This window comes from Gossypium arboreum, chromosome 8 (genome assembly GCF_025698485.1).
Source record: "Gossypium arboreum isolate Shixiya-1 chromosome 8, ASM2569848v2, whole genome shotgun sequence".
In the NCBI taxonomy this organism is placed as follows: domain Eukaryota; kingdom Viridiplantae; phylum Streptophyta; class Magnoliopsida; order Malvales; family Malvaceae; genus Gossypium; species Gossypium arboreum.
Genome location: NC_069077.1, coordinates 131,702,565 through 131,774,653, shown reverse-complemented (window position 1 = coordinate 131,774,653; position 72,089 = coordinate 131,702,565).

The window sequence follows — 72,089 nt, the reverse complement described above, 5'->3', positions numbered from 1 at the left end:
ATATTTTTAATATTTTTAATAAAATATAAATAATGCAACGTAATTTTATTACAACAACTATCAGCTATTCCGATTTGGACATGATCGAGTTGTATGACCTAGGATCTTACACTATCCGCACAACTTCTGTTGTTTCGTTGTTTCTCGGATATCCATATTGTTATGTATTCTAGTTGAGCAAGGTCGACCCTTTGGTTTGCGACACAATTATCTATCTGGTAATAGCTTAAAAGGAGCAAGTGATACAGACGGCCACTTACGTTCATTTGGGACCGATGGGAATATGTGTCTCCATATGTTGTACATGTATTCTATTTTGTACAGTTCATTGACATAGCTCATGGGATCTAGATGAAAATTCTGATAAGCTGCAATTACATAAGCACATGGATAACGTAGTGCGTCAAATGTCCCACAGTTGCAGGTCTTATTTTTCAAGTGTACACGATATTACCCGCCAATAATATATTGGTTCGGTCTATCAAACTCCATCACACGAAACCATAGGTTGTCTCGATCGTGACATACTGTGTACATGGTGTTTGTCCGTGCCTTTGCCTTGTTAATTTCTTGCAATACCTTCGCGCACCATACATGGCCTCCTTGCGTTTGGCCTTTATAACTCGCAGCTCGCTTTGGAAATAGTGCAGCTAAACGAAAATATGTCTCTCACACAACCAATGTTATTGGCAAATGACGCATTCCTTTTAAAACAGAATTTATGCATCAGCCAGGTTTGAGGTCATATGACCATATCGTAGGCCGTCGTTGTATGCTTATGTCCACTGTTCGAAAGGTATGTTACACAGGTAGTCTGTGCATTCTTCGTTAACTAAACGGAAAACCTCCAACATCTCATGAAAATGATCCTTACTTATCTCATACCTTGCCAGTATAAGTTGATAGCAAAAATTACATACCACTCTTCCATTCAGAATAAATTGAATATTACAAATGAAATTATATTAATAGAGATTCAATACCCATGTTGGTCACTTGCTGTTGTTCAGTTGTAGATAGATATTGTCTGTAGTAGTTGGACGCAACGTACCTTAGGCAATACAGATGGTGTGTGCGATGCCATTGGCTTCCTTGTCGCTCAATTACGGCTAGTATTCCAGTGCCCCGATCTGATATAACGTAGATATCAGGTTGGGGGCAGACATGCCTCCTTAACCTAGAAAGAAAGAAATCTCAGTCATTAGCTGACTCTCCCGGTGTTATTGCAAACGTAATTGGAAGGATTCTCTCACTGCCATTTTGTGCCACAGCTAGCAATAGCCGATGGGCATATCTACCATACATAAAGGTACAATCAATTTGTATTATTGGCTTGCAATATAGAAATGCGTTGCAGTATTACTTAAAGCTCCAGAATAGACGTTTGAACACTTGGCATCCACGGAGCAATCGTTCGTTGTAGTATGCAGGTTCCGTTTCAAAGTTTGTTATACAACCTGGGACATATCTCTCTAGAACCTAACACCACTACCCCACTTCATTATATGAAGCGTCTCACTTACTATCAATCTTTCCCAACGCTTTCTGATTAGCTATCCAAACCTTGCAGTAAGAGGGCGTGTACCTCAATTGGCTATGAATATTGGCAATTAAGACCGGCACTGAAGTCTTGGGATCTACCTTCACTGTCGGTAGTATTAAGCTAGCTAACATATCTGAATCCATCTTGGGATGATCTTGTGGAACACCTATCAACGAAGTACGTTAAATAATGCAACATTACTTAATAACAGTATTATTCAAAAACCCTAAAAACCTAGTGATATTGTACCACCAACACATGTATGTGGACCTTTGTACTTTTTTATCTCCTACAAGCCTGTCCTTTTCCACAACAAGGACATGATTTTCCATGAACATGTACTGTCTTGCACCGCACACTTGGCCTCAACTTATCAGATTTAGATTTAACCACGTTATAGTTAACCCCGTTCATAATGCTATGTTGTTTCAATGTACCAATAAAACTATCTTTATTGGAAAACTTCCTACCAACTTCCAATTCACCTGATTCCAATGATGAACATGTATGGTCACGCCTTCTGTGTGGTAGATCTAGAAACTCCAACGTATCATCTTGAGATCGACATTATGCATGTGGGCTGGATGCAAGTATGCCCTCAATCGTGTATCTTCTTCTTCTTCATCTGAACCCCCTTCAACATCTTCAGGTATGGTTGGAACCGGTTCCGGTTCAGAAAATAATGTAATTTCTGCACCATCGAGGCCGAGCTCTTGAGGTGGATCCACATCGGACTCATCATTCTACCCACCATCATTTGCAACGAACAAAGTCCTATCGTCGGTAGATGTCGTAGGGAGTACATCATCCCTTATTGTGGATGTTTCATAACGTCCCTAATCAGATGTGGATTGCCAACCACTAGAAGTTGATGTCATTCCCCAGTACGTATTTCCAGTATCAAACATCGACATATCGAGGTGCATGTCCCATCCACCAACACAGTGTCGTGCAGGGGTTATGTATTTCATATTGCTACCAAACACGGGCGCTTCCGTGTTTTGCCACCCACTGAGTGTCAGGCATGGATCGTGCATTCCTCTCAAATAATGGTAGATGTTGAAGTCGCAAATGCATCATTTGGTGATGAAAATTGTACATATAACTCAAGATAGGGTGATCCACTAGCAAGATGAGTCTGCACCATTGCCTCTAAGATACGAAGACCTTTGATGTCGAATGAGTCATATCTCACGGGATCAACCAAAGAACAAAATCGATACTTAATAGACAAAAATTTCATTGGCATCGTTTCGAAGATTTTACGCCTAATTCTTTTATGAAGTTCTGTCAAATCTATGTTCTGGTTAAAAACAAGTCACGCTGTGCTCTCCGAAAAAAAAACAATGCCGTTCTCCGTGTCATGGACCTTACCATCATAGTAAATAACAACACAAATACATTCACTCATCTTTAGTTTCTATTCTACTTTAGCCTCAATTTCTCTTGCTGTAACTTATGCAACATAAGAATTAAATTTGACTTATTTATAATCTAAGACCAAATAGGAACTGCTGTAGCAAAAGAGTGTCCACGTGGGAGATTTTTTCAGGAATTTTGTTGACAGTGCATCCTGCTTGAAGCGTTTTGGACACTATTTGTTCAAAAACGTCTTCTTAAAATTATTTTTTCAGATATGACTGTAGCAAAAAAGCGTCCACGTGGAAGCTTTTTTCAGTAATTTTGTTAACAGTGCATCCTACTTGAAGTGTTTTGGACACTATTTGTACAAAAACATTTTTCAGTAATTTTGCTGACAGTGCATCCTAATTTAATTAATTAACCCTAAAAACCCTAAACCCTAATTTAATTGATTTTTTAAATTAATAGTTAATTTAATTAATTAACCCTAAACCTTAAACCCTAATTTAATTACTTTTTTCTTTAAACACAATAAAACCCTAAACTCTTAAAACCTTAGCACTAAACCCTAACCTTAACCCTGAACACAATCAAGCAAAAAAACCCTAACCCTAAAAAAAGGGCAAAACGCTCCTCTAGGGATGCGTTTTGTTGACACAGCCCCTGACTTCGTGCTGACATAGACGCGCTTTCGGGGAGTTTGGACCTTTTCGGTAAATAATAAAAAAATTGGCCCATTTCCGTAAATAATTTTGGAAATGTGCTTTTTTTAGTAAATTGGCCACTTATCAAGATAAATATTAGATTCAATTTAATATTAAATATATTAAATTAATAGAATATTTATCTACAAGATAAATATTAAATTTAATTTAATATTAGATGATCACTTTAATATTAAATTAATAAAATACTATCAATATAAGTATTAAATTAAATGTAATATTAAATTTATTAAAATAATATTCTTTTCAGAATAGTTAATTTGGAATCAAATTACCTGGTGGTGTCAACACAGGCGTGACACCTTCACTGCAACCCGAGCTGGTTTAGCTACTTCCGGTTCTATCTGTACTAGTGACGACCCGACCATTCCGATCTAGCCACCAATTGCACGTCAGCCTGATTTCACATACTAGGTCTGATTCGACTAGTGTTTGTGTCTCAGTATCGGTTTTGGGTTCTCGGACCCAATTTTCGATCTCAGGTCTAATTTTCAAGTTCAATTACCCATTGTGTCAATTGTCTGACTTGGAAATTAATTTACAAAAATATCATATTAATTTTAATTAATTTGATTAATTTAATTTTACTTGATCAAAATTAATTTTACAAAAAAATCACTAAGTTTTTCCAATTAAAATTTCAAGAATATTATTTAATCAAATTTTCTAGTTCAACAATTCTTACGACTGCCTAATTTAATTCCACATTGAATAAATCGACTCAATTAAATTATTTCTAAAGTCGTAGAATTTTCTTCTAATTCAAATGCAGTTCGATCGAGCTTTTGTTAAGCTAGTGGAGGAAGCAACCCAACATATACAATTAGTCTCGAGCAATTGCAATTATGTCTAGAAACATCGTTCCGATAATTCACAATTTACTTAATTATGGAATCAGTCAATAAGAAGTACCATGATTGAAAACTGCTTTGTCCAACTACCTTGTCCAATAACCTCGTCATGTGAGCGTTACCCATATATGATATCCTTGATTCCTTTGAGTTAAATCTGTCCACTCAATATAATCTTATTTTATCTCATTTTCACCAATGTGTATTCTTAATGATTAATATGATCACTTTCTACAATTGACTATGATAAATTACTTGTTCGAGAACAAATAATCTGTTATCATGTTCCGTATTTATCAATCCACACGATACCAATGAGAGGATATCGTTAACTCTTTAATTGAGCTATGAATTCTATTGTTTGTATTAAAGCCATACCATACACAAGTCATGTAGTCAACATACCGACTATGGGCTCGATCATCTTTAAAGCATAAGCCTCCACTTATATGAAAGCACATAAGTTACATACGCATTGTCAGTAGCTAACTTAGGATTTAGGTAAATCACATCATGAACGTCACAAGTGAATTAATTCACAAACGAATTCAGAATTAATTCAAATTGGGTCTAGTCCAATGTATTATTCTACCAATGAGTACATCTATGTCTCTACCCGTGGAGCCAACTGCTCCGATGGCCAAGAGTAGTCATATCCCCAATTAGAGTTGTAGATAACATAATAATTCTTCTAATTATTTGAATCAAATGTTCATTTTGATTCTTTTATGGGATTATAGACTCCTTTAGATTATCTACTGAAATATGTTATCTTTCTCGCAATGTAAACATTCTTTGTAACACCCCTCGCCCGTGTCCATCACTGGATTAGGGTTACAAGATCCTACGAAAATTAACAAGTTAAGAATATGCAATTTCAATTCAATATTCACTTCAAACAATCATTAGTAGATAATCATTCAATAATCATATCATTCCACCTATTCAAATCACACAAAAAGTATACCAAATCATGCCAATTACTGTAACACCCTATACCCGGCCTGGTTGCAAAGCCTGAATATGGAATGCCACATCACCGTCTCATGTCATATACAATGAGTGAAAGTTCATTCTAAAATAAATGTCTTTCATATTAGCATGCATATAGGTCTTAAGTCAATAATATTTGTTAGTTCAAAGTTACATGCTAACTATTCATCAAATAGTCATAAACATGCGCAAGGTCCATTTAACAAAATTTCCAAAACTTGTTCGTGGGTATTGATATAGACATTTGGGTATCGATATTTTTCCCTAGGTGGTATCGATGCCACTGGGAAAAATGATACCAAACTTGCATTCTATTTCTCGACTAAAATCCCAAAGTCTCAAAAATTATCGGTACCTATCATGAAATATTGATATTTTGATCCTGAGTATTGATATTCGAGAAAAGGTATCGATACCAAATCTCTAATATGACTTCTTGCACATTCCAAAACAAAAAGGTATCGATTTTACTATACGAATATCGATACCCCTACTCCTAAGCTCAAAAATACTGCATGCATAAGCAAATGATCCATTCTCATTTAGTTTCTAAGCATCATGCATCATATACTTAGACAAATAATTATCCAATGGCTAAACTTTAACAGTTCAAAATGTAAAAAATATGTCCAAGCTAGAAACTCCATGCCATCATCAATGATTATAACCTAAGCATGATAATAACTCTTCCTTATAAACAAAAGCTAGAACCTATAAAATGTCCATAAACAAGTCTATCACATTGCCTTTTCCCCAAAATGTAAGTAGATAAAGAGTACCTACAGAATAACACAAAATTGGCTTGGATCAGCTCTCAAAACCACATCGCTCACACCGGCACACAACTAATCTACAAAGGGTAAAGAAGTAGTGGGTGAGCTTAACAAGCTCAATGAATGATTAGAATAACCACATCGCAAACATATCATCATGCATCCTCAAGATAATCGTTTATAAGTACAATTTTAATAGTCCTATGTCTTGTGTCTTAGAGCACCTAACCATGCTTTATCTACTGGTTCTTCTATATAGCATTTACTTATTCATTCAAACATATATAATGTAACACACATATTTACTCAAGCTTATATCATAGTTCTCTTAAATCACATATAATGATAAATTGGAAATATAGCATATACTCCATTAAGCATACAACATGTTCCACACAGTTACATATAATATGATAGATTAACACTTGAGTTATGAAACATATAGTGAAATCTATCATTACACATCAGATACACGGATCTCTAACACACCAAACATAGACTCATAGAGTCAAACATGTCCCAAAAGTATAGCATAAAGCTAACACTCTCCTTATTTCCCCTCACATGTCTCGTTCAATGGAGTTTAGCTCACATTCCCTTATCCTTCCAACATATCTTAGGGCCTCAACGCCCAAAATCACTGTACATATAGGTGAGTACTCATGTAACACCCCTTAACCCCAAACTGTCACCGAAATAGGGTTACGAGGAATTACGGGACATATCAGAAAAGTTACAAAATAATTCACAAATAAAATAACATTCATAGTATAATTTAATAGTTAAGTCCCAATAATAGACATTCGAAGCCAAAACGTAAATTAAAAGGGAAACGGAACTTGTTCGAATTCTCCGAAAATTTTTCGTTTTTTTTTTATAAAAATTTCGATAGCATTTCTACTTATTTTTACATAAAACCCCCTTCAAACTTCAAACCCAAAACAATCCAATATCAATAATCCAACCAGTGATTAGGTATACTTAAATACATCCAATTTTATCAAATTAATAATTTAATACCTTAGTCTAAACAATATAACATGTTAGTATATATGTATAATTAATAACTTTTATTTCATTTCAATTATTTAATACCGAATTTACCATTTCATAACTTTATATCATATTCATAATCCAAAACATTATAATCATTTATATACAACCAAAATCATTTAACTTAAATGTATATACATAATTCATATTCAACTACCTAGTACATGCCACTTAACAAAAGGAAGAAATACATCACCAAAATCTTCTTGTTGAGTCGGGTTTGTTTTGGATCTTGGATGGATCCAAACTCTAATGACCTATGCACGGAACAACAGTGCATTGAGTATTTCATACTCAGTGGTATTACTATAAATCAAAACTGTTTAACATTAATAAATTACAAACATCAACCATAAACTTTATAATCATTTAAACTAATTATATATAATTATATTACTTCATAACTCTTAAATTCATATTTCATTTTTCACATACTAACTCAATTCATAATTTAACTTATACATTCATTCTCATACTTTTCAATAGTGCCAAAACAATTAATCTCATTTTCAAAATTTTATTTCAATTATTTACCCTATTAACAAGGCTCGGAATCTGACAGATACGTGGATTCCACCCAAACACACCAGAATATCCAGCCCAAAACATGCCCAGAATATTATAAATCCTCCATAACACACCAGTATAATATAGCCTTCCAAACACACCAATAAGGCATTAAATGCCTCTTCGGATAAACCGAAGTATATAATAACAAAAACATCTTCTCGGCCAAACTACAAATCTCCTCATCACATCACAAATCTAATGGCATGCCATTTGTATCAAATCTAGTCTGACAAGTTAATAGGGTATTATTTTACTTTTCCAATTTCAATTTCATTTCCACAAAAATTTTCAATACTCAATCAATTCAAACATCTATTATCTTAATTCATATACAAATTAATTTTCACACATACTCATATTTAATTTCAAATATAATACTTACCTTATCTTAATTATTCCATAACTATAAATTCAGTATACATTTAATAAATAGTTTGAGTTATAGTAATACAAACCCAGAATACAAGTCTACTCCTCAACGATCTTTTCTTTTCCTTTGGATGCCGATGCCTCGTTTTCCTTGTTAGCTACAAAAATAAAAATAATAATAACATTTTATATTATTAATTACAGCATTAATTTAAATAATTAATTAAATTTCTACTCAATTTTTGCCTAATTTTAAATTTAATCCTAATTGACTCTTTTATTTGTTTCATTTATTTCATACTTCAATTCTATTCATTTTTCTTCCATATTCATCCTAACTATCAAGTATTCATAATATAACCCTAATTTAAAATTTCTTTTAATTTAATCCTCTAATACAAAACTTATAGCTTACTTTACAATTTAATCCTTTTACTAATTCTAACTTAAAATTTATTCAATCCAATCCCTAATTCATCTTTTTCTTCAACATAAACTTTGTTTAAAAGCTTATAAAGTTTCAAACTATCAAATTAATTTCATCAAAACCTTGTTTTATAGCTTCTAAAACATAAAAATTAACTAAAAAAGGCTTAATTGACTTACCAAATTAATTCCAAGATTCAAAAACCCTATTTTCTCTTTTTCCTTCTTTTTCTTCTTTTCTTTCCCGTGTTTCGAATGCTCTATGTTCTTCTTTCCTTTCTTTTGTTTCTTTTCTTTTATATTTTATTTACTTTACTTATTTATTTAACACATATTATAATATTTTTTATTTTAAATATCTATTAAGTATTTAATCATATACATACAAATGTACACTATCAATACCATAAATTGTCATCATTTAATTTGTTTATCATATAAAAATCTCATAATCTAATTATTATTTAATAAATATTTTAACTTAATAATAATAATTAATAAATATTTATTTTAACATCATTTACATTTTTACAATTGTATACATATTTAATTCTACATTTGTACCAATAATTTTATTATATTTGACATTATTTAATTTGTTTCCCAAACAAAAATCTCACAATTTAATTATTTAATTAACAAATATCTTTATACTTAAATTATAAGTAATTAAATATTTAAATTACAAATGTACCAATATAATTTTTACACATGTATATTTTATTACCATACATTTATTAACTATATAATTTATTTAAAACATAATATCCATTAAATAATCATAATAGTTATAAACCATAATAATAATTTTATATAAAACCATGATAATAATTAAATATATATAATACATATATTCAAGAAAAATCTTGATTTTTCTTCCATTTGTTGCCTCAATTTGTGTAAATGGCTTAATTGTCATTTTGATCCTTTTTATTTTCTATTACTTTAGAATTAAACTTTTACCTCTTATTCAATTTAGTTCTTTTTGCTAATTACTCTAAATTAAGCTAAATTCACCTAATTAAAACCTAATTAGACACACCACTAGGCTCATAAATATTTTTAATAACTATTTTCGAACTTATTTCACTAAGATGGAGGCCCTATAACTGACTTTTCCGGTGCCCGTGAATTTTGGGTTATTACAACTCACAATCATATGGTATGCCAACTATATCCGATGGTTTCAAAATCAAAAGGCCAGAATATCTGAAATCAAACACATAACACTTACCGATTATCCGTGCACTATCAGTGCATATTAGCATCTTTTGTAAAACACTAGAACTGTCATATAACATATATTTCATGTAAACATTTGTACTTTTCACAACAATTACCATATCCATGTATCAAAAAATTGAACTTCTCATCACCATGCACAATTTCGTAATCATATAAGCACAAAGCCACAAAGCGAATATAGGTATAAGAAAACTTACACTTGGAATTTACAGTAGGGGTTTAAGTTATTACTAAATTCCCAACACTCACTACTATGCTTTCGCCGAGAAGTCGAAAGCTCAAACTAGTTATTCCTTTAACTTGTAGAAGGTTCCAATGAATCTGAGGCTTTACACACAATAATCATACAAAATTCATAATTAGATAGTAGCCAAGGACTAACTTAAACAAGCTAAAACATCAACCTATTCTAAGTTCTCATTTAACCAAAATTTAACATAACAAACTTAGAATGCTCATAACTCGGTCTACGTTTAACCTTTTCACCTAAAATGAATCCTGTTCACTGAATTAGTCATCTACGCCTAATCCTCAACCCTTAAACCACTGAAAACTACCCAATTCATGATATCAAAATTTTTCAACATCTGTTTGACGATTTTCACAAAATTCATTAAAACGTAAGAAATCATTAACGAAACTTCAAGGTAAGTTTAGAAACCTTCTAATCATGAAAAAATGAGTTGAAAAACACTTTGAAACCATATTTTTACTAAAAAACCCAAAATCCACCATTAATGTACCAAATTTTGGCTTTTATTAAAAACTTACGATTCATTGGCTAATATTTCAATTTTAAGGACTAGGTATCATGAACAACTCATAAGAGTTTGAAACATTACCTTTATTAGAAGATTAAACGAGTTTTAACGTAAAGACAAAAAACCTATGTTTGGAGAAGATGATGAAATCTATAGAGTTTTGAGTGTTTTCTTTAGTGATTCTATGAGTGTTTAAGGCTTGGGTGATGAGAGAAATCAAAAGCTTATAGTTTGGAAATCAAAATTGAGTGGTTTAGTGTTGGGAGAATGAGGGACGACAACAAGAGAGGGGAAAGGCTTATTTTAGGGAAAAAAATAGGCTGAAATTTTAAAATCTTGGCTAATTACCTCTTAAAAACTCCCAGTTTTGCCTCTTTTACAAATCAGTCCCTAGGCTAAAATTTTGATTTACCATGCTACTAAATATGCCATAGTCGAATATAATGGTGTAACTTTGTAAAAATGTCAAAAATAAATAAATTGAATAAAATAAGTTTTTTTACTATCTAAATTAATAAATTGAATGAAATTATTAATTTAGATCAAGATCAAGTGGAAAATCAAGGAGAATAGAAAATTACCAAATAGCCCCTGTACTTTGTCATTTCTGCAATTTAGCTAGGTAAGTTCGTGTTACATGTAATATGTTATATTAAATTCTTCATATTTATGTTATTTTAATAATCGTGGTGATTATAATTATTGAATGTTGGTTGTTGAAAATTAATAATGAAATTGAGATAATATATCAGGCTCCGTACCTAGTAGGTTTTGTGCCGATAATTTATATCAGGCTTTGTGCCTAGCAAGCTTTCTATCAGTGATTTATATTAGGATCTGCGCCTAGTAGGCTTCGTGTTGGTGATTTATATCAGGCTCTACGCCTAGCAGGCTTCGTGTCGGTGCAATTGTATCAGGCCTCAAGCCTAGCAAGCTTTGTTTCAGTGTGTTATATAGGTAATCGGTAATGTAAACATTGTTTCAATTATCCAATGTTGTCCTATTTGGTTCAACGGGCATGAAAAAGGAAAAAGGAAATGTATGTATTCGAATGAACTAAGTCATGAAATTATGAAAAGGATTGAAATGGAAAGTTTATATGAAAGTATGTTATGCTCATTGAAATGACGCATTTAAAAGAAGTATGTTCATATACCATTAGTTCATCTTATGTTAATTCAAGTTAATTATGTTTAAATAAACTAACATGTGTTGTTGATGTGCTTAGGCTTGTGTGAAGCTTGTGCTTATGATTGGTGTTTATGTTTATGCTTTGTACTAAGCATATGAAATGGATAAGAAAAGGGAATGAAATGGTAGGTTCATAATTGGGATGTATTATGATGTTATAAAAGGTTTGATGTTATAAATGGTGGACTTAGATGTGAGAAGTCTATTTATGCTATGAAAGAATTTACCTATATCAGGGGTAAATACACTAATTCATGAAATGATAATGTTGTTTAGGCTTATGTTAAGCGTTTGGAATGGAAGGGAAAGTAAGTAAATAGAATGATTCACAATCTTATGAAAATGTTGATGATTATGTATTTCGACTTATAATTCGAATATGTTATATATGAAAAGTATATATGATGTTGATGAATATACTCCACTATGAGTTGAATGGTGACTAATAGGTTTATACTAGGTTTAAAGTTTTGGTGTTAATCTATGTATTATAGTATTTGTAATAGGCCAATTTTGGCCTGGGCCCAAATTTACCAAAATAAAACCAAAAATAAACAAATAATTTAACAGTCCATCATCAGTCCATTTCTTACAAGCCCAATAATAAAACCAACCCAAATTACAAAACCCCAAACAAAAACTAACCTAAAACCCGAGCCCAATTACACCAACCCTCAGACCCAAATCAACTGAGCCCAGAGTTACATGGCCCAACAGGCTCAAAAATTAAAACACTCAGAAACCCTATCCCTAGGCACGCCACAGCCCCCAGCCTCCAGAACCACCATTATACGGCCTCTGTACCCTCCGTACAACTCCGCATCGCCTTGTACCTACAAATCAAATGAAAACAACAGCACAACAAAGAGGAGAAAGAAATAAATTTGTATTTTTCTTTTTCATTTTCTCTGGTTTCGGCTATAAAAGCCTTCAAATTTTCATTATATTTTTTTACGCATAAATAGCAATCAAAAACAAAAAAGAAATTGAAAGAGGTGATTTCTTATATTTTAGTTTTTTTATTATTTATTTTAAATAGAAAACTAAAAACTAAAAAAGGGGTTTTGAAAACTACCTGTTTTCTCCGTATTTCGCCACTACCAGGGCTCTTCTCCTTTTGCGAAAGTCATGAGACCTCTCTAAGGTCCGGGTTTGGGCTTTGTTTCAAGGGATACTAGGGGACAATGGCTCGTTTCTTTTCTTTTTTAGGCTTTTGCCTTTAGTTCTGAAATCAAGGGTAAAAAATGGAAGGAAAATACCATAAAAGCCCCTTTTCTAGAACTTCAGCCACCGTATACGTTGGTGGACAGGCTGTGGCCCAGTGACCGAAGTTCGGTCGAAGGGGGGACTTGAGAAAATGAGAGAGCTTCTTTCATTTTTTTTTTAAAAGAGAGACAGAATGATTTTTTTTTAAAAAAAAATTAGTTTATAAAGGACTACCAAACGGCGTCGTTTTGGGCAGGCCATAATAGCCCTAAAATGGCATTGTTTGGCCCTCTCAACCCGCGCTTTGACCAGCTCTAAAGGGAGGATCCGCGCGTTTTGCTTAAAGGGGATATTTATCTCCCTAGTCCCTCTGCTTTTTCTACTCTTTTCAATTGGATCCATTTTCTTTTATTTTTTATTTTTAATTTTGCCCCCATGACTTTGGCCTTTGATTCATTCTGGTCCGCATCGAAAGGATGCATTTTGAGGTTTTGGAATAATTTCCTGATCAATCCCCTATCTCATTCACGCATTGCAATATGGTCCCCTGTTCCATTTTATGTCTCTTTTTAGTTCCTTTTAAGTTTCAATTAAGCCCCTTTTTATTTAATTCTTTTATTTATCTATTTACTTTACATTCATTATTCATTTCATTTCATTACATTCATTACTTGAAAAGATTTAAGGTCCATCTACAAGTTTGACTCATATGGAAATATAATCTTCAATGATATGCAATCTTAGATGTGATATGCAATCTTAGATATGATACAATCTTAGATATGATTGCAATCTTAGATATGATTGCAATCTTAGATATGATACAATCTTAGATATGATACAATATTAGATATGATTGCAATCTTAGATATGATATACAATCTTAGAAGATATGATTTTGTAATCTTAGAGATTTAATTTGTAGATATCCTTTAATCTTAATCGTTGATGTAATTGATCTGTACCGTTGGATTTGGGGAGGCTCAACTATAAATAAAGGCCTCTCCCCTCATTGTAAAACAACTTGACCACACTTGAGTTTTGGGAAGCAATAAGAATTCTTGAGAGCATTCACTCAAATTTCTCTCCCTCTTATGTTCTTATTTTCTACGGTTTGTTCTTCTTTATTCTTTGTTCATATTCTTTTGCAACCTTTTTTATTTAATCCCTATCTCCTTGATTTTTCAATTCTCTTTTATATTTTATTTTTAATAATTTTAGTATTATATCAAATTATTTTTTATTAAATTCTATATTATTCATTGTTTTAAAAAATATGTTTCATTTAATTGAAAAAGTTTTTTCTTAAATAAGGCAATGTTTGGTGTTTAGAAATTCGGAAAATAGTGCCCTAACATGCTGGGTTGCGATTTTTTCGTTTGACTAAATAACCAAATATCCTTTTTAATAAATTTTCAAAATCATGAGATAATTTTAGCTACGAGGATTTAAATCATCGTGTCCTAACATGCTGGATGTGATGTTTGTATACTTTCGGAACAAAGGAATCTCAAGTTTCAACTTTAAATTGTTCAAATTTTAAAATCTTTTCAAATTTTCGACATTAGGACAATAAATAATCAATTCGGTACCAATTTTGGGCGTTACGAGGGTGCTAATCCTTCCTTGTGCGTAACCGACTCCCGAACCTGTTTTCTTGAATTTCGTAGACCAAAATATTTTATAAAGGTGATCCAATCACACCTAAAAAGGTTGGTGGCGACTCCCGTTTTCGTTTTTTAAAAAGTCAAACCCCGTTTTTCAAACCCCTTTAAAAAATGGTTTTGACACATAAGATTTCAAATTAAAAGGTAAACTTATTTTCAAGGTTTCAAATGCCATATCCTAACTCATGGGATACGACATTTTGTCATATCGAAATAAGAGTGCCTTTAATACCTGTTTTAATTTATTCAAGCATTTTTTAATCAACATTAATAAAAAAGGAGAGGATCATATTTTAAATTCTTTTCGTGTGTTCAGCTTTCGACGTTAAGACATTAATTAATCAATTAGGTACCAATTTTGGGAGTTACGAGGGTGCTAACCCTCCTCATACGTAACCGACTCCTGAACTCGTTTTCTCAAATTTGGTAAACCAAAACTGTTGTTTTAATAAATTAAAATGTTTTATTAAAACAATCAATCATAAGGTGACCCGATCACACCCCGTAAAGAAGATCTCTCGTTTTCATTTTTAAAGTAAAAATTCGACCATTTTTCAAAAAAAAAATGGTTTCGACAATATTGAAGTGATAAGTTATGTTTCATGTTCTACGAGCTTACTAAGCATTAATTACTTACGTGGTTATCTTTATCTTACTTTATAGATTACTGGAAGCTCAATCAGTTTGGAAGCTCATCAGAGACCTATCACACAATCTAATGATTATATTGGTAGATTTTGATGCTTTGGTCAGGGTTAAAATGACATGTATAGGTGAATTATGGTTGATAAACTAGTTGTTATGTTTGGCTTGTAAATATGGTAACGTGGATGGTAAACTTTTGGCATTTTGGTGCTTTGATGGCTAAATATGAAATGGTCAAGTGATGATATGTTTTGAATGACCAAATTGGTATGTTTAGATGTGGTTTGGCATATGGTCAATTGTGCTATGGCTTGCTATGAAAATAGGTAGTTGTGTGTGGTTGATTTATGCCCAAATATGTTTATGTTTAAGTTGATCTGATGATTTGTGATTAAGGTGCCTTTTGGCATATTGGTTGTATGGATAAATGGTGTTATGATTTAATTATTGTTATGCATGTTTTAAGCATGTTTTCAAGGCTTGAATATATGTGTAATTGGTTCATGGAATCATGCTTGATTAGGGTAAAGTAAGTGGCTTGAAATTAGTCTTTTTCTTGTCCACATGGCCAAAGACACAAGCGTGTGCCTCAACCGTGTGTCCCCTATAGATTTCAAAAGGTTTCAAGTTAGGCAGTTACATGGCCTAGCACACGGCTTGGCACATGGGCGTGTGAGGCCATTTCGAGAGTTACACGGCCTGGCACATGGGCATGAGGCTTATCCATGTGACCTAAGTCAGAGAGTTATACAGGCACGAACACGGGCTGGGGCACGACCATGTGTCCTTACTTCAAATGTTAACACGGCCTAAGACATGGGTGTGTGTCTCAGCCGTGTGGCCTTTGGAGTATGAATTTTTTCTATGAAGTTCTAAATGTTTTTGATTTAGTTCCGAATCGTTTCTAAAGTGTTTCTTTGGCCTCGAGGGCTCGTATAAAGGACGATATGCTTGTGTTTGAATGAACTATGATATGATTTTTGAAATGTCTAAATAAAATGAATGATTATAAGTTACGTTTTTAACGTAATGCTTTGTAACCTTATTTCAGCGATGGATACGGGTTAAGGTGTTACAAATTATACTTAAATATCTAGCTACTTTACTGCAAGTGTGGTCGGTTAGTTGTAATATTTATAAAGGATTACCAAATTGGTTAATGTGTTTATCAAGTTAATTAAAAATTAAAAAATTACTAATCTAATTGAGTTGGAAATTATTAGTGAAAAATCTAAAATAAATTGCTTATAAACTAAATTTAATTTATCAATTAAACAAACTAAGCTAATTTTTTTCAATATTGCTTTTGATAATGAAAATGATAAAATGTGATCGATTGATTCGTCACTTGCTAACTAAGCTAATAAACCTATACTGGTAAAATTATTTGTCACTCTTAGTTAAGAATCTCCTCTTAGTCTCATCCTAGACTAAAAGACATCACCTAGGTTCTTCTCTCGGTCTCACCTTGGATTATAGATTTCCTCTCAGTTTCACTACTCGTCACAATTATACCGAACTATCTAATGATACTCTTCTCTCGGTCTCGTTTATCTAGATTTTTCACTAGAGGTGTCAATTCTAGGGCATTAAGCATTTCAATATAATTGAACAACCAATTAATCAAGAATAAACATTAACTTAAACTAGCAAGTGACCAATCAACCAACCATCAACCAATTTAGCATATAATCAAACTTAAATTTCAAACAAGTATTTTATCAAACACATGGTAAGCATGAAATATAGGTAAAAGGTTTAAGAAAATGTTTATTCAATTGATGGAAATCCAATAAAGCCCAAGAGTTTGTTCTTGCATAGCCTTTAACAATAAAAGAATAAATAGAAAGCAACAAAAATAAAATTTATTCTAAACCTAATCTAAAAAAAAAAAAGGAAAGAAAATCTAACCTAAAACTATGAGAAACTAAGGACAAATGTTCAACCAACAAAACTAAAATTAAAAGGTTATAAAGTAGTATTTATAGTCTACTAATATTTAACCTAACATTGATCATTATGCTTTTAAATGAAAAAAAAAAAAAGACTTAAGCTTGTTTGGACACAAAATTGCCTCTGCAATTTTTCACCCATCAGGCAGCAGCATCGCAACACCCAACCTTCAGTGTCGTGATACCCAAACAGTAGCTAATTTGGGGTCTTAGGGGTCTCGGTGTTGCAATACCCATCCCTCGGTGTCATTATACCACTGGAAAAGGACTCAATTTCTTCACTTCATGCACCTTCAAGGATATCACGACTACCATGGCATTTGTGTTGTGATACTCACTCTAAATGATGTTCTCCTCGAGTCTTTGTGTCTCCCTACACCAACTCAATCACATTGTTACATCCCCCATGGCATGTTTGGTCAATTTGAGTCTCAAAAGTGTGTAAAACTAAACAAAAACATTTATTAATGCTCATAACTAGAATTCGACAAAAACATATAAAAGACTTGAGAAAGAACTCCTTAAATATATTGGACAGCCTAATTTAATGTATCAAATTACAACATATCACTTATCTAGAAAAGAATATTAACAACTTTATGCAGTTTTCAAAGGAAAAAAATGGTGTTGTCTAGGTGCAATTGGTTTTAATATGTATACATCCCTAAATTTACAACTAAATAATTAATCCTTTTCTAATTTATATTTAGCTGAGTTTTTGCAGTTGTAAAACAAATTTACAAGGAAAATTCCATAAAATGCAAGGCCCTTGTAGTTATGAAACAAAAGCCTGCTCACCTGATGTTGGTTACTAGATAAATGCTTGGATGTTTAATTAATAATTATGGAATGTGTGCTTCAAAATGATTCCAATTTGGCATTGGAAATACAAATTTTGATATTTTTTTAATTTTGCATCCACGTCACCATATTTATACCATGTATATCGTGTTTCAAATTACCTACCATTAATTAATGATGAGAGGTTTCCCCACCATTACCGACCTTAACAAGAAAAGGAATGGCTAATCCAGAATTGGCGGTATTCATTTGCCTGCCCCTTAGGCTTAGCCTAACCTAGGGTTGGCGTCTTTGTCTTAGCATCCTATGTAAAGTTGATAAACACACGCATAATCAATATATCAATATAAAACTAAACTTTGGTGGTGCAGTAAAATTTTGAAACAACTTATTTTTGTATTAAAAATTAAAGAAATATTTTTCAATGTACGTTGGCATAAATTTTGCACCGAATCATTTATAGCTAATTTTTAATTTGTAAATATTAGGTATAGTGATAAAGTATATTATATTTTAAAAATAGAATAAAATGTAAATATATTGTTAGAAAAGACAGATATGAACCTTAAACAGAAATTGTAAAATAAATATTAAAATTATTAAAAGATAATAATTAATTTTTCTTAAAAGAAATAGCTTCGAAAATTAAATTCTATTATTGACTAAACTTTTGGAAGCGTCCTAATTGTTCATTGTATTGAAATCAATCGTTCGACTCTTAGCTATGGCTCAATGTATCAATAATAAAAACTAAGTCATTAAATTATTAGTAAGTTTATGTTTTGGTCATTTAATTTTAAAAAATTATAAAATGATAATTAAATTATTCAAAATTTTTATTTAAGCTATCGGGATGTTAAAATAGTTGTTGTATAGCCTTTTCTATTCGCAAGTTTGCACGAATTGAAAGCTCTCATTCTCTTCTACAATTTAGTTTTTTTTTTTGTAAAACAACTTTCAACGTTACGAATCTATGAATTAAAATCCAAACGTCTTTTTTCTTCAATGTCTGACACTAACTATCAAATTGACTTGGACCTAAGGTATGTTTTTCTATTCGTTAATGGATAATAGTTCTGCCACATCAATCATTGCATAGTCATTTAGAACTCATTAGCCAAACTTTAAAAGAAACCTTAACAACCTAATGACTTAAATAAATTTTTTTAATAGATCAATAAGTTAAATGAAAATTTTTAAATATTTAGTGATTAGTTTATAACTTTTAAAATTAAATGACTAGAATATAAACTTACTAATAATTTAATGCTGTTGAGTGCAATTTATATATATTTTTAATTATAATTCTAGTTGGGGTTTGTAAAATAGTCGGTTATTACTTTTACTTTCCTTTCTATTTTTAATAAGATTTGTCTAACTAATATTAGAAATGTTTAAGTCTACAGGATTAATATTTTAGGGTGGGCGTGTTGGGATGAAAATTTTAAAAATTTTAGCATTTTAGAATTTATTAATTTAAAATGCATTTAAAATGTTAAAATTTTAAATTATTTTGTTTGGATAGATAATTGATTTAGAAAAAATTTAGGTTAATGAAATTTTACAAATTAAAAATAATTATAAAAGATAAATAATTACGTTGAAAACAAATAATAATAAAATATTCAATATTGATATCATTATATTTGGAAAAATTTATAAATATTTTTAATGAAATAAAATTTTAAATATATATATAATTAAATAAAATAATATTTGAAGGTAAAGTTTTTATTTGGGATTAAATCAAATAAAATTATGAAGAATTTTAAAAACCACCTATTTAAGTGGAATTTGAGCAAATAAAATCTCCATTATTCACAAATTTTAAAATTCTTTAATATATTTACCCAAACAAATAAATTTATTTTAAAATTTTTAAAATTTTGACAGAAATAAAATCTCTCCTATATATTCATCACACAAACACAAGAATCCACACAAAGGAAAAGAAATCTCAATAATATAAATGCTACCATTTCATCTTAAATGGTGAATCCATTTTTTTTTTACGAAAAGTTAAAAAATAAAACAAGTAATTAATTTAATTAGCATTGTTACTGTGACAAATTCTTTGAAAAGAAATTGTTAATATGAAGATAGTTGCTAATTGTTGGAAGAAGTGATTGAGAAAGTTGACACTTTTTCAAGTACTGCAAAATAATAAACAAAATAGGAGGCATAAAGATTGTTTATGTAGTTCAATTTCTCTTGTTTGCAGAGTCTAACTCAATAAGAAATATCCACTATCTCCAATATTTATAACAAGTAGTCTTAAATCTATCGAACCCAGGTGGCAATTCTCTCACTTTTGTACTATTGAAGGCTGATACTCTCACCACTAAATTGACCTCTGTGAACTTAGCTTATAAAACCATATCACACGAGTTTCACATTCAAATGCACTCTCACAAATAATGTTCATCTCTTGAACAAATTAAGTGCTCTAATTCTCTATACAATAACCTATACAAGTTTATCGCAGTGTTTGAAGAAGTAGAAACTTTCTTAGACACATCTCAGCTATTTCATATTTTTCGGCAAAAAGCATAAAACATCTAAATTTATTCATTTGTAACTTTTAGAAGTTTAAAATAATATTAACATCAATTAAACTAATATTTAATAGAATTTTGTTCCAAATATAAAATAATTTTCCGAATGAAAAAACATTGTTTAATCAAGTTTATAAATATTTGCTTTCAAAAAAGTTATAAATAATGAGAAGCTACAGCCGTAGCATCATATTTTCCCCCATTAATAAAGGTTACTTTTTAAGTCAATGTTAAAATAAATCCGATTAGCTTCTCCAGGTTGTCTCCATCACTGATTTAACTTTAATCCATCCATACTATTAAAAACATTAATGCGAGACATACTACACCATTAATTGCACTATTTTCATAGCATAAATAATTCATGAATATTTTTACTTATAATTCTTTTTAACAGAAAATGCATTCAATTGTTGTAATAATAACAGTAAACTCAATCCAGAAATAATTTATATTTGTATACATATTTTATTACGAATTTGTCACCTATATATTTCGTTTTTCTAATAGGAATGGGTTAGGATTGTTTAAATTTATATTCGAAATTAAATGTCAGCAATAAAATTTAATAATAACACCCTCTTCATATGACTCGTCATGGCCCTATCTGTTATGCAAACCTGGAGATTATTGGCCCCTATTTTGTGGTTTGGACTTTGAACCTTCAAATTTTGCTCCATATATATTTTTTTCTTATAATACTTCAACAAAATCTAATGTAGTCAATTATGAAAATGGGTGTTTGTGAATCATCATCAAACGACAATTTCGTGGCTAATGACATCAAAATGCTGGGATCGAAATTGATATTTCAACGTCTAGAACAAGTCATAACTCACATGACATTTAATATCTAAAAAAAACCCTTCTAATATATAAATAAATATTTGATAGGGACTTAATTCATGGTTTAGGAATTTTTATCAAATAATATCTAACCCTGGTTTTTTGTCCCATTCATGACCACAGACCACTTTTAAGAAATTATAAAAATTTCTAGATACTTGAGGGCATTTTGTGATTAAACTATGGAAGATAATTTTTTTTTTTTTAATGAGAGAACTAAATGTATATTAATATAATGACAAATGGTTGGTGTTGCTTAAATTTTTGTGACCTGCATAACTTATTTCTCTACCCTTAATAATATATATTGAAGTTAAATCATGGGAATTAAGAAACCTTAGATTTCTTGCAATATATTGCAAAGAAATGCACTTACAAATGGCCCCATTTGTAACATGGGTGTCGGCTTGACTGGTCTTTGCAATGATACAAAGGTTAGCATCACTCTCCAACATGGTCTTTGTCCATCAACTACCCCCACAAGCTTTTCTAAATATGGCTAGTTATGTAGCATATTTAGTATTTAAAAATTTGAAATATAATTCGATTAATATGTGTATTGTTGTTAATGTAAGAGAATGTGAGTTCGAGCGTGCTGAAGCGCATTATCCTTCTATTTATAGGTTGGGGAGGAGCTATGTGTAGTTCTAGGCATTTTGCAAAAAGAGCAAATATAATCAGAACATATAATGAGATTATTAAAAAAAAATAAAACATAAAATCACCATACAATAGATGACATGTATACAACTTATTTTCCAAACCCTTGACATTCTTAAGAATTAAAAGAAATTTGAGTTCTTGTTTGATGCATAATTGAATATTAATATTTTTAATGATTTCAATTTTTTTACATGCCTTTTATAATTCAAAATAAAAATAATTAGATAATTTTTTATAAAAATGTGTGGAAAATGATAAGTAGACAAGAACTGCTTATTACTTAATAGAGAGTATTTTTAATTAATTCAAAACATTATATCATCCTATGAAGCCTTTATGTTTTAATTTGGCTAAATGCTCAACTTGGAGCCTAATGTTTTAGGGGTTGTTCACATAAGAGGCAAACCTTTCAAAATACACATATAAAAGTCTAATATTTTCACTATTGCTCGAATAAAAGTCAAACCTTTCAAAGTGCTCAAATAAGGACCAAGCCTTTTTGAACATGCTCAAATAAGAGTCAAACAAATTTTAAAGTGCTCAAATATAGGCTTCTTAAATGTCGTATATCGAGTCTTAAATTGTGTTTTTTATTTTTTTATTTATTTTCAAGCAATATTTGATTCAATTGTCATGTATTTTATTCTAAATACGTTAGAATTCACCTAATTTTTACTCAAATTAGGTTGAAGTGTGTGAAAAATCCTTATTTAAATATTTTTATAAAGGTTAGGCCCTTATATGAGTATTTTGAAAGGTATAACCATTACGTGAGCAACCTTTGAAAGGTTGGGTCCCAATTTGAATATTTAGCCTTTAAATTTTGATTTTATTTAGAATAAATTGAAATGATTAAAAAATAAGGATAAAATGTAAGAATAAATTTTTTCGTAATTTAATTTCATTTTATTTATATATCATATGCTTGTTCATATATATATAAAAATATTTTTGAAATTTATATTTACAAAACAATTTAATCATATTTAGTATTTGATTTGAAGTAATATATCAAATAGATTTTAAACATTTTATTTATATATCAAACAATAGGCTAGTAAGAAATATTTAAAAGAAAGTAAGGAAGAAAACTAGAAAATGTAATTTGCATTGTTTATTTATTTCATTTACTTGAACCGTGGGTAAAAATAAAAGATCAAACTTTACCAAAATAAAAAAAAAGGGATAAATAAATATTTTAAGATAACTTACTGAATCACTTGCCTTTTAAGGAAAGTCAAAGATATTATTATTTTGATTCAAAATATTGACTTGAAATTGAAGTTGAATTATAAAATTAGAGCGCCGCTCGAAAATCATTGGAAATTTCCAGCAAAATTTTAATATGGATCTTGGTAAAAAGAAATAATAATATTATAGGGAGGGTAAAATATGTACGCAAAACCAATATAGATAATATTGAAGACGTAAGTATTGGAAAGTTTTAATTTTACAACTACAATTTAGATTTTTGTCATATTTCCTTAAACTATATTTAAAAATTAAAATTAAATAAATATAACATGAAAAATCTCAACTCTGTTTGTCTAATAAATATTTTCTAATTCTTTGTACTAAATAATTACACAAAATTAATTACCTTGAACATTTTTTTTCTTTTTGTTTTTAAGGTATACCTTTGGAGTGAACCCAGTGATTAATCTTTCGTATTTTATTAAAGGGTAGACAATGAACATTTTTTTCTGAGTTTCTTGTTAATATTTTTCCTTAATTTGCCAACAAGGTGTTTTAAAAAAAAAACCAAAAGGAAAGAAATTATTAGGTTAAGATATGAAGTTTCGTACTCTTTATAATTTGAAAGTTAGTCCCTATACTTTTAATTTTAGGAATTTAATTATACTTTTTAGATTTGAGAATTGAGTTCAATTGTTAATACTATTAAAATTGTTATGTTAAATTCAAGTTCATTACAACATCATTTTTTAGTTACATGAATAACAAATTAGTATTTTTTATTTCAAAATGTCACATAAAAAATTTAACAAAAAATTAAATAGTTTTAATAACTACTTGAATTTTGAAATCTAACAAAATAAAGGACTAAATTCCTAAAATGAAAATAAAGGGACTAAATTCTTATTTTATGAAGAGTACAAGGTCTTATGAGATATTTTAGCCAAACTATTATGTGAGGTTCTTAAATGATCCTTAATTTATCTTTTATGAGTGGCGATGATGTGGTGAGTGGAACCCTGCACGTGCAACACTATCTGCTTCGGTTCGTGTGGCATGTCGAAGTCAAAATCAATTGGTCAAAAAATTTTGTTCTTTTTGTTTAGTGTGCACGAGCACCGGAATCTGTAAAGGCTTTTTTTTTTGGGGCATAACTTATTTAACCCTTCAATTTTTCAAAAAGTTATTTTAGTTTTCTATTTCATTTTTCATTTTTTTAAATCTTTAAACTTGCAATTTTTCGTCAAATCATCTCATAATAGATGGAAAAATTAACGTTTTTTTAACTTTGTTGATGTGACATATGGCATGGGTTGCGATTCAAAGCCCGTGACCAAAGCACAAAGAGCATCCCAATGATTCGATCTTGTCTATCGATGTAATCCGATCTATACCGTCGATTAAGGGAGAGCCCAACGATAAATAAAGAGCCTCCCTCTCACTTGTAGTCATCTATTATGTCCATTGTATTCCGTTCTTTAATTTTGAATACTAAATTGAGAGCATTTCTCAAACACTTTGTGTGTATTACTTTTTTATGGCTATTCTGCTCTTTTGAGCATTTTGTCTTTGAGATTGCTTCTCTTATATTTTGGTGCCTTAGAGGAATTCTACGAGAATCCTCACTTTGCAAGAGTTAGGTTGACTTGGGTGCATTTGAAGTGAAGGAATTGCCTAGGTGGCACGGATTGCGAGACAAAAGGTCTAGCCCTATAACAGTTGGAATCAGAGCTAAGGTTGGAAGGCATCGATCAAGATGTCGAAAGAAGTTACTGATCAGATTGAGCCAATAGAGACTCGTGGGAGGGCTAAGAAAGTAAGTCGATCGAGGGACATGTTGTTGGATTTGGAAAAATGCATGGTCAATCTAGAGGAATCCACGAGGGACATGAGAGAGACACTTGAAGAAGTCGAGGGACGCACTGCCAGGTTGGACTTAAAGGTAGAGCAACTCAATGAAGTGGTGTTGGAGTCTCTCAATTCAAATGTAAAAGAGATGTGAGAGATGCTCAATTCCACTACAGATAAGTTACAAGTGAGGGACAATGTCTCAAGGCCATGGTGATGACTTTGAAGTAGGAAACAATGGCCACGACGAGGGCTTTGAACACAAGGATTTAAGGGCTCAAGGGAGAGCATGCCGTGTGTTGATTTATCGTGGGTAAATAAGTGTTGGGTGCTACACTCAACCGCGAGATAGATGTCCTAAACTAGAGAAGTTCAAGGGGACAAGGTCCTCAAGGGAAGTGGACAACTGCTTGTGGGAGATGGAACAATACTTCCATGTCATCGGCATCAAGAATAATGATGCTAAGGTAAATATTGATGCTTGATACTTTACTAATTTTGCTTTTTTTATGGTGGAGGTGTAGGTCCACAAGTGAAAAGTATGGTCAGGCTGAGATTAAGACTTGGGAAGAGTTTTAGAATGAGTTCAAGGAGTAGTTTTACCCCAAATATGTCAAGAAGGAAGCTCATTCTAAGTTGTGTCGGTTCTCGTAAAATGTCACAATCCAAGAGTATGTAAATGAGTTCAGCAAACTGATGCTCCAAATCACAAAATTGAGTGTGGAGGAGGCATTCTTCTATTTTATGGATGGGTTGTTGTCATAGGTCAAACATGAATTAGAACGTTAAGGGGTCCAAGAATTGTCAAAAGCCATTATCATAGCAAAGTCTTTGATTGAGCTTGCTTTGAGAAAAGACAAGTTCGTGTCTTTCAAGCCCAATGGGAAGGGAAATGGTGGGGAAGATGAAGAGGGACAAGTTGAGCATGACAATGGCAATGATGGAAATGGGAACCACAAAACAAGAAGTACAAAACCAACAACAACCTAAGGGAGAAGAAGAGCGAGATAAAATGTTTCCTTCATGACGATCCGTATATGGTAAGGAATTATCCTAAAAGATTCTTGTTTTCGACTATTAAAGGGGGTGATAAGCCGAAAGAAGAGGCTATGAGGCTTGGTTTGATCGTGATGGTTTTCGAAGCCAAGAAGGCCAAGGAAAGTGAAAAAAAGGCAGTGAAGTATTTCTTGTGTTGTGGGCCGCATAGGTTGCGGAACTGTCCAGAGCTCTAAGCTATCTGCAATCAGTAAGGGAAAGAAAGCAGAGCTCGATGAGAGTAAGGTTTCAAAGCTTAGGTCAATGGTACTTATTCCTGCAAAGAAGAATAACAAGCAAGTAGGGTTAATCTTTGTAGACATCATCATTGCAGACTAGAGAAAGAGTGCTCTTGTTGATACGGGAGCATCAGACTTGTTCATATCGGAGAAAGTCGTGGCCAAACTCAGTCTCTCAATTAGAAAATTGAATAAGAAGATCAAGAAAATAAAATTTGAAGAAGTCCTACTGTGGGAGTAGCACAAGGAATTAAGCTACAAACTGATGAATGGAAGAGCAAGAAAAATTTCTAGGTAATCCACTTAAATGATTATGAATTTATTCTTGGCTTGAATTTCCTTGACAGGATTAAGGCGTATCGTTTTCCTTTTGTCGATTGCATTCATATCTTTGATGATTCGATATCATAAATTTTTTTATCGGTAAATCATTACATGATGATTGAGACTAAGGTATTGTCGATAGTCCAACTAGTCAAGGATGTTTCATATGGGAGGGACATTGACTTGGTAGATCAGAGTGCTAAGGAAGTCCCTTTGGAAATGCTAGTGGAGCATAAAATTAATTTGAGACCTATTAAGCTATCAGTGGAGCTACGACCTATGAGAGAGGTGGGTTGTGCATTAGATTTTGGGCGTAAAGTGGTGATGCAAACTGGAAATTGAGGCAAGTAAATCCTATGAGTAAGGTACCTTTCGAACACTTTGGTAGTAATTTTCATTCTAACTTATTGGTTTGGTAGGGACACAGTGGCTTTTTTAGAGTTCTAAGGTGGGGAAGCTGAGGGGCTTACAAACCAGTGTTAGTGGGAATACTCAAGGTTAACTCGGTGTTCAATGTGGGCATGTTGAAGTCGATGTTTGCGGATCAAGGGGATTCCGATTGAGGCAAGTCACAATGTGGGCGAGTAAGAACAATAGGCTCTTACGAACGAGACATGCCAAAGATGAGTGAAACAGTTCGAGTTAGGAGATGACCAAAACCGAGGCAAAGGTTCTGAGGGGTGAGACTACTCGATAGTAAGACGAGTTAATAACTTTTGAAAAGAGTTATATTGCAGGCCTCTAAACTTGATTAATTTTCCGTACTTAAGTGGATATATTTGCATTTTTTGGATATTTTTGTAACATTGCATCATAAAGCTTGGACTGTGCTTCTGATATGACCATATGTTACTTTTGCTAGTCGAAGGAAATGAATTGTTTGTGTTTGTAGCAGGTGTAAGAAAGAAGAAGAGAAATTAATGAGTGAAGTATTGTCATGGCAAAAGGTTGGGTAGATTGCTAGCGTAAATGCCATGGCAATTCCAGGAAGATTCTAATACAACACTCAACCCTTGTCACTCCTAGCCAACTGGATGTATATCAGATAAATCCACCTAAAAAAGAGGGAGAAAGTTGTGTGCTAAGAGAGGGGACCTACCCTATAAAAGAGAAAAAAAAAAAGGAGAAAAGTATGGACACGAGAATTTAAGAGCGGTTCTTCTCCAACAAACTCTTGTGAAAAAAATTTGGAGAAAAGAAGAGAGGGTAGCAGCTAAAGCACAAAGCAGAGACGCAAAGAAAAGGACGAAGCATTCAACCCTGAGTCTTGCACAATATTGTAGCATTAGAGTTGGGACCTAATTTGGCAAAAAATTTCTGAAGTTCTTCCTTCATTACCTTGATTAATTTCTGTGGATTTTTTAAATGTGAAATGATGTTGTTGAATGATACCTTTATTTTGGATGTTAATTTCCAACCCATGAGCTAATCTCATCGGGTTGGAATTACTTGATGAATCTTTATTTCCATTAATGATCAGGCATTATCTTGACTAGATCTACTATTTCATTTGATTTGCATTATTTTGAATGCATGCATGCAATCTCTAGACATACATGGATGTACGCTATGTTCACATACTTGATTTAATTCTAAAAAGGTTAGACTAGTTGGATTATGATCGAATGATACAAGCAAGTACTCAAAAGATTATTCATAGCACTCTAGATATAGAGTTGCGATCTTTACAGAGTAAGAAAAAAAATTGGGTACCATCCTTGAAGCTTGTAGACATAGAAAGCCTTAGGAATGGTAGCTTGAAGTCTAACTCTCGAAAGAAGCAGACTACTGTAGCTAGAATCTGAACAATAGACTACTTACAACTTTTCCAATGTATTATTTTTGTTTTAAGGATGTAATTTAAGTAATTCCAACTTTCCCATTCAATAGTGTTTTTCCTCTGAACTTTGTTTCATTATATTGCCACAACATTTTAAGTTAGTTATCTTATTTTAATATTGCATACATGATTATCCTTTATAAATTTGTTATTCTGTTTTTTTTTTTTTTTTGCCATAGCCTGATTCATATAGTTCAGAGTGATAAATTAACCAAATTAATCCTAATCAATCCCTGGGAAGACAATCTTTCTTGCTATTTTATTACTTGATTTGATGTGTACACTTTCACAATCACATATCATTTCACATGCGACAAGTTTTTGGCGCCGTTGCTGGTAATCGGCAACTTGGTGAACTTTGATTTGTTATTACTGATTTAATTTTTTTAGTTTTAGCTTATTGAGTTGTTTTTGATTCTTTTCAGGTCTGTTGCTTGTTTATGAGTAAAGGTATTCCCGAAAAACAAAAGTATTGTTTTGATCATGAAATTGAGAGAACCTTGAGGAGAAGGAGAAAATAATTGCGAGAGATGACAAGGATTGGAAATGATCCAGATAGAGAAGATCCATTACGTCTAAATGATAGGGACGCTGCTATTCCTCGTGTGATAGATGATAAAGATAGACCCATTAGAGAACATGTAGTGCTTATCTTGGATGATTTGAATCCAGGGATTGTTAGGCTACAAATTCAAGCTCAGTATTTCAAGTTGAAACCAGTGATGTTTCAAATGCTACAAACAGTACCTACTAAAGATCCACGGCTACATTTAAGACTCTTTTTGGATGTCTATGATTCATTCAAGCAATAAGGTGTTCTTGAAGATTCCCTAAAACTCAAGTTATTTCCTTATTCATTGCTAGATCGTGGCAGAGCATGGTTAAATGTTTTGTCGCTAGAAATGGTGGCATCTTGGAATGAACTTTGTCAAAGGTTTTTGTTGCAATACAACCCTCCAAACATGAATGCTAAGGTAAGGAATGATATTACATCTTTTCGGTAATCCGAGGAATAAACTTTGTATGAAGCTTGGGAAAGATTCAAATGATTAATTAGAAAATGCCTAATGCATAGTTTCCAAAATTGGACACAGATGGAAATGTTTTACAATTGATTAAATGCACATATAATGACAGTGGTTGATGTATCTGCCAATGTCACTTTGCTAGATAAATCATAAAATAGGGCATATGAAATTCTAGAAAGGATAACTAATAATGATTATCAATATCCAACTACAATAGTAGGTACAAGCAAAAGAGCTACTGGAGCAATAGAGCTTGATGTGATCACCTCATTAGCAGCTTAGGTATCATCCCTAGCTAATATGATTAAAACATTGAAGACACCAGTTGTAGTGCAAGAAATGAAAGTAGTCGAGTTAACATGTGTTTATTATGGGGAATATCATGATTTTGATGAATGCCCATAAAACCCAACCTCAGTATATTATATGAGAAATTTTATTCGGAACAATAATCCATATTGCAATACGTATAATCCATAGTGGAAACAATATCCCAACTTCAGCTAGAGTAATCAACGATTGGGAAATTCCAGTAATGTTGCTTGATAGAATGTCATAAGTACACCACCTGGATATAATCAACTCATGCCATGGAAAAATGTTCAACAAAGTTCAGCATCATCTTCTTCATCGATGGAAGCTCTGTTGAAAGAATACACTGTAACACCTCTAACCCGTATCCGTTGCCGAAATCGGGTTATGGAGCATTACCAAACAAACAGAATAGTAAACCATTCAATTCATACATCAATACGAACATAATCTAATTACAATCAAGTACATTCATAATGTCCCTTAATCGGGCCCTCGAGGCCCTAAAAATACTATAAAAACAGTTCGAGACTAAATCAAAAACATTTGGAAATTTTAGGAAAAAAGTTGAAAAATTTGATTTGCAGGGGTTACATGACCGTGTGACCAAGCCGTGTGACTCACACAGCTGAGACACTCACTTGTGCCTCAGGCCATGTGGACGTTCAAAATAGGGACACACTGTCATGTCCCAACCTGTGTCCATACTAGTGTAACTCATTGACTTGGGTCACACAGCCAAGCCACACGCCCGTGTGCTAGGCCGTGTCACCCTCGAAATGGCCTCACATGCTTGTGTGGTAGGTCGTGTGTTAGGTCATGTAACTGCCTAACTTGTATGCTTTTAACCTACAGGGGACTCACGACCGTGTCGCATGATTGTGTGTCACACACGGCTGAGATACACACCCCTATCTCAGGCCGTGTGGCCCCAAAATGAACTTTAAAACACAAGTTCACCATTTCAAGTTTGCTTGGACCTTAAGAAACTCAAAGACCAACCAAAATACCAATTCAAAATGACATTAATTGAGCCAAAAACACACCAAAACCAACCTAATAAGTGCCTAACCAATGTACCCTCATTGGTACCACAAGTATATATGATTTTACAACAAAATAAACATCAATTCAATTCATCAATTCACTCAAGAAATACCTAATCAAAACATCTATCAAAGGTACCGCAATCACAATATTTCATTTATATTTACCATACACACTAACAAAATAACTATACCTCATTCTTATGTAATATATAAGTTGGTTATTTGTACAAAATATTATTCATAATATTTAAATAAGCCAAACATTAACCAAAACCACACAAGAGCCTATACATGCCTTATAATATGTATTAAACATTCCAAAAACTACCGAGATGAGCTGGATAGTGTGACTTGAGTGCTGATCTAATCGTCCAACCTTCTGAGAATCTAAAATGACATTAAACAACACAAATAAGCTTAATGAAGCTTAGTAATTTCAAAATATTAAACGATAAATCTTACTGAACTAATTATAATAATTTAAACAATAATAATCATCCCAAAGAACTCTCTGTCATTCACAACTTCAATCGATGTATTCATCCATGTTCAGGTCAATGTGAAATAGATAACATATCTTTAAAATTCATTAAACAGATTACCTTACCGAGATTTTCCATTCGAAGAACAACTTACGAGTAAGAGTTCATCGTCAACAGAAGCTCATAAGTGCTGGTCCTCACGAACACGCCAACAGAAGCTCATAAGAGCTGAACAGAAGCTCAAAAGAGTTGATCCACCCGAATCATACCAAACAAAAAGTATAACCCGAGAATTCGCAAAAAAACGTTGAACCTTGATTTAATTGGGTAACATACCAATATCTTCCTCCAATACCATCTCCACTCCAAACCCCCGTAATATACCAAAGCACGAATGTACTCTAATCCCGCGTTCAATCCAAAGCGAGTATCAAAATCAATAATATATATCAATTTACTATTCATTATCCATAATTAAAAATAAATATATAAGTTTTTCAATGATAATCTACTCAATAATTCATATTGATAGTAAATTCTAAACCGTACGAACTTACTTAGACTAAATTGTAGTAGTTGCAGAAGTTTAGGGACCATCCCCCTATTTTTCCTTTTCCACAAGTATCTACGAGATCTTGATCTAAAATGTAGAATTCCTAATTTATCAGCATATATTTCATTTCCAAACCAATTTACAATTAATACCTTTTTATTTTTCAAAATTACACAATTACCCCTAACTTTTACCATTTTTACAATTTAGTCCCTTAACCCTAAATTAATCAAATTAACTATTTTTCTTAAATAAATAATTTATAAAAATATACTAGGCCCTCAAAAATCCCCTAATAAACATCAAATTTAGTAACAAACCATAATATTTTGATATTTTTACAATTTAACCCTAAAATCAAAATCTAACAAAATTACTTTACAAATTCATCAAATAGCATAATCAAAGCTCCAAATACATGGAAATCATAAAAAAATTCAATATTCATCAATGGCAACTTCCAAAATTTTTAACAGAATCAAAAACGAAGGTACGGGCTAGCTGGACCTAGTTGCAATGATCTCAAAAATATAAAAATTGCAAGAAATGTAACTCAAAACTTACTCATGCAAGAGGGTGAATTAGCCGAACCTTCAAACCTAAGCTTTCATGGTGTTTTGACTCTGGAAAGAAGAAATGAAGAAGAAATGTCTTTTAATTCCTTTAATTTTTGTTTTGATTTTATAAAAATTACCATTTTGCCATAAAATCATGTAATATTTAATAGTTTCCATCCATAATGCCGTCCAAAATTAATATTAAGGAATATTTACTTGATTGATCCTTTCTAATTTGATAATCAACCTATTAAATCACTTAAATACTATAATTCCTATATTTTGACCCTTTTCAATTTAGTCCTTTTCTTTAATTAACTAACTAAACGTTAAAATTTCTTAATGAAATTTTAATACAACCTAAATAATACTCCGTAAGTATTTATTAAAATATTTACGACTCTGTTTATAGAAATGAGGTCCCGATACCTTATTTTCTAAAACCACTTGACTTTAAGGTCATACCACTTGAAGCTAATTATTCTTTCAAATAGTATAATTTACCAATTCAAAATTTATTTTAACACCATAATTGTCTCATAAATATTAAATAATAATAGTTATGAACTTATTCATTGAATATGTGGTCCCGTAATCACTGTTTCTGACATTACTGAAAATTGAGTTGTTACAGTTTCTGACATCACTGAAAACCGGGTTGTTATATACACTGCCAAGAACGATGTTGTAATATAGAGTCAAGCTGCATCATTAAGAGCTATGGAAAATGAAGTAGGGTAGATTGTCAGTGCATTAAGTCCAAGACAGCAAGGAGCAATGCCGAGTGACACTGAAAATTCAAGATCTCAAGGGAAGGAGCATTGCAAGGCCATTACACTCAGAAGTGGTACTCAGTTAGCTGAATTTATTAATGTTGTTATTGAAGGGGACAGCTCAGATGTCATACATGGAACGAATTTAGAACCATTCGTGGAGTAGTCTACAACTGAGAAGGTAAAACAAAAAAATGTTTAAGCAGAACCAACTCATGTTGCCAATAGGAATGCCATGGCAAAGTAACCGCAACAAGTTGTAGGAAGGCCACCGCCACTTTTTTCTCAGCAATTCCAGAAGTCTAAGCAAGATTTTCAATTCAAAATTTTTTTGATGTCTTGAAGCAACTTTACATCAACATACCATTGATGGAAGCATTGGAGCAAATGCCATATTACGTTAAGTTCATGAATGATATCTTGTCAAAGAAGTGACGATTAGGAGAATTTAAAATTGTTGCTTTCACTAAAGGGTGCACAGCAATGTTGATGAACAAATTACCTCCAAAGTTGAAGGACCAAGGGAGTTTTACTATCCCTTGTTTAATTGGAAATCATTATGTTGGCAAGGCATTGGGAAGACAAATATAAATTTAATGCCTATGTCTATTTTCAAGAAGCTAGAAATTGGAAAGGCAAGACCTATTCCAATTGGAAAGGCATAGTAAGATTGCTACTATGCACATCCGGAAGGTAAGATTGAAGAAGTGTTGGTAAGAGCTGGTAAATTTATTTTCCTAGCAGGTTTTATTATTCTGGAATATGAAGCTAATAAAGAGGTAACAATTATTCTTGGTAGATCTTTTCTAGCAACAGATAGAATGCTAATTGATGTCCAGAAAGGTGAGTTAACAATAAGGGTCAATAACCAAAAAATAACCTTTAATGTTTTTTATTCCATGAACTGTGCGGATGAAAATGAAGAATGTCACGCCATTGGATTTCTTAACCCAGTAGTAGAAGAATAATTTGCAAAGTCTTGTCACAAAAATTCTGATGATGATAGAGATCCATTTGAGCTGACTGAAGTAGAAATAACTAGTGAACTTGGTGGATTTATGGAGACCAAGCAATTTGAATGTCGACAAGGGAGGAGTTTTGAATCTTTAGATTTTTCAAACCATTCTTTCAAGCCTCTTAAACCTTCTATAGAGGACCCTCCTGCATTGGAGTTAAACCCTTTGTCGTTACACTTAAAGTACCTACTTAGGAGATAATAACACTTTGCTGGTAGTCATATCTACAGAATTGACACCTGAACAGGAGAAAAAGTTATTAAAAGTTTTGAAGTAATCTAAGAAGGTATTGGGGTGGGCAATTGTTAATATAAAGGGAATCAGTCCTATTATTTGCATGCATAAGATTTTATTGGAGGATTGTAATGGCAAGTCTATTGAGCAGTAGAGAAGTTTGAACCCTATTATGAAGGAAGTCATTAGAAAAGAGATTATTAGATGGCTTGATGTTGGAATAATATACCATATTTCAAATAGTTTGTAAGTGAACCCTGTTCAATATGTACTAAAGAAAGGAGGTGTCACAGTTAGCAATGACAACAACGAACTCATCCCAACTTGTACTATCATAGAATGAAGAGTATGCATAGACTATCATAAGCTTAACAAAGCAACTGGAAGAACCATTTCCCTTTTCTATTCATCGATAAAATGTTAGATAGATTAGTGGGGAAAGCCTTCTATTGCTTCTTGGATGGTTATTAGGGTATAACTAGATTGCCACATCTCTTGCTGATCAAGAAAATACGACTTCAGCATGTCCATATGGAACCTTTTTATTTTAGACGAATGCCATTTAGGTTGTGCAATGCCCCATTAACATTTCAGCGCTGCATGATGGTATTATTTTCGGATATGATAGAGAAATTCTTAGATGTTTTCATGGATGGATTCTCTGTGCTTAGCGATACTTTTGAGGGTTGTTTGAAGAACCTGGAGCTAGTTCTTTGTCATTGTGAAGAAACTAACCTTGTTCTGAATTGGGAGAAATGACATTTCATGGTATGTAAAAGCACTATTTTGGGTTATAAAATTTCACAGTAAGGGATTGCCATAGACAAAGCAAATATTGAAGTTATTGAGAAATTTCCACTACCTACTATGGTTAAAGGTATTTGAAGTTTCCTTGGTCATGCAGGATTTTATCGACACTTTATTAAGGATTTTTCAAGAATATCCAAACCCTTGTGTGTATTGTTAGAGTATAATAGATCTTTCAAGTTTGATGAGTATTGTTTACAAGCATTTGAAGAATTAAAAAAGCAACTAGTGACAACATTGATTGTCATAGCACCAAACTAGACACTACATTTTGAACTTATGTACGATGCCAATGATTTTGCTGTTGGAGCAGTGCTTGGGCAAAGGAAAGATGAAGTGTTTCTTGCCATTTAATCCAAGTAAAACCATGACAGATGCACAGCTAAATTACACGACTACTAAGAAGGAACTATTGGTTGTGGTATTTGCATTTGAAAAATTCAGATCTTATTTTTTTGGTACCTAAGTTATGGTTTATACGGACCAGTTTGTAATTAAGTATTTGGTGACCAAGAACGATGCCAAGCCAAGGTTAATTTGGTAAATCTTATTTCTGTAGGAATTTGATCTTGAAATTCGAGATAAAAAGGAGACCTAAAATCAAGTGGCTGAACACTTGTCGAGACTTGAAATAGGCAATGAAGACGACAACATTCAACTCATTAAGGAGGATTTCCCAGATGAGCAACTGCTAGTTGCTATGACATTACCTAGGTATGCCAATATCATTAGTTTCTTAGTAAGTGGGTTAAGGCCACCTAAGCTCAATAGTCAAAGACAAGGGAAATTTCTCTATGATGCCAAGCAATATTATTGGGATGAGCCATTTTTATTCAAATGTTGTGCAGATCAAACAATTCAGTGGTGTGTTCCAAATGATGAGATTCATAGTATTTTACACCACTGTCGTTCTTCATCGTATGGAGGACACTTTGGGGGAGTGCGAACTGATGAAAAGGTTCTCCAATCTACTTTTTATTGGCCAAGCATGTTTAAAGATGCTCATGAATTTTACTAGGCTTGTGATCATTGTCAAAGAACTGTGAACCTATCAATGAGTCATGAAATACCGCTACAAAATATTTTAGAAGTTGAGTTATTTGATGTGTAGGGAATCAATTTTATGAGTCCATTTCCACCTTATAGGGGAAACATGTACATACTTGTGGCTATTGATTATGTTTCCAAGTGGGTAGAAGTTGTCGCCCTCCCTACGAATGATTCCAAGTCGGTACTAAAGTTCTTACATAAGAATATTTTCACTAGGTTTGGTACACCTCGAGCGCTTATTAGTGATGAAGGCTCCTATTTTGATTGCAAATTAGTTGCTACTGCCTTGATGAGATATGGGGTAAAGCATAAGATACCATGGCATACCACCCTCAGACAAATAGACAAGGTGAAGTCTCTAATAGAGAAATTAAGCAGATTTTGGAGAAAGTAGTGAATCCAACTCCCAAAGATTGGTCATTAAGATTGGATGAAGCTTTATGGGTGCATCGTATTGCGTTCAAGACACTATTAGGAATGTCGCCTTTCAAGCTTGTATATGGAAAACTTTGCCATTTGCCTGTTGAACTTTAACACAAGGCATTTTGGGTAATTAAGAAATTGAACATGGATTGGATTACTGCTGGCAATAATTGACTATTGGAGCTGAATGAGATGAACGAATTTAGAGCTCAGGCTTATGAAAATGCCAAAATATATAAAGAAAGGACAAAGCAATGGCATGATAAGAAGATTTTGCCATGGCAATTTGAACTTGGACAATAAGTGTTGTTGTTCAATTCCAGGCTGAAATTGTTTCTTGGGAAATTGAAGTCTCGTTGGTCTGGCCTATTTGAGGTAGTTCATGTTTACCCTCATAGAGCTATAGAAATTAAAGATGGGATAAACATTTTATTGCTCTTTGAAATGCTTAAGTTCCCCCCTCTGTATTAGTTCTTTGTTTTATTCATTTTTTCTTTATTTTTTTTCTTTATTTGATTGGTATAATTAATTTTTTTAACTTTTTTCCTTTGCAAGTATACTAAGGATTAAGCTTGGTAGATTAGTACTTTGCCCATTAGAAATACTTGACAAATTTACTTTATGTACCCCTAATAAATTTTTTATCTTTTTGCCTGAATTTTCTTTTACCGTGTCAGGCCATAATTTTAGCCTTCTTTTCACCCACGTCACAGCCTGATTTTTCTTTTTCTTTTACCCTAATCTATTTTCTTGAACATTTTCATTGTTTATTCCATAACTACAAAGTTCTTACCTTTTCTTTTTACAATTACTCTAACTTGTTTTGAATGGCTCAATGTGCTCTCTTCCACAGGCTAATACACCGCCAAGAACCTTTTTCAACCAAGCAGCAGAAGAAAGATATACCTATAATATCTTCAAGTGACCGTTCTGTCTTGAAAAAGGATTCATTTTTAAAGATGAACTTCTTATGGGGTATGATGAGTCTATAGCGTCAGTCATTGAAAAGCATGGATGGCAAGTTTTTTGTATCCATCCTGATGATATTTTAACAAAGGTTGTCAGGGAATTTTATGCACATTTGACATCTCCCAACAATGTTTTTATCTATGTACGGTGAGCTTCGATGCTTTTTGATACATACTCAATTAATGCCCAGTATGCCCTGCTTGACAAACAAGATGAACACACCTAGTTTGCCATTACAATCACCACAACTGTTCTAACTCAAGTTTTTGCAAAACCTTTGTATTGAAGGAACCAAATGGACAGTGTCACGCTAAGACTGCTACACTGTGGAAAGAACCTCATTGAAATCCAAATGTCAAGTATGGTACCATTTCCTTAAATCCTGCCTCAGCCCTTCAACTCATAACTCCACCATTTCTAAAGAAAGGATGCTATTACTTCATTCCATTATGTCTGGAAGAAAAAAATATAGGAAAAATTATATTCAAAGAAATCCACCACTGTACCCAGAAGAATGTTAGAAGCCTTAACTTTCCATCTCTTATTACGATAATGTGCCAGCATGTTAATGTTTCTCTAAGCCAATGAGGATACTATTCCCAACAAAGAGGCCATCACAAAGTAAATTGCTATGAGATTTGCAAGGGGGAAATGCCATGTTATCCACCCCCTAGTTTTGCATCTACATCTTCCACTCCCAATTGTGACCCAAAAACTCCTTCCACTTCTCACAATGCCTTTGAGAAACATGTGTTCAATTCCCTTAATAAGTTGCACAAGCAGTTCAGTATGTTTGAAAGCAACAAGTGCGGATTGCCACAAACTTAAACAGAGAACAAGAGGAGATGTTTCTATTTTGGGGTTATGTACGAAAGAGGGACGCTGCTATCAAGAAGTCCCTTTAGAAGAATTTTACCAGGCCTCTGCCTATGTTCCCCAACTTTCCAAAAGAACTGCTATCTGATGCAGAGGAAAGGGAAGAGGATGAAGCTGAAGCTGATGCAACTGAACCTACCACTATTCACACTGCCACTAAAGAGAAAGACCAAACAGGACCAAAGGGAGAGGAAGAGAAAACAGAATCTGTGAACATTGAGTCTGACCAAGAATGAGAAGAAACAAACCCAATTTCTGCACCAACTGAACCTCCTACTACACCTATCACACCTGTATCGACTGCACCAAGATCAGAGAAAGATAGTGAGATTAATAAGTTGATTGATGATATCACCAAATCATATGATGAGGAGGACGAGGTGTTAATCAATTCCTTGAAATGGAAACAGTGTTACAAGCATGCATCCCACAAACCCACTCGCCCAAACTTAAGTAACAAAAACTTAATTAACAACACTATCTTTCCAAGCTTTCATTTTTAAATTCATTTCATCATGTATTCATAACTATTCTCTTTCCATTTTCTTTCTATATAGGTCTTTGCAATTGTTATTATTATTTTTGTTTGTTCATGCATTGAGGACAGTTTGGTGGTGTGTTGTGCATTAGATAGTTATTTTAATATTCGTTCATTTTGTCATTCATATTGCCAGAAAACTATTAGGTTGCGATGAGTATATTTTTTTTGATGATGTTCGATGAGGAATTTAATTCTTTGGCATACCTAGAATTTTTTTTATAGTGAATTAGGTGAGATTAGCTTAGAATGGTTGCTTGAGAATTGACCTTTAAAAAATAAAATGCCCTAATTCCAATTCTAATTAGTCTATAGTAGGTTTCTTTTAATAATCTTAGAAATTCTTGAGGCTAATTTTAGGATATTGGCAATTCTTAATAAAAAAACCATTAAATAAATAAATGCCATAAGTTACTCCAATGCTCGAAATTGCCAAGTAGGTGAGCAAAATTTTGTTTTCTCTATTATGTTGTTGATTAGAATAGTAAGTTTAAGAGTAATTCAATAAAAGAAGCAGTTTAGGGACACTCCAATGTAGTGTTAGGCTGAGTAGCTAAGGAGGTAGTTGCTTGCGCTATCCATCTTCTAAGTTAAAAGCCTTAAATTCATGAATGCATTTCATTCAAATTGTGACATGATGGAATAACTGGCAATCTAGTGTATGCTCTACTGAAATTGTCAAGTAAAGAAACTATGTAACAAGATGAATTCCCTAGTAAAGATATTTGTAATTAAGTTATGAAAAGCAAGATTTAATAATAATAAAAAAAAAACTGAGTTTAGATGAAATATAAACTAAGTACATTAGGAGGTACTTGCTATAGTCAAAATTGTTTGAGCAATTAGAAAGTTTTATTTTTAGGGCAATATTTTCTGTACTTACTTTATTAAATAAGATTATGAAACTTGAATCGATTCTCGGAGACTGAAGATAGTTGAGAATGGAGGTAAAATAAATATGCTTCATACGATTTGGCAGTACAAGAGGGAATTATGTGTTATAGAAATTCTTACATTCATGCATACATGTATTCATACATATTTTGCTTGGGGACAAGGAATAACTCAAGTTTGGGAGTATGATAAATTTTGAAAAGAGTTATATTGCAGGCCTCTAAACTTGATTAATTTTCTATACTTAAGTGGATATATTTGTATTTTTAGGATATTTTTGTAACATTGCATCATAAAGCTTGGACTGTGCTTTCAATATTACTATATGTTACTTTTGTTGGTGGAAGGAAAGGAATTGTTTTTGTTTGTAGCAAGTGTAGGAAGGAAAAAGAGAAATAAAGGAGTAAAGTATTTTCATGGCAAAAGGTTAGGCAGATTGCTGACATAAATGCCATGGTAATTCCAGGAAGATGCTGACGCAGCACTCAACCCTCGTCACTCTCAGCCAGCTAGATGTGTACCAAATAAATTAAACTAAAAAAGAGGGAGAAAAGTGTGTGCTGAGAGAGGGGACCGACCCTATAAAAGAGAAAAAAAATAAATGGATGGACACGAGAATTTAAGAGCGATTCTTATCTAACAAACTATTGGGTAAAAAATTTGGAGAAAAGAAGAGAGGGTAGCATCTAAAGAACAAAGCAGAGAAGCAAGGAAGAGGACAAAGCATTCAACCTTGGGTCTTGGACAATATTGTAGCATTGAAGTTGGGAGCTAATTTGGCGAAAGCTTTCTGAAGTTCTTCCTTCATTACCTTGATTAATTTCTACGGATTTTTAACTGTTAAGTGATGTTGTTGAATGATACATTTATTTTGGATGTTAATTTCCAACCCCATGAGCTAATCTCATCGGGCTGGAATTACTTGATGAATCTTTATTTCTATTAATGATCAGGCATTATCCTGACTATATCTACTATTTCATTTGAGTTGCATTATTTTGAATGCATGCATGTAATATCTAGACATAGATGGATGTATGGTATGTTCACAAACTTGATTTAATTCTGAAAATGTTAAACTAGTTGGATTGTGATTGAATGATATAAACAAGTACTTGAAAGAATATTTATAACACTCTAGACATAGAGTTGCACTCTGAACAGACTAAGAAAAAAAATTAGTGGGTATCATCCTTCAAGCTCGTAGGCATAGAAAGCCTTAAGAATGGTAGCTTGAAGTCTGACTCTTGAAAGAAGCAGACTACTGTAGCTAAAATCTGAAAAGTTGACTAGTTACAACTTTTTCATGGCATTATTGTGTTTTAAGGATGCAATCTAAATAATTCCAACTTTCCCATTCAACAGTGTTTTTCCTCTCATCTTTGTTCCGTTACATTGCCACAGTATTTTAAGATAGTTATCTGATTTTAATATTGCATACATGATTATCCTTTACAAATTTGTTATTCTATTTTTTTTTTTGCCATAGCCTGATTCATATAGTTCATAGTGATAACTTAACCAAATTAAACTTATCCCTGTGGAGACGATATAACTTGCTACTTTATTACTTGATTCGATGTGTACACTTTCACATTCACATATCATTTCACACGTGACACTAGTTAGGAAAGGGCCAAGGCATAAAGAAAGTTCCCAGGTGAATCACACCAGTGCCATTCCAAGGGTGCAACAAGGGTGTTACGAGAATTAGTGGGGGAAAATGTCATGGTCCGCAGTTCAAAGCCCGTGACCAAAGTACAAAAAGCATTCCATAGAGGTCTACATATTAAATGGGGCTCATTTCACCCACTTGAATTGGCCCGATTCGAAGAACAAGTGACGAAGCCCATCTAATTGAAGTCTTAGTGGCCCAGTGAAGCACTTTTGGGAATTTAGTGCTACCTTGGTAAATAAGGAAAGTAATCTTAGAAGATTTGTAATCTGATTAGATTTGATTTTGTAATCTTAGAGATTATGCAAAACCCTTAATTGTAGATATTCTTCGATCTTGTTCGTCGATGTAATTTGATCTATACCATCGATTTAGAGAGAGCTCAACTATAAATAGAGAGCCTCCCCTTCATTTTTAATCATCCATTGTGGCCATTGTATTCTATTCTTTAGTGGTGAATACTAAATTGAGAGCATTTACTCAAACACTTTGTGTATATTGCTTTTCTATGGCTATTCTACTCTTTCGAGCATATTTTGTTTTTGAGATTGCTTTCAGCATATTTTGGTGTCCTAGAAGAATTCTGCAAAAATCTTCACTTTGTGAGAGTTAGGCTGACTTAGGCTGTAACCTCCCAAACCCGGCCTAGATGTTATGGCCAGATTAAGAAGGCTACATTAGCCACCAAAATGGCTAAGCTAACTTACGTTACTTTTGAAGACATTAAATAAACTCATTTTAGAGAAAATTGTAGTTGTACTTTGAGTTAGCTTAAAAGCATTCATTCATTAGGTCGTATATGCTTAGGATTCATCTTATTGTTGATAGAGTTGTTTTAGAAAAAATAGTTTGCTTGTCGCTCTTCTTTAAAAAAAACTCGATGTTAAACTATTTTAGCAGAAAAACCATTTTTCAAGTCATTTTGGAAAAGTAGTTGCCTTATCGATTTGTTTTTCAAAAACAGTTCATTTGCAATGTAGTGGAAACTAGGGAACAATATCAAATTTTACTTAAGCCGGATATAATGCATTATCCGGTTATTATGCTTAAGTAATTCATGCATGCAAAAATTCCCAAAAGAAAAGTTACCAATAAAGACTTAATAATACTTATTAAGAATAGTCTGAGGTCTAAGGTAATTCTCTGAATGCCGAGCCCAGTCCTAATTTTGAGGTTTACCTGAAAAGTTAAACACTATTGGGGGGTGAGCTTATGAAAAGCTCAGTGTGAGTTGAATAATTATTTAAACGGGCAAAAACATCAAATACAGTGAAACATATTAGCATTAACAGAAAAAAACAGAACCATCATAGGAATTTCATGTCATTACATAGCCCTTATCAAGTTGATGTCAAACAGTATATAAGCATAGGCCATCATTCATTAGAGTAACAATATAACAAATACAATAACAAATACAATGCGTAGCATAAATCAATAACATTCAAATATGTTGTGCATATGATGCAATGTAAAAAAGATTACTACCCATATCATCCGCTACACACCACGAGTTCCCCAAAAACCGTCTGCCAAACTCCAAAACATTATGAGCATAGCTCGATGTGGTAAAACCACTGAATAATCAATAATGCAGAAAATATGCCAGATATCAAATAATGCAATACAATCGCCAATAACATATAATATGTGATAAAATCGCCAGTCCCTTTGGTGCTCCAGGTGCAGTGCACTGACTACGAATAATGCGGACTTAATATGCCCCCGGTACTCCATGAAACTCCTCCATCAACCAAAAAATCTCAACCCAATGCATATGCAATATGTCACAAAATCTCATATTGTAATGACCTAAAATTCATAGGCATCGGAAAAGAACATTATCAGGCCACCGTCTTAGTGAAATGGGTTCGTAAATAATTAATAGAAATATTTATGAGTTTAGGGATGTGTTTAATTAGGTTTTAATTAGATGAATTTAGTTTAATTAAGAGAAATTAGAAAAAAAGGACTAAATTGAGTAATGGGTAAAAGTTTAATTATAGATTAAAAGAAAATAGTAGGGTTCAAATGGGAAATTAAGCCTACTCTAATGAATGAGGCGGCATTTTTGATTTTTATGATTATTTAATTATAAAACATATTATTATTGTTATTTTTAAATTAAATTGATTATATTATTATATTATGAAATAAATTAAGAAAAGAAAAAGACAAGTGTAAGGTAAAAATAAAATACAAGTGTATTAATTTAAATGAGTACATTTGTATTATTTATATATAATTAGTAAAAAGATATTTTATTATTTATTATTAATTAGTAAAATATTTTTATATGATAAATAAATTGAAATTATGATAAGTGGATGGTGATAATAAAATACAAATGTAAAATATATATGTGTACATTTGTAATATTTATATTTGTACAAAAGACCACAGGAGTTTTCTACCAGATCTAGTTTCTCAGCCAGGTATTCTAGTCAGAATAGAGGCAGCAGATTTAAGGATTCGAAGGCTCAGAACACCTCGACTGCGAGTGTAGGTAATGTTGGACAGGGTAGATCAGGGTGTTCATGGTGTGGTAGACTTCATTATGGTCCTTGTCGGGCAGACGAAAATGTTTGTTATAAATGCGGTGCTCCAGATCATTTTGTACAAGAATGTCCAGAGGTGGCTAATCGAGAGATAACACAGAGTGCTAGATCCAGAAATGCTCCTACTAGAGGCAGATCACCGAGGCAACCGAGAGTAGGAGCAAGTAACAGAGGTACCTCAAGAGATTCGACTGTGAGACCAGATGTTAGAGCCCTTGCAAGGACTTATGCTATTCGTGCACGCGAAGAGGCATCCTTCCCCGATGTGATTACGGGTATATTTTCTCTATATGATATTAATATCATTACTTTAATTGATCCGGGTTCAACTCATTCATATGTTTGCAAGAAATTGATGTCTAGTACAAGTATGCCTATAGAATCTACAGAATTTGTGATTAAAGTATCGAATCCATTAGGCAAGCATGTATTAGTAGATAAAGCAATTAAGGAACAAAAGTATTGCACTTGTGAAAGTACTATGGAATAGACATGGGGTAGACGAGGCTACATGGGAACCCGAAGAGGCTATCAAAACAGACCCAAATCTCTTCACGGTAAGATTTTGGGGACGAAAATCCCTAAAGGGGGGAGAAATGTAACATTCCGAAATAGGGCCTAAATGGAATAGTGGTTGTGAAACCACAAATTCAAGGTATAAAATTTTATTTTATTATTATTTTGAGGTTCATGATATGATTGCATGATTGTGTGAAAATTTCGTGATGAAATTCTATGCATAAAGTGCTTAAGTTGAAATTAGGGACTAAATCGAATAATTTGCAAAACTTATATTCTAGAAGTTTTTAGTATGAAATTGCTTTGGAATATTAATTAGGAGGGTTTAAATAAAAATTTTACCAATTTCTAAGTTCATGGACAAAATAGGACATGGATGGAATTTTTGAAAGTTTAATAAGGAAGGGCATTTTGGTCATTTGGATATTAAATGAAATAAAAAGGGAAAAATAACACAAAATTCATCATCTTCTTCATTAGTACAAAATTTCAAGGGTTCTCCATAGCTAGGGTTTGTTTCAAGCTTTCAAGCTCCATAGTAAGTGATTCCAAGCCCCGTTTTTAATGTTCTTTACGTTTTTGGAGTCTCGATAGCTCGATAAAGCTTATGCTAGCAATAATTTAAGTTAGGGTTCATATTTGGAAAAATACCCATAGGTGAAAAGTGTTTATTTTGATGTTTTATGATAGAATATGAGGTTTTAAATTATGCTAGACAACTTGTGCTACTCGGTTTTAAGTGAAAACGAGTAAAAAGGGCTTAATCGGTGAAAATACCTAATAGTCATAAGTACATGTTAGAGTGTGAATTTGATGTTGTCATAGAAGGGAAAAATGATCAGCATGTCATAAAACATAAGAAAATAGGATGAAGTTTAAATTATGAGCCTTGGGGCAAAAGTGCAAATATGTGAAAGTTTAGGTGCAAAAATGTAATTTTGCCAAAGTTTGGGTCAAGGACTGTTTTGATAAATGTGAATATTAAATAAGTTAAATTTGCTATTATAGATCAAGAAGAGCGAAATTCGGGAGTAGATCGGGGAAAAGAAAATGTAAAGGACTAAATTGTAAAGTTTAGTCACATTTTCTATCGAGGTAAGTTTACAGATAAATAAATGCAATATTCTTTTATTTTGCATTATTATTGTCAATTTCAGCATTTATATACTTATTTTTTGAGAATATTTAAAGTCGAATTAAAGGCGAAGTGACAGAGAAAAAGCATTAGGAAGCCCCGTTTGAACCTTAGGAATGTTAGGATATTGGGGTTGACAGGACAGGACAGGACAGAAGTGAGCCATGTAAGTCCATATCAGATATATGGCTTTGGAGACAGGAATGAGCCATGTAAGCCCATATTAGATATATATATGGCATTGGAGACAGGAATAATTCATGTAAGTCCATGTCGAAGACATGGCATTGGCAGGATATTGATAGACAGGAACGACCCTAGTATCCTTAGTATTCCGAGTGGTTCAACGGGTCATTGTACATGTTAAATTACAGTGAATTATCAGCAAAAGGGAAGGTAGATTATATTTATGAATAGTGAAAGGTCAGGTAAGAAAGAAGGTAAGTGAGTAAAGAAGAAGGTAGAAAATGAGAAGTAAAGAAAGTTTATGAGGCTAGGTGACATTATGCATAATTATTCATTATGTTGAATGTTGTAATTTATTTGCTTGTAAGCTTACTAAGCCTAGTGCTTACTCTCTTTATTTTCTTTTTCTTATAGTTTTTATCAAGCCACTCGGGGATAAAAGGAAACGTCGGAGACCCGATCACACTATCGAAGAAATCACATTGGTATAGTTAGACATTTCGTTTTGTGTATGGCATGTATAGGAACTTGGTTTCTTTTGATATGATATGATCAATGAATGATGTGTAAATACTTGCTAGTGATTAGCTAATAGAGTGCCTGATGATATACATGTTTAATAGTATGTATGATTAAGTAGTAACTATCACATGAAAACTAAGAAAAATGTGAAAGTAACTTAAAAATAGATTCAAGTATCAGAAATAACGGGATTTTGAAAAATCACAAGAAATTGTAGAGACATGGATTGATAGTGAATAATATATGAAATTAAAGCTCGTTGTGTCTATTTTCATATGGAATAAGCAAAATAGGTAAAGGTTTTCTATTTTATAGGGTATCTGAGTTTTGGTGAAATAGGGCCAGAGCGATTTCTAGATCCTCTGTTCCAACTTTAGAAATTCACCATAAATTTTAAAAAAATAATTAGGTGCTGTAATTTATATGGTTAGAGTCCTTATTGAATCTAGTTTTAATAGAAACAAACCGTATAGTCATATGATTTTTGTACAGAGAGAAAAGTGGTTCGTAGTAAGTAGAGGCCAGTGCAGTCAAATTCTAAAATAGGGGTAACTTTAGCTAATAAACTGTACTAATTGGCTAAGTAAAAAATTCTAGAAAAAAATTAGTAGATAGATATATGATTCTAGTTTCAGGAAAAATTTACGGATCTTAATTTTGAGTTTTGAAACTGGAGAAATTAATTTTTAAGCAACCATGACACCGAAAAATAGTTTATTCCGAAAATTAAAATAAGTGGTTTAGAGTTGTTTAAAAGGTAAGATAAGTTTAGTAACACCTCAAGCTTGACTCCGGTGACGGTTTCGGGCATGGGGGTGTTACAGTCTATATTATAGTTTTGGACAATTTTGTTAAATGATAATCTAAATGAATCAATTAGACATTTTATATTAGATTGTTATAAACATAAAAATGTTAGAACTTTATATTATTATTATTAGTTTGTTATAATTAGAGATGTATAAATTCATGAATTGATTTGTTTAGATTGGTCTTGATTTGAATTTGCAGGTAAGGTTAGATATTTATAAAGGGGTTATATTGAGTTCGCACCAAAAAACAAAAGAGTTCCCTAATAAGTCCCGATTCGATTCTAACGTGCGGATTGGACCTCGGGGGTCCATTATAAAGACTTTATAATTAAAATCAAGTTATGTATGTCATTTATTCTAAATTAATTGTAAATTGTCTATAGGTCCGGTAATGTTCTGTAACCCTGTTCTGGCGACGATTTGGGGTTAAGGGGTGTTACAATTAGTGGTATCAGAGTTATTCAGGTTTAGTTGATTCTAAGATCAAATTGGGTACAGAAATGAGTCTAGATGTACATGCCATAATTGAGTTAAATTTGAGTCTAGATTGGATGCTGATATATATGTATACTGAATTATTGTTTTTGTTTTATAGTTAAAGATGTCTGGTGAAAATATTGAAGATAATAATCGAGAAATGTATAATGAAGATGATGAATCATATGATATGAATGAATCGGAGTTTACAATGCCAAGTGTAAACCCGATAGGTAATCGACCATCAAATGTTGAAAGGGGTAATACTAGAGAAATAGATAATTCAGAAATAATCAAAGTGATCGTCGATGCCCTTCAAAGAGCAGTAGGAAGTATACCTGTTATGACCCCTACTCATACTACTCGACGAGCTCTGATTGAAGAGTTGTGGAAGTATGGTGCTACCGAATTTTTGGGTTCGAAAGGAGTTGACCGTTAGTAGCTAAAAATTGGATAGAAACTACAAAGAGAATTCTGAAGCAACTTGAATGTACCCTATAGGAAAGCTTATTGTGTGCCGTTTCTTTGTTACAAGAAGAAGCGTACGTATGGTGGGAATCGGTAACTCAACATGTATCAGAGGAATAGATAAGTTGGGAATTCTTTTTAGGAGAATTTCAAAATAAATATCTGGGATAATTATATATGGAAGATACGAAACAGGAGTTCTTAATGCTGAAACAAGGTGACATGTCTGTAGCAGATTATGAACGGGAATTTTTGAGACTGAGTAGATATGTAACTGAATTTGTACCGACTGAAACTGACAGATGCAAACGATTTCTACGAGGGTGGCATGATGAACTACGATTACAATTGGTGTCTCTCCGAATTACTGAATTTGTAGATTTAATTGAGAAAGCTAAAATGGTTGAACAAGTGTTGGGATTAGATAAAAATCCTGAAATTTCTCGTTCACTTGGAAAGCGTCCTAGAAATACAAGTTCTAATCCAAAACCTAATAGATCAAAAGAATTTCGAGGCTGTTGAAGATTTCGTTCTAGATCAGATAGAAGTGGCAGAAATCGTGGTAGGTAGACGGCAGTTTTCACTAGTAGCATCAGAGGACCAACTAGGAATACTAAAATTCCAGAATGTCAATACTGTGGAAATAAACATCGGGGAGAGTGTTGGAAATTAATTGGATGTTGTTTCCGTTGTAGATCCACTGATCATTTTGTCAAAGACTGTTCAAAGATTAAAAGTATAGCACCAGAAGTATCACAGAGATCTGAATCTGCTTCCAAAGGTCGAGGGTCAAGCAGAGGTGGCTCAGTTAGTAGAGGAGGTGCTAGAAGAACAAGTGAAGTTGCCACTCAACAATCGGAAGCTAGAGCCCCGACCCGAGCATACGTTATAAGAACTCATGAAGAAGGAGATGTACATGATATGGTGACAGGTATATTTTTATTGTACTCAGAACCCGTTTATGCTTTAATAGATCCGGGATCGTCACATTCTTATGTTAATACAAAATTAGTTGAAATGGGAAAACTAAAACCTGAACTGTTTAGAGTAACAATAGAAGTATCTAGTCCTCTGGGGCAAACTATGTTAGTGAATCGAATATGTCGAAGATGCCCGTTAATAATCTAGGATAGAATCTTTTCTGTTGATCTGTTAATTATGCCATTTGGCGACTTTGACATTATACTGGGTATGGACTGGCTATCAGAACATGGGGTAATTTTGGACTGCTATAAAAAGAAGTTCATTATTCAAAATGAAATTGGTGATCAGATTAAAGTAAATTGTATTCGAACCAGTGGATCAGCTTGTATTATCTCAGCAATTAAAGCTAGTAAGCTTCTTTATCAGGGTTGTGCTACTTTCTTAGCATATGTTATTAATTCAAATTCGGTAGAGAGCAAATGTAGTAAAATCCAGACTATATGTGAATTTCCTGATGTATTCCCTGAAGAATTACCTGGATTACCTCCTGATCGGGAAGTTGAATTTGTGATCGAAGTATATCCATGTACAGATCCAGCGTCGATATCTCTATATCGGATGTCACCTACTAAATTGAAGGAGTTAAAGGTAACACTGCAAGATTTACTAGAACGAGGTTTTATACGACCTAGTACCTCACCGTGGGGAGCTCTAGTGTTATTTGTTAAAAAGAAAGATGGTTTAATGCGGTTGTGTATTGATTATCAACAATCAAGAATAAATATTCGTTACCACGTATTAATGATTTATTTGATCAATTGAAAGGAGCTTCGGTATTTTCAAAGATTGATTTAAGATCGAGCTACTATCAGTTAAAGGTGAAACAAAGTGATGTATCGAAGACAACATTTCGTACAAGACATGGTCATTACGAGTTTCTAGTGATGCCATTTGGGTTACCAAATGCCCCAGTTGCTTTTATGGATCTTATGAATCGAATTCTTCAGCCGTACTTGGATCAATTCATGGTAGTTTTTATTGATGACATTTTGGTGTATTCAAAGTCCGAATCTGAACATGAGTAGCATCTCTGGATTGTTTTGCAAACGTTACGAGAGAAACAGTTGCATGGGAAATTAAGTAAATGTGAATTTTGGTTATCAGAGGTGGTATTTCTTGGTCACGTGGTGTCAGCATATGGAATTAGAGTGGATCCAAAGAAGATTGAAGCAATCGTCTAGTGGAAAACTCCCAAAAATGTGTCAGGGGTACGTAGTTTTCTTGGATTAGCTGGGTATTAACAAAGGTTTGTGAATGGATTTTCAAAAATAGCTTTACCGATGACAAAATTATTGCAAAAGAATGTTTCATTTATCTGGAATGATCAATGTCAAGAAAGTTTTATGAAATTGAAGCAGATGTTGACAGAGGCACCAATTTTGACTTTACTAGAATCAGGAAAAAAATTTATTGTGTATAGCGATGCTTCTTTAAATGGGCTCGGGTGTGTACTGATGCAAAGTAGGAAAGTGATAGCTCATGCTTCTCGGCAATTGAAACCACATGAACGTAATTATCTGAAACATGATCTGGAATTAGCAGCTGTGATCTTTGCTTTGAAAATATGGAGACACTATTTATACTGTGAAAAATGTTACATTTACACAGATCATAAAAGTCTCAAGTATCTTCTATCACAAAAAGAGTTGAATTTGAGGCAGCATCGATGGATAGAACTTCTAAAAGATTATGATTGTGTTATTGATTATCATCCAGGTAAAGCTAACGTGGTAGCCGTTGCATTAAGTAGAAAAGCTGCAATTAAATTGAGAATGATGTTTGCACAGCTCAGTATTACTGATGATGGAAGTTTTTTGGCTAAGTTGAGAGTAAAGTCGATAATGTTTGATCAGATCAGATTAGCACAGTTGGAAGACGACAAATTGTTGAAGAAAAGAGAGATGGTACAGAATGGTACATCAGAGAGTTTTAGTGTTGATGATCATAGTTGTTTGAGATATCATGATCGAATTTGTGTTCCAAGTAATTCTGAATTAAAAGATTCGATTCTTTGAGAAGCTCACGACAGCCCATTCGCTTTGTACCCCAGAGGCACTAAAATGTACCAAAATTTACGAGAACTATATTGGTGGCCAGGAATGAAAAAGGGACATGTAGAATTTGTGAGTAAATGTTTGACTTTTTAGCGGGTAAAGGCAAAACATCAGGTTCCTACTGGATTACTTCAGCATATTAATATTCCTGAATGGAAATGGGACTGCATCACAATGGATTTTGTAACGGGGCTGCCATTGTCAACAAGTAAGAAAAATGTCAATTGGGTGATTGTAGACCGGCTTACAAAGTTAGCTCATTTTATAGCAGTCAGAACGGATTGGACACTCCAGAAACTTGCTGAAGTTTATATTCGGGAGATAGTACGGTTACATGGTATTCCGACATCAATAATATCTGACCGGGATCCACAGTTTACATCCAGATTTTGGAGGCAACTGCATGAATCTCTTGGTACTCGGCTTAATTTTAGTACAGCTTTCCATCCACAGACTGATGGACGGTTAGAACGAGTGATTCAGATCCTAGATGACATGCTTCAAACTTGTATTATTGATTTTGAATCAGGTTGGGAACGTTATCTACCATTAGCTGAATTTGTATACAATAAAAGTTTTCAATCAAGTATTCAAATGGCACTATATGAAGCTTTATATGGTCAGAGATGTCGGTCACCAGTGTGTTGGACAGAATTGAATGAGAAGAAAATGATTTGGGCAGAATTAATTCAAGAAATAGAATACACTGTTAAGAAGATTCTAGAAAGATTGAAAGCAGCTTTTGATAGGCAGAAGTCATATGTAGATATGAAACGTAGAGACATTGAGTACGTGGTTGGTGATAAGGTATTTCTAAAAGTTTCACCTTAGAAGAAAATTATAAGATTCGGTCGAAAAGGAAAACTAAGTCCTCGTTTTATTAGGCCATATGAGATTATTGAGAGAGTTGGACTAGTTGCATATCGTTTGGCTTTGCCTCCAGAATTGCACAAGATTCATGATGTTTTTCATGTTTCTATGCTCAGAAGATATCGATTAGATCCTTCTCATATTATTTCTATAGAAGATATTGAAATTCGACCTGATCTGTCATATAAAGAAGAACCGGTTAAGATATTGGCTCGAGAGGTAAAGGAATTGCGTAATAAACGAGTTCCTTTAGTGAAAGTATTGTGGAAAAGTCATAATATTGAAGAAACAACTTGGGAATCAGAAGAGATTATGAGATCACAGTATCCCCACCTCTTTTCAGGTAAATTTCGAGGACGAAATTTATTAAGGGGGGAAGAAATGTAATGACCCAAAATTCACGGGCATTGGAAAAAAACATTATCAGGCCACCGTCTTAGTGAAATGGGTTCGTAAATAATTAATAGAAATATTTATGAGTTTAGAGATGTGTTTAATTAGGTTGTAATTAGATGAATTTAGTTTAATTAAGAGAAATTAGAAAAAAAGGATTAAATTGATTAATGAATAAAAATTTAATTATAGATTAAAAGAAAATAGTAGGGATCAAATGTGCAATTAAGCCTATTCAAATGAATGAGGCGTCATCTTTGATTTTTATGATTATTTAATTATAAAATATATTATCATTTTATTATTTTAACTTAAATTGATTATATTATTATATTATGAAATAAATTAAGAAAAGACAAGTGTAAGTTAAAAATAAAATACAAGTGTATCAATTTAAATGAGTACATTTGTATTATTTATATATAATTAGTAAAAGATATTTTATTATTTATTATTAATTAGTAAAAGATTTTTATATGATAAATAAATTGAAATTATGATAAGTGGATGGTGATAATAAAATACAAATGTAAAATATATATGTGTACATTTGTAATATTTATATTTTTATTAAATAAATATTTAATAAAAATTATTATTATTATTTAATTGATATTATATTATTAGATTAATGAATAAATTAATAAGTTGACAAATGTATGGTGATAATAAAGTACAAGTGTAATAAATCATATACATACAATTGTAAAATACATATTTATTTACTTATTATTTAAGAAATAATTATTATTATTAAGTTAATATAATAATATAATAAACTAAAGTAAAAATAGAAGATAAAACAAAAAAAAGAAGAAGAAAGAAACAGAACCATTCGAAAACAGAGAAGGAAAGAAGAAAAGAAGGAAAAAGGGAAATAGGGAATTTGAAGCTTGGAGTTTAAATTGGTAAGTTAAATTAAGTTTTTTATTGTAATTTTGAGTTTTATGAACCTAGAACAAAATATTATTAAGTATGTGTTGAAATTTTCAAAGATATTAGATTTTTAGACATTAAATTTTATTGAGTAAAAGTGTGAATTGAGGATTGAATTAATAGAATTTCTAACTAGAAGTGGGAGATAGATTAAATTGTAGAATAAGTTATAAATTTTGTATGATAGGGACTAAATTGCAATACTTTCGAAATTAGGTATTTATGATGAAAATTAGATAGTTAAGTTTAAGTTTAGTTGAAATTTGAGTAGAAATGAGATATGAATTGAGATGGAAAAATAAATGAATTTAGTTAGGACTAAATTGAAATTAAGATGGAAATTGAATAGAATTTTAATTATTCAATATAAATTAGTGTTGTATTAATTGTATAAATTATTTTTATTTTATTTTCGTAGTTAACAAAGAACCCGAGACATCGACAAAGAAAGGAAAAGAGAAGGTTGACAAAGAGTAATCCGAGAATTACTGTTTGTATTTCTATAAGCCGAACTTAACATTTAAATTGTTGTTTTTATTATTTGATGTGTATGGAAAGATATTAAGGTAAGTATTAGTGTTTTGATATTGAATTGAATGTATGTGAATTTGTGATTATTATGAAATGGATATTGAAATAATTAATTACTGTGAATTGAGAAATGAATTGAATACCCTATTAACTGTATCGGGCTGAGTCGGATATAGTTGGCATGCCATAGGATTGGAAGTGTTCAGGGATACTTCAACCTTGAGTCGATGAGGCACTATAAGTGTCGTATTGTTACTTCAAGTTCGAGTCGATGAGGCACATTGTGTGTTGTACTGTTACTGTTACTTAGGGTAGGTAAAATTTGAATTAAAGGTTGAAAAATACAATAAAAAGTTATATTTATACTTAGGGTTCAAGGGTATGGATGGCACACACATTAAAAAATAAGGGATTTTGCAAAATTTAATTATTTTGCAAAGGAAGAGATTTGAACTTGGGACCTTATTTAATTTCTATGTTTTCTTATATTTCTTTTAACCATTAGGCTTTTTTCTAATTCTTAAAATAATTTTGTAATATTTATTTTAAAAACAAGACATGTCACATATTAGGATTTACAGCAAAATTTGCAAAATAATTAAAATGGTGAGAGAGAAGGGATTTGAACTTGGGTTTCAAGAAACATTTCACTAACACTTAACCAACAAACCAATACCTCATTTGTTTCCTAAAAATGCATAGATAAATTTCAAAAATTAAGGCATGACCACTCTCTTTCAATTCACAAACCCGATTCTACTAACCCTAGATTTTTGGGATGTTACATAGACACATTTGAAGGGAAGGAATCGCCTAAGGTCGCATGGATTGTGAAACAAAAAGTCTAGCCCTGTGACATATACATGTGGATGACACACCAGTATTTAATTAATTTTTAAAAATTTAAAAAATATAAAATTTATTTTTAAATTTAAAATCATTAAATTATTAAAATATATAAAATAATATTTTCTAATATTTTAATATTAATAATTTAATTAAATGTTGAATGTCACCCACGTGGCAATTCACGTGTATGTCACATTAGTAAAATTAAAAAGTTAACTTTTTCATCCATTTTGGGGTGATTTAATAAAAATGCAAGTTCAATGGCTAAAAAGATAAGAAATTAAATGAATGGCTAAAATATTTTTTATAAAGTTGGAGGACAAAAAGTCAATATGCCTTATTTTTTAGGGTTAATATATACCCTTACACTTAAACTTGTAATTTATATTTATTTGGTGTCTAAATTTTTACACTGTACTAAAAATTTAAAATATATATTATTTGAAAATTAAAAAATGAGTAATTTTAGGAATTTTTAAATTTTATGTGCACATCGAATCTGAACAACTAGTTGTCCAAGTTCATTTTAACTTGTATATATAGTACTTTTATATTTTCTATAATTTCAAAAATAATAATAGAATTGATTTTAAAATATAATTTTTGTATTATTACTTTTTAAAATTATAAAAATATAAGTACATATTGAGAATGAAACCTAAACAAATGTTTTTTAATTTATTTTAATTTGGACTACCATTTGTTTCTTGTCCAAGTTCATTGTGGATGTGAAATAATAATAATTAAATAAAATCCTAAAATTCAAGAAAAATTCTAAAAATATTAAAAGAAAAAAATACTTAAATACATTGTTGGAACCTAACTGTTGTTAATTGCTTTGAAACATAAAGTGTTGAATGGAAGTGCTAGGCTGCTGTGACTTCGATTGCCACTGCGATGAATGAGCAAACACAAAGTAAACAAAGAACGCACATGATTGTTTATGTAGTTTTGTTTCCCTATGTCTGTGAAGCCTAACCCAGTGAGTTATTCTAGTATTTGTTAATACACAATACAACAAGTGAGCAAGTCTTCTCACTCTCCAAGTATAAAGACCTCACTTTTGTACCTGAAGATTAGAACACTCACCTCTAAATTCCTCCTGAGAATTGAAGTTATGATACAATAATATGCTTATCAATGAATAATAAAGTGCTCTCTATACTCTATACATAAACCTATCCAAGTCTCTTAATATATAAGAGTTTTTGGGACTTGCTAACATACTAGAGATCAATTACAATCCAACCCTTTAATAATAGCAGCTAAAAAGTAGCAAAGATGAAAGATAATAATAAAGACCAATGTAAACTAGAGTTTTGGAGATTTATTATTCATTGATTTCTTCAATGCGATCTTGATCCATTCTCCACAATCTAAGGGATTCAATTATTTGATCCAAACCAATCCAATCTCTAGGGATAGTTGCTTTAAACGGAATAGTATTCAAAGTCGGGTTCTCATATATCCATAATATTAATACTATTCAAAGCCCAAAGATTTTGTTTCAATAAATTACCAACTTTAAATATGGCAAGTAACATCTTATCGTAGTGACGATGTGTAATAACTCGATTTCCAGTGGTGTCAGGAAATATGATTTTGAGACCCCATTTTCGTAAATTGAGTCTATAAATATTAAATAGAGATGTTTATGGAGTTAATATATTGATGAATTGAAATTTCAATATAGTAAAAATATGGCTAATTAGGGTGAGGAACTAAATCGTAAAAGTATAATCGCTATAGATTTTTAAATTAGAAAAATGCTAGGAAACTTAAATAGCAATTATTCTAAGGAATAAAATGGCTAATTAACCTATTTTAAATATATTATAGTGGGATTTGATGGTGGATGGCATTATGTTTTGTTAATTAGTGATTAAAGTTTAATTAATTAAGGTTAAGTTACCAAAGTTAAGTGGAGAGAAGTATTCATCTTCTCTACTTCAATCGTCCACCATAGCAAATAAAGAAACAAGAAACCTTCAACCTTATTTTAACATTAGACCTTTAATTTCAAGTAAGTCCCTAGCCATTTTTCTTTGATTTTTTATAATTTTTTTTATCATGGGAGCTTGATTAAGCTAACAAATGAATCAATTTGATCAATTGGTGAAATTTTGACAAGTTTTCATTGTTGAGAATTGAATGAATTAGGTTTGAAATTGTTAGAAATTAATATTAGATTTAAAAAAGGACTAAATTGTAAAGCTTACTTGTTAGTTTCGTACATTAGGGACCAAATTGAATAAAATGAAATTTTTTTATAAAATTTTGGTAGGTATAGGAAGTAAAGGGTCCCTAATGAATATATTTGAAATTGAAATTTAATCCGAAGCTTTAGATTAAAAGTTATGCTTGTCCCAAATTTAGGGACTAAATTGAATAAATTGCAAAATTTGCATAGATTGATATATGGTTAAGAATTGGCCAGTAATTGATTGCATGATATTTTTTTGACTATTTGTAGCAAAACCTTCAAGAGGGAAAGGAAAAGCGAGAGTCGTCGACGAGTGACGCAAGACCATAATTGTACATTTATTATTCACGGTAATAGTAATTGATTTTGTTTTCATGTTAAATGCATTTGAAAGTGTCAAGGTGAGTATATAGTGATAATATGAACTATTGGATTGAGTTGAATATGAATTGTCAAGATATAAGACTAAAATGAATAAAATGTAAAATAGCATGGATTGCTTGAAAAATAATATGTGCTATGGAATTGAGTGAAAAAGCATTGAATGGTATGAAATATATATGATATACTGGTAAAGTTTATTGTGATAGTGAATATGATTGAGAAATGATACATGTACTACATTGTAAATGAATTGAATATTGGTACCCTGTAACACTCTAGATCTGGCGGCTCCAAAGTTTCTGCGTATAGCAGTAAATAGTCTGTTTGGCGTAGCGTTATTCGCCCAAAAGATTGTTTGGGCATGTAGTAACTACCACAAGAGTAAGCAATAATTAATTTTCTAATGTTTTACCATGTATTAAGGAGATGTCTATGTTAAGGGATAAAAGGGAAGAATGGGATGAGTATTCGCCAAAGGTATGGTATGCCTAGATTGTATGGAATATGTGCTAGTTAAATTTTAAGTAATCTAGTTAGAAATTAACAGTATAGTTTAACCTGATAAGTTTGATGAAGGGAACTTATTTATATTTTTCTCTCGAAAATTGTAGGCCAATAATAAGGCAAGTTCTGATACGTATGACACTTATTGAATTCGACTAAGCAAGATAAGTCATATTTATATATAAAACCTTCTTTAAATCTAAATGTATCCTACCTTGATGATCTTAAGGATAAGGTTATTTTATGATCAGAAGTTACTTCGCATCAGGGTAAGTATTTCAGCTCTACATGTTAAGTTCCGAAAGAGTAAATCTGTATTTGGTAACTAAACAGGGAAATTGTAAGTATATGGTTTCTACATGGGATTGACAGTTATTTAAATGATTAGAAACTTGTATGTATAAGAGTAGTAATAGTGTTCTTATGTCTTGTAAGCAGTGGTTGCTACAGTCTCATGATGGAAGTTTAAACCTATAGTTCAAGCTACTGTATGTGGGTGTCAGGTAAGTTCTATACTGATTGATGTATGTATATTGTTCATATTATGAGTCAGCTATAGAAAATTGATTGAACTATGGATTTGAAGTAATGAAGGGTATAGTATGTGATGATTGGTGTACGAGTATTAAAACATTAAAGTATGGTTGAATATGTATATGTCTGTAATGTATGCTATGAGATGTGTATTCTGTTTAGGTGTATGTTAGTGAATTAAAGGTTGAATATAGATTGTGTCAATGCATTAAGAGTCAGTCAAGGAAGTCTGCTTCTGCTCACCACAATGGTGTCTAATGGAGCCCGTCGGGACTGAAAACCCGAGTTTTGATATGAACTCTGAAGGAAAAGTCTACGGCCATGGCATCCTCTGAATAAGAATTGAGGAACAGTGGGGTTCTCAGAGTGCTCAGGACGATGATGGGAAAACCTCACATAATGTGAGTTTAGGAAAATCGATATCTTAAACACGAAAACTAAGAATAGCCCTTATGGCTAACTCTAGAAAGAATAGCCTTTGTGGTGAACTCTGAAAAGAATAGCCTTTGTGGGGAACTTTGAAAGGAATGCCTTTGTGGCAAATTCTGAATGGATCGCCTTAGTGGTGTGTTCTATCTGATTGCTTGTATGGTGTATTTTACTAAGTCTATGTAGTGTGAACTGTCAGGAATATCTGGTAAGTTACGAATCTGAATATCTGTTTCTATGGTAAGACTCTAATATGCCCTTCGAATTTGTATTAAAATTTATTTTTCTAACTTGTAAAGATCTGTATCAATTTTGATGTAATAAGTTATTTAAATTTTCAAATGCTAAGTTTTTCTTTTGGAACTTCAAATAACAAGTTTTAAATAAATGATAAAATGTAAAGTAATTTTTTGTTAAATGTTTTGTATTGTCTAGTAACACCCGAGATCCGGACCTGGTGAATCGAGTCAAGTTGAGAGCGTTACATACCCTATTAGCTGTTTGGGTTTTTTTGGATACAATTGGCATGCCATAGGATTGGTTTGGGTACGAGATTACACGTTTATGTGCCAGGATGCATTTTGTATGCCAAGATGAACCTTGTGTGCCATATATACGCTTCATGCGCCAAGATGCACTTTATGTGCCAGGATTAATTTTGTGTGCCAATATGTGATTTGTATAGTAGGATGCATTTTGTAGGACAATATGCCTTTTATATGCCAGTTTACTCTACTTTAGTTTATTCGATGATGCACCTCAGTGCTAGTTTGGTGTGTTGGTTGTACGATCCGTGTATACGTCTGAGTCTAAGTCATATTAATAGGGGTGTAAATGATAAACTTGATAAATATATTGAAATGAAATGATATATATGATCAAATATGTGTATATATAAGTTTGATAAAGAAAGTTTATACTTAATGTTCAAACCAATTGAAAGCGAGCCCTGGAGGCCAAATCGAATGCGGATGAGTCAATAGACTCCAGGAATGAGTTGAATGGTATAAGATCAAAGTAAATGATATGAGGGTCATGAAATATGAATTGTATATTGTTATTGGCATGTGGTAAAGATACATAAATGAGTACTTGATTTTTGAATGATATTGAATTGATACGTATTGATTAATTGGTAAATGATAAGCAAGTTGGAGTTGGTAATATATGTTTTAATATCGAATAGGTTTGTTTGACATTGTTATAATTATGCTTATATATATTGAAGGATGATAGAAATGTTTGACACTTAGAACAAGAGTTTGTTTGATTCTAACTACATATATGCATGTATTGTATTGAAACATTTTGTTAATGCTTATGTGTTATATAGATAGATAGATAGATCTTGAATCATGAATATACCACTGAGCCCTATTGCTCAACGTACGGTTTGTTTTCTCTGTGCCCAGGTATAGGAGATCCTTGAGAACACAAGAAGTAGCTCCAACATCCAACTCAAAAAATTTCATAAACTTCTCTTTTTATTAGTATATGACATGTACCTAGTGTTTAAGCTAGTTTTGTATCACAAATGGTAGGTTTTGAAAATTGGTTGATTTGTGTTATCTTGAAGTATCATTTTGGTATAATTTGGCATGAATGCGATTGGTATGTTATTGAATTTTCTGTATTTGAATGTTTAGGTGTTATTCTAGGTAGCCCAAACTTGTACCAAGTTGGTCCTTTTGGAAATAGTGAGTCACGTCGAGATGATGTGCTCCCAATGTCGCGACAAGATCAAACAAAGAGTTACATTGTGATGACGTATACTCAATGTCCTAACAAGCCTAGTCAATGAGTTGCGTGACAAGGAAACCTCGAATTTGCAACACCAACCTGGTACTTTGAAATCTTTACAATTTGGTCCTAATTCAACCTCGGATTAACATTAGAGCTTTCGTAAGCTCGTTTAAGACTTTGAAATGATTGTGTATCGCATCATATGATTATAATACTCATAAATGAATGGTTAATGGTCTCAATTGAAAGTAATTTATCGTAGTTGCTTCAACAACAAATGTTCCATCCTATAACTCAGGCCTAACGATAGGGTCGGGTATAAGGGTGTTACACGATGGAAGTAACCACATCTGAATGGCACTTAGCTTGCCAGTTCAAAAACTTGCCTCAATAATCTCCCCTTTTGGAAATTTTTTAAACAAAACCACACAAACCAGGAAGCTAATAATTAAAATAACTTGCTCTTAGCACAATACTCAATCCATCATAATTAACTTAAAACATAATTAAACAATTTTAACCATCAATACTTGTCTAGAATTTGTATCAATAATCAAAATACTAATTATATCTAAGTAAGATGGGACTAAATAAATGTGCACCAAGGTAAAGTCATCCAAATAACATTGGTATTCATAAGTCTTTCATATTTACAATGTTTTTCAAATATATATATATATATATATATATATATATATATATATATATATATATATATATAAGAAGATAAAATTGAAAATAACTCTCATCAACAGATCAGTAGTCAAGCTTGCTTAACTCTACTCACTCCTTTTGTTCAAAGCAAATACCAAAATCTTCACTGCTTGGGTAAGTAAGTAGACCATTGTATAAGGTTATCTCTCAGTCTCGTATTTGTTGGATGACTCAGATTTCAGATTAGAGTTTGGCAATGACTCAGTTATAGAGTCAATGGAGGAAGAAATATGATCAATGAACCCAACAAGGTTGCCCAAGGTGCCTACGGAGGTAGGCACTTCAACTACCACTTTAAGTGCTTCTACTTTAGGTTATTCCTCGTCCTCAATTGGTCGGTCAGTTGGACCGGTAGAGATATGCTTGCCTTTAAGCCACTTTAGAGAAAATTTAATCTCAACTACAACTCTCTTAGTTTTCTCATTGGCATGCACAAGCCTTGGATTCTAAAGAATTAGTACTTGAAATATTAAAAAGAGGAAAGGTAATAGATATATGAACCTTCTCAACACGTTTCACAATCTACTAAAAAACTAGTTAACCAAGATCAAATTCAACCATCTCCACTACCTTCCTGATCAACATTGTAGCTTTCTTGCTCATTGTATCCCATGGGCTATTGGGAAGCCATTTCCTTGTAGCAATGTCAAACAAGGCTGTATTGATAAGTGTTAAAAGTAACATTTTTAATCCCATTTTTAATGCGTTTTTGAGTAATTATTTGATTTTAATGGTGAATGTTATGCTACTAATCCTTTAAATTCATGTTTTTATACTTAGGAGAGCATTTAGGAGTAAAGGTAGCAAAAAACAAGCAAAAACTGGAAAATCAAAGCGAGTTATAGGAGCCACTCGGGCTGGACTATTCCACATGACCTTGACACACGACCATGTGAGCCACACAGCCATGTGGTAGGCTATGTCGATTTCATGATTTGCACTCTAAACCTAAAAAAAAAACACAATTTTAGGTTTTCCGAGCACTCTAAGACATATATATGACAAAAATAAGAAGATAGGAGAGAGCCATCATAGAGTACTCAAGAAAAAAAACTCGAAAAACACCATTGCAGCCGATTCTAAAGAAGATTTATGTTACGATTGAAGACTTCCAGTTGATGTTTTTTGAAGATTATCATGATTTACTTTATTTCTATCAGATATACTATCTTTGGGATGTTTTTATTTGCAGGCATGAACTAATTTTCTAAATACATTGGGAAATGAACCCTATGATGAATTTTGTCCTTTGATTTTTATTTTATTCAATAAATACTTAGATCTTGTTTTGTTAGAATTAAGTGACCCAAATTCTTATTTAAATAAAATACGATGGAAAATAAAATAAAAGTAAAATCCATATAGAACTAGACTTCTTTTATTTTATTTTAGAATAAGGTTTTAAACATTATTAAACTCCATCTATTTTATATTGATTAGGATAAGGTGTTTCAATCCTACTAGAATATGGCTTTGCAAGCCTATAAATAGACATAGTCTATTCCTCTTGTATTTGAGTAAAAATTTTCGACATAGTGAATTTTCTTCTCCTCTGCCGTGGTTTTTTCCGAAAGGGTTTCCACGTAAAATTTATGTGTTCTTTATTTTTATTTATTTTATTCTATTTTTTTCACAAATTGGTATCGAGCTTAGGGTTATTCATCTCGATCACGGTAATGGCGTCTTTGAAGTATGAAATTCATTGTTGGATCGCAACACCATATTTGCGTTGTGGCAAATTAAGATGCAAGCGCTTCTTGCACGATGGATCTAGAGGATGCCCCGCTAGGATAGATAAGATGCTTTCGACATTAACAGATGAAGAGAAGAAGCGTAAGGATCGAAAGGCATTAACACAATTACATCGCATTTGTCCAACGAAATTTTGCAGGATGTGATGAAAGAGAAAACCGCCACGCATTATGGAAGAGGCTAGAACAAATATGTATGTCGAAAACTCTAACAAGCAAGTTGCATATGAAGCGGCGTCTTTATGCTCATCGTTTGGAGGAAGGTGCGTCAGTACACGAACACTTAATGTGTTTAAAGAAATTCTCTCAAACTTGGAGGCCATGGAGGTTCAAGATGATAAGGAAGATCTAGGGTTGATTCTACTTTGTTCGTTGCCCGTCTTATTCAACCTTTAGAGACACGATTTTATATAGCCATGAGTCTCTCACAGTTGATGAGGTTTATGATTCTTTAACCTCGTATGATAAGATGAAGCATCTTGTGGTTAAACCCAACTCTCGGGAGAGGGTCTCATTGTTCGTGGGAGACAAGACCGGAATGTTGATGATGATCGTGGTAGAACACAGGAACGGAATCCTCGTGGTAAATCTAAGGGTAGATCGAAATCTTCAAACAGAGGTAAAACTTGCAACTTCTGCAAGAAGAAAGGGCACATTAAATCTGAATGCTATAAGCTACAAAATAAGATTAAAAGAGAGGCTGCGAATCAAAAGGGAAAACAACCAGAAAATTCGGTGAAGCTGATGTTGTAGAAGACTACAGCGATGGTGAACTTCTAGTTGCTTCAGTCAATGATTCTAAAGTAAGCGAGGAGTGGATACTTGATTCAGGCTGCACCTTCCACATGAGTCCCAATCGGGATTGGTTTACAACTTATGAAACAAGATGTCTGAAGGTGTTGTTTTGATGGGAAATAATGCTTCATGTAAAATCGCAGTGTTGGAACAATTAAAGTTAAGATGTTTGATGGAGTTGTCGAACACTTAGTGACGTGCGGCATGTTCCGAATTGAAAAGAAATTTAATTTCGTTGAGTACTCTTGATTCAAAAGGGCAGATACACAAACTGAAAGTGGGGTTTTAAAGATTTCAAAGGGTCCCTTGTTGTGATGAAAGGGCAAAGAAAGATTGCCAAGTTATATGTTTCTGAGGTTCTCTCATTATCGGTGATGCAGCTGTCGCTTCCTCTTCCTTGTCAGATGATGATATTACTAAACTTTGGCATATGCGCCTAGGGCATATGAGTGAGAATGGCATGGCAGAATTAAGCAAAAGAGGACTTCTTAATGGGCAAGGAATTTGCAAACCGAATTTCTGTGAGCACTTGTGTTTTGGGAAGCAAAAGAGAGTTCGATTCACTAGAGGAATCCATAACACGAAGGAAACGTTGGAGTATATCCATTCTGATCTGTGGGGGCCGTCCAGAGTGCCTTCGAGAGGTGGAGCTAATTATATGCTAACCTTTATTGATGATTTTCCGAAAAGTTTGGGCGTTCTTCCCAAGCGAAAGCGATGTGTTTTCCACATTTAAGTCTTGGAAAATTATGATTGAAAAACAGACGGAAAAGCAGATAAAATACCTCCGCATGCAGACAATGGCTTAGAGTTACGCTCGATGAGTTTAATAGATTGTGCAAGTCGAAGGGATCATGAGACACTTGACGATTCGTCATACTCCACATAAAAGCGGCGTTGCGAGCGAATGAACAGAGCGATCATGGAGAAGGTTCGATGTATGTTGTCAAATGCCAACTTACCGAAGTCATTTTGGGCGAAGCGACCTCTCGCATGTTTTTGATCAACCGATCTCCATCCGCTGCCATTGAGAAAAGACTCCACAAGAGGTATGGTCCGTAATCCCGCTAATTATTCGATTTAAAGATTTTTGGGTGTCCTGCGTATGCTCATGTTGATAATGGAAAATTGGAACCGAGATCCATTAAATGCGTTTTCTTGGTTATAAAGTGGTGTAAAAGGCTATAAGTTATGGTGTCCTGAAAATAGAAAAGTTGTGATTAGCGAGATGTTGTTTTTGATGAAACTGCTATGCTACCTAACTTATCTCTTAAAGACTCTTCCAATAAAGAAAACCAAAAGCGGTGGAGCATCAGATTAATACGTAATCAACTCCTCAAGCCGAGACAAAATTGAGAATAGAGTTGCTTCTTCACCGCAATACTCTATCGCCAAAAACAGGACAAGAAGAGAAATTAAACCTCCAAAGAAGTATGCCGAGGTTGATCTAGTTGCTTATACTTTAAATGTGGTGAAGATATAGATGCGAATCAAGAGCCATTTAATTATTCGAGGCGATTAGTGTGAAGACTCGAAAAAGTGGATGTTTGCTATGCAAGAGGAGATGGAATCACTCCACAAAAAGCAACATGGGATCTTGTAAAACTTCCTAAAGGTAAAAAGGTCATTCGTTGTAAATGGGTGTTTAAAAGAAAGAAGGACTCCGGAGTTGAAGAACCCGGATATAAAGCAAGGCTTGTTGCAAAGGGTTACAATCAAATTCCGAGAGTGGACTTCACAGATGTGTTCTCTCCAGTTGTTAAGCATAGTTCGATTCGAGCTTTGCTTGGTATTGTTGCCATGCATGATTTGGAGCTTGAGCGGTTAGATGTAAAACGCATTTTGCATGGAGAACTTGAGGAAGATATTTACATGCAACAACCGAGGGTTTTATAGTCTCGAAAAAGAGGACTATGTTTGCTTGTCAAAAAGTCCCTTTACGGTTTGAAACAGTCACCAAGACAAGGGTACAAGAGGTTTGATTCCTTTATGACTTCTCATGATTTCAAAAGAAGTAGTTTTGACAGTTGTGTCTACTTTAAGAAAAATGTTGATGGTTCTTTTGTGTATCTACTTCTTTATGTTGATGACATGTTGATAGCGAAAAAAAGATAAAGAGAGATAAGAAAGGTTAAAGCCCAACTAAGTGAAGAATTTGAGATGAAAGATTTAGGACCAGCAAAGAAGATACTTGGTATGGAGATTCTCGAGAGATAGAAAAGCAAGTAAATTGTACCTAAGTCGGAAGGGTACATTGAGAAAGTTCTTTGCGTGTTCAATATGCAGAGTGCTAAGCCTGTTAGTACTCCTTTAGCGACCATTTCGGACTTTCATCGGCCTTATCTCCTCAATCGATAATGAGATTGAGTACATGTCACATGTTCCATACTCTAGTGCAGAGGATCTCTCATGTATGCTATGGTTTGTTCACGTCCGATTTATCATATGCGGTCGGTCGATTAGCGAGATACATGGCGAATCTGGTAAAGAACACCGGAAAGCGATTCAAAGGATTTTAAGATACTTACGAGGCACTACTAATGTTTGCTTACGTTTGGAAGAACTAAAGATGGAGTTATAGGGTATGTTGATGCTGATTTTGCTGGAGACCTTGATAGAAGAAGATCTCTCACAGTTACGTCTTTACAATCGGAGGTTGTGCAATTAGTTGGAAAGCCACTTTGCAAACTACGATCGCTTTGTCTACCAATCGTTGAGTACATGGCGATTCTGAGGCTTGTAAAGAAGCTATTTGGTTGAAGGGACTATTTAGTGAACTCAATGAAGACCTTCAAATCAGCACAGATTTTGTGACGGTCAGTGCCATCTTTCTTACAAAGATCAAATATTTCATGAGAGAACAAAACACATTGATATTCGGTATCATTTTGTTCGTGATATTATTGCTCGTGGTGATATTGTTGTGAGCAAAATTAGCACTCATGAAAATCCTGCAGATATGATGACTAAGTCACTTCCTATAACCAAGTTTGAGCATTGCTTAGACTTGGTTGGTGTTCATTGTTGAAGTTAAACCCTTAAGGGTTTTTGGAAGAGGTGAAGAACTTGTTTATTGAAAGTTCGCGATGAAGAACTTGTTCATTGAGAATTTGTGTCAAGGTGGAGATTGTTAGAATTAAGTGACCCAAATTCTTATTTAAATAAAATACGATGGAAAATAAAATAAAAGTAAAATCCATATAGAACTAGACTTCTTTTATTTTATTTTAGAATAAGGTTTTAAACCTTATTAAACTCCATCTATTTTATATTGATTAGGATAAGGTGTTTCAATCCTACTAGAATATGGCTTTGCAAGCCTATAAATAGACATAGTCTATTCCTCTTGTATTTGAGTAAAAATTTTTCGACATAGTGAATTTTCTTCTCCTCTGCCCGTGGTTTTTTTCCCGAAAGGGTTTCCACGTAAAATTTATGTGTTCTTTATTTTTATTTATTTTATTCTATTTTTTTTTCACATGTTTTCAATTATGTGTGCTTAATTCTTGGTTTAATATTTCTAAACTATTAATTCATATTTGATGTGCTTAAATCAGAGAAGGAATGAACCCTATTTAAAAGTAAATCTAGCATAATTGTTGGGACCACCAGTACGTCATGTGGCACAGTGGAAAAATTATTCTGGCGATCCACAACCATGGATCCATGTATGAGAAACGAAATGGTTTGAGATAAGGTTGAAGATATACCTTCTTAATTGAAAATGATGAGAGGATGCTGGTGATTCAATGTCGATTCCAAGCCACAACGAAAGCGTTTCGACCTTTGCGTACGACAAAACTCTCTTGGAACTATTGCAGAGATAAATCTCCCAAAACGGCTGCTAGACCCTTTTTGTCTATTTTTCTTTTAAAAAAACTTACCCTAATTCGGGATTTTGGTATGCATATATTGAAAATGAAATCAAATCTTACAAAAAACATATGGAAAACATTAAACACATTATATTCTTTCAAAAAAGAATTATAACATATGAAAGTATTAAAAACATTATATTCTTTCTAAAAGAGTTATAAATAATAATTTATTATAATAATTTTGGTAAACTATATTCTGTTAAAATTTTATATGAATCAAATTCATATATTAATTTTAACTATGTTTCTATTTGTGTACAACAAGTTTGTACATTTAATTAGCTTAATATTTAATTGTCAAATTAAATTAATTCAATAATTAATTTAATTCATGTGATAGCTAAACACAATACCAAATGTGTTTTGATTTTGTTCATTTTAACCATAGGGTGTGACCTGTGGGTTCTTGTAACGTTAGTAGTAATACTAGAACATTTCTAATAATACAAGTAATGAGTGGCAGCTAGCAATGCATCATTGCTACCTAAGTTACAAGAAGTTGTAATTCGTCATAACCTTTATGTGATAATCTTTTTGTGTATTATATCCTTTTATTCTTAATATCTAGATTGCACACAAGTCATGGAATAGTCACACTTTATAGTCCAATCTCATATTTCTTGATTTTTTGAGTAGACTACAATAAACAAATAAGTGTGATATCTCATATAAACTTATTTGAGCATGTCCATGCATTTCTAGTCTCACTCCATCAAGAGGCATAAGATATTGCTCCCATTATTTGGGAGGGATAAATCCTATCTTGATCAACCATATCCCACTACATAGATTGTGGTATATCCAACGTCAGCCTTTATAGTACAACCTGTTACTATAGAGGTTTGACTGTATCAAAATTGTAGACACTCAATTTTGCCCGGGCCCAGAAATAAGTCCAAAAACAAAAATAATAAACCCCAAAAAAAAACGAAGTCCAAGTTCAGTCCAGAATTACAAATATAATTTGGCCCGATCGGAATGGCCCATTACTTGAAAAGATTTAAGGTCCATCTACAAGCTTGACTCATATGGAAATATAATCTTCAATGATATGCAATCTTAGATATGATTGCAATCTTAGGTATGATATGCAATCTTAGAAGATATGATTTTGTAATCTTAGAGATTTAATTTGTAGATACCTTTTAATCTTAACCGTTGATGTAATTGATCTGTACCGTTGGATTTGAGGAGGTTCAACTATAAATAGAGGCCTCTCCCTTCATTGTAAAGACACTGGAGTTTTGGGAAACAATAAAAATTTTTGAGGGCTTTCACTCAAATTTCTCTCCCTCTTACATTCTTATTTTCTACGGTTTGTTCTTATTTTATTCTTTGTTCATCTTCATTTTTCAACCCTTTTTATTTTGATTTAATCCATGTTTCCCTGATTTTTTTTATATATTTTAATTTTTTTAAATAATTTTAGTATCATATCAAACTTTTTCATTTTTAATAATTTTTTTAGTATTACTTTTAGTAAATTATTTTTAAATTTTACTCAAATCATTATTTTAAAAAAAAATATTTCATTTAATTGTCATATTTTTATCCTAAAGTTTTTCTAAAATGAGGCAATGTTTTTCGTATTTAGCAATTCGGGAAATAGTGCCCTAACATGCTAGGTTGCGATTTCCCGTTTGTCTAAATGCCCAAAGTATCCTTCTAAATAGATTTTGTAAATCACGAGATGATTTCAGTTATGAGAGTTTAAGAATATCGTGTTCTATCATGCTGGGTGTGATGTTTGTATTCTTTCGGAGCTAAGGAATCTCTATTTTTCAACTTAAATAATTTTGGTTTTAAAAAAGGGATCCTATTTTTAAATCCTTTCAAATTTTTGACATTAAGACAGAAAACTATTCAACTTGGTACCAATTTTGGGCATTTCGAGGGTGCTAATCCTTCCTCGTACGTAACCGACTCCCAAACCTGTTTTCTTAATTTTTGTAGACCAAAACGTTTTATAAGGTGATCCAATCACACCTAAAAAGGTTGGTGGCGACTCTTGTTTTCGTTTTTCAAAAGTCGATCCCCATTTTTCAAACATCCCTTTAAAAAATGGTTTCGACAAAAATATACGACTCATGATGTTGGGACAATGATGATCTCAAGTTTGAGTATCATGTATATAGTTATCATTATAAGTAATGTTGTAACCATTACATGATAATCCAAGAAACATACTCATAGTGAGTCAATCCAAAATGTTATTCTCTAACACATACTCATGTATTGATTTCGATGTAGCACCCCAAACCCGGCCCAAACGTTATGGCCGGATCCGACATGCCACATCGAAGCGTTCAAAATATTTTATATTGTTGATCCAGAAAAACCTACTTAGTGTTTTAAAAGATAATTTCATTATAGGTTAAAGTGAATGGAAGCTGTGCACCAGGTAGGAAACCGAAAAAGAGGAGGTGAGTCTATCGGACTACTTAAGTACCAAGCTCCCTTCGGATCCAATCCTAGACATGCACACCGCCATTGCCACACCTTAACGTCATGTATATTTGTAGGAAACCGATTTGATTAAGTCATTTTTTAGGAAAAGTGATTAATTTTGGAAAATACTTTCATTGCGGAAGCTTTGCTTGTTGTCATGTTATTTTGAAATCAATTGTTGTTTTTTATTTTTGAAAACGTGCCCTAAAGTTATCCAATTTCAACAGTTAAAATAAGTAATACCTATCTTAGTAATACATATTAAAACCATCAAAAATAATTAAGCGGCCTTATTACATTTAAAAACCCAAACCTCAACGTAAATAATAGGATGTCCAGTTCACCAGAAGAAAACCAAACTTTCGAGCGGTGGCCACTCAAATTCCTCACGACTCCAAGCCCACTATGGTTGGGGATTTCTGCATGGATGAAAATAAAAGGGTGAGTTTGGGGAAACTCAAGTGTAAGGAAAACCCATTCAAAGCCCAAGTCAGCTCAAGCCTATTGGGCCTAAGCCCATTCAGTAATAAGTGGTATTGGACCGAGCCCTTTTCAGATTACAATAAACCGGGCCTTAGCCCTTTATTCAGTAATGTGATGGCCCATAGGCCCATTTCAAAATACATGCAACATCAATAACATATGCAAGCCCATTTGGGAGACTACTCAACCCACCAACCACTACACTCCACCCGTACCAGCCCTACACTCCATGTGGGGAATAGCTCAACCCACCCAAATTTCAACACTCCATAGTTGCGACTTTGCTGCTCGATTATCAATAAATTGAGGCAAAGCCTCCAAGACGTGGACAAGCCACTTTCAGACTTCCTCCGTCAATATCCCAATCCCATGCATCGATAACAACAACATGGCATGCAAGAAATAACAACATCAAACATGCATTTAGGTCAATTTAACCCTAGGGGTATTTCGGTAATTTATCTACTAGGGGTAAAACTGTAAATTTTTCACTTTTAAAGGTATTTCAGTAATTTATCTATTTTAGGGTTTTTCATGCATATTCCTACTTTTCACGTACTAACGTAATCACGTATCAAGGGTTCTTACGAATTGGGCCCGCTGGCCCATCATTCCAATTTTGGCCCATTAAGCCCAAAAATATCGAGGGCACGTAAATCATGCACTTTGCGTCCAAATTTTGCAGCTTACCAAAACATTAATCGATTTACCTCACGAGCATTTGCACACTCAAAATCTACAAAATACCGGTTTTCGGCATTTCGACTTTTCGACTTTTGCCAATCCGGACTAAGAAAGAGGGTGTTAGTTACACACATTTTATGACGATATCTTGATGAGATCCACACACTAACGCCTACAATTGGATCACTAACACGTTAATCTAACTATTCAAATACGAACTACGTATTAACCCCTTACAATATTCGGCCAACCACACCTACAGATCATAGTAAGCTTATAAGAAATCAATAAGCAACTCATTAACAAATTTTTGTCAATGTTTACCACATAAT